At 31.7% G+C, this 72,089-nt stretch overlaps 2 protein-coding genes and 1 long non-coding RNA gene across 3 annotated transcripts in view; 2 read left to right on the top strand and 1 right to left on the bottom strand.

The window, feature by feature from the left end:
• Positions 1–8,306, top strand: part of LOC143050763 (uncharacterized) — an 8,699-nt gene extending 393 nt beyond the window's left edge. The window contains exons 2-4 of the mRNA XM_076223883.1: positions 1,052–1,183; positions 1,538–1,682; positions 8,301–8,306. Coding sequence (XP_076079998.1) covers positions 1,052–1,183; positions 1,538–1,682; positions 8,301–8,306 — 283 coding nt within the window. The remainder of the gene's footprint in view (positions 1–1,051; positions 1,184–1,537; positions 1,683–8,300) is intronic.
• Positions 8,307–18,173: 9,867 nt separating this feature from the next.
• Positions 18,174–53,440, bottom strand: LOC143051180 (uncharacterized). The gene is made up of 7 exons (XM_076224173.1): positions 53,132–53,440; positions 38,031–38,170; positions 34,388–34,544; positions 33,255–33,394; positions 23,140–23,284; positions 19,456–19,587; positions 18,174–18,823 (listed from the first exon to the last, which is right to left on the bottom strand). The coding sequence occupies exons 1-7, from the start codon at positions 53,190–53,192 to the stop codon at positions 18,444–18,446; spliced, it is 1,155 nt and encodes a 384-aa protein (XP_076080288.1). The 5' UTR covers positions 53,193–53,440; the 3' UTR covers positions 18,174–18,443.
• Positions 53,441–65,038: 11,598 nt separating this feature from the next.
• LOC143051179 (uncharacterized) lies at positions 65,039–66,817 on the top strand. The gene is made up of 2 exons (XR_012970630.1): positions 65,039–65,506; positions 66,403–66,817. It is a non-coding gene; the product is annotated as an uncharacterized LOC143051179 (long non-coding RNA).
• Positions 66,818–72,089: the final 5,272 nt, after the last annotated feature.

Below are 72,089 nucleotides of genomic sequence, written 5' to 3'. Positions count from 1 at the left end.
TGAGTTATGTACTTTTATCCAAATTTGCACATTTCATTAATCATCTAGACCGAACGTTTCCTTGAAAATGCTAATTCAAGCTTTTAAACTTACAATTGTTCCAGAATATTGATGATTTGCACCAGCATCTTTACAATAGTGTTCACACCAAATGTTAGTAACGGCACCATCTGTTTTAAGCCTAACCCAATTATTGTAGTGGATCTTATAGCATTGATAAACCTGTTCACAGTCTGAAAACATATTATAATTGTCATATAACACCAATAAATACACGAGAATTGGTGTTTGCGTTATCTTATTCACATAAAAACCTGTAAGATTTGATATATGTATGAAAATTTCCTTATCAAACATTTGATTTCCTTTCCTTATCTACAGAAACATAGTTGTTGTGCATTCCTTCTCTTTGAAACGAAGTTTTCATAGAGTGATATGACATTTCCATGTGTGAGTAGTGGTTAGCGCTTAGTGGCTGCTCCCATTACAGTGAATTTATTATTGAAATTTGTGTGAATTAATAACGCAAACTAATGAAACATTTTGCAGTTTTACAATCTATTACTGCCTATGAACAAAATTGTGGATTTTGAAAAACATTTATTGTGATTCAGCTTGATAATTAATCATGACATTGTTGAATACAATAACATCGGTGATCACTCAGCCATTAAGCTGTTTAGGATAATCATTACTCGCCACATCGTCACGTCGGACCAGACGAGGTACACGGGCAGAAACGCGTGTGATACGACACATTACAGCTCTGACAGGTAATAGATATCTCAAGGTAAATAAATATAGTCAAAGTGGCATAAACTTAAATAACATCGTAAATCTAAACAGCTGTGACTCTAATCGTATAATAGTAAGCACACCTACTTTTACAGAGTCAACAAGTAATATCATGACATGTGTAGGTCAAAGACCTGTTGGGGCATACACAGGAAGAAACTCTGATCACCGAATAACTCTTGTATCAGTGAATATCATTCCCAATATCAGAACTTATCCCAAAAGTAGCATGTTGTTTGCCACTCTAAAACTGCAGATCTATCAAAAACAAGGCTCTAGCCATTTTTGAATTTGTGACTTCTCATGATTTAGATATTCTGGTTATCATGGAATCATGGCTTGGTTCTGATGTTGATGAAGGTATTATTCAAGACATAGTACCATCTGGGTACAGCATAATTCATCACAGTCGTAGTGATCGTCGAGGCGGTGGAATAGCACTTTTGTTCAAAGGGGGTATTGGCATAAAACGATTGAACGTCCATGAAAAGCATTTTACTCACTTTGATCATATGTAGTTCTTTGTACATTCTAGAGATCTCAATATTCGTTTGTGTGTAATATACAGACCCCTACCATCCAAATCTAATGGTTTTCGCAATACTGTTTTCTTTGAGGAATGGGAATCATACCTTGATCAAAATACTATTCTAGTACCTGTGCATAACGTTCTTTTCACCGGAGATTTCAATTTCCACCTAGATAATCTCAGCGATCCAGACGCATTACGTTTCCATCAGAGCCTTGAGGATCGTAACCTTACACAACATGTCAAAGATGCCACACACGAACGTGGGAATATCTTAGACCTTCTTATTACGAACAAAGACAGTCAGATATTAAACGGGGTTCAAACGTTCAGCGTCCTAACATCAGTGATGCACAAGGTAACCAAGTGTGTGACCATTTTTCTGTTCATGCAACGCTAGCATGCCAGAAACCAAATTGTATGCACAAGGATATTTCTTTGAGAAAGTGTAAAGAGATCGACATGACGGCATTTAAAAAGGACATTGTAGATTGTTTTTCATGTACTGGAATAGATAGTTCCATAGAGCAACAAGTCGAACATTATCACGGTAATTTATCCAATATTTTTGATAAACACGCACCAGTCACGATCAAATCAGTTGTTTTAAGACCTAATACAGAATGGTATTCAGACCATCTTAATAATGCCAAAAGAGATAAGCGAAAAGCGGAGAGAAAATGGCGGGATTCGAAATTTGAAGTCCATCATCAAATGTATACGGAAAAGTGTAGAACTGTTGATAAACTGTTGTATATCGCAAAGGAAACCTATTACTCTTCTAAAATTGAGAATTGTGGAAATGACCACAAACAGTTATTTAAACTAACAAAACATCTCATGGGTAAACAACAACAAACCCCGTTGCCAAGTTTATCCTCGGATTTAGAACTGTCAAACTCATTTGCTGATTTTTTCGTCAATAAGGTTGTAACAATAAGAGATGAACTAAGAGACAAAAATGTAGTGAAGGGTGATAACATTGCATTTATACAGGCTGATGTTCAATTCACTGGTACACTATTGTTGTCATTCAAACACACAACCAATGATGAGATACGAACTATCATTCGAAAGTCCCCGAACAAGTCCTGCGAGCTTGATCCTATTCCGTCGAACCTCTTGAAACAGTGTTCCGATGTTGTCGTGCCACTTATTTCAGATATAGTCAATGCATCATTTGATGAGAACATCGTGCCGTCAGACTTTAAACAGGCTCTTGTGAGACCTCTTCTAAAAAAACTTGGATTTGATTCCGAAATTTTCAAAAATTACAGACCAGTGTCCAATTTACCCTTTATTTCAAAAACTCTAGAAAAAGTAGTTGATTATAAGAGACTAGATATTTATTTGATCTCGAACTCATTGTGCGATCCACTTCAGTTAGCATACAGACCACGCCACTCAACGGAAACTGCATTAGCGAGAGTACATCATGATATCAATGCGGCTTTAGATAAACAGTCATCAGTAGTATTGGTGCTATTGGACCTTTCCGCTGCATTCGATGTCGTAGATCAAAGAATTCTTCTAGAACGTCTGTCATTTTCATTTGGTATAACTGGTTGCGCTCTCGAATGGATTAAGTCGTTTTTGACGAATAGACATCAGCGTGTGGTGATTGGAACAACTACATCGAAAAAATGTCATCTAACATTCGGTGTTCCACAAGGTTCCGTGCTAAGCCCGAAATTGTACTGTCTTTTCTCTAGGCCAATAGGTGAAATATGCCGTCGCCATGGCATGACATATCACTACTATGCGGACGACACACAAGTGTACATGGTTATCAAGCCACTCGACAACTGGGAAAATTATTTTTCGAAACTTGAACTATGTCTTTCCAACATTAGTTCATGGATGTCAATAATTATGTTAAAACTGAATCAAGGTAAAACCGAACTTATCATATTCACACCGAAACATCTGAAGGCTAGTGTACCCAATCTCTAACTCAAAGTCGGCAATACTGTTATAAGTAGTGTATCCTGCGTGAAAAACCTAGGTGTATATTTTGATCAACACCTAACGATGGAACGGCAAGTTTCTGCCATAGTAAAATCCTGTCATTTTCACATCAGCAACAACAACTGCTTGCAAAAACACCAGTGAAGAGTCTAATAACATCCATACTTGATTATGGGAATATTCTGCTGAACGGTATCAACAAGACTACATTGAACAGATTACAAAAGTACAAAATACAGCAGCTCGTCTTATCACCGGGACAAGAAAACATGAACATATTACACCGATACTTGCTGATTTACATTGGTTACCCGTCCAATATAAAAAACAATACAAAATACTGACTTATGTGTACTGCGCTTTGGATGACATTGGCCCTATTTACATTCGGGAACTAGTCAATCTACACGTGCCAAACCGATCTTTGCGTTCAAGTTCCACAAAACTACTCACCGTTCCAAAAGTGAGGACGAAGACGTACGGTGAAAGACAATTTGATTGGGCAGCGGCATCTCTATGGAACAATCTACCGAACAGTTTAAGACAATGAAAGTCCCTAGAGTGTTTTAAAATTTAGCTAGAAACTCATTGTATCGCATTGCTTTTAATTAGATTGAATTCTTTTTTCTTTTACGGGATTTTGTACTCTTTGTATTCCGTTTAAGAGTTTTTGCTTGTTCTGCATGCTTTTAGCTTGTATTGTTAATTTTTAATTCTTTGTTTTAACATGTATCTCGTATTGACCATTTATTTCATGGTAGGCATTTTTTTATTTCAGTATTTGAATCTGACACGATGTTTTATGTTATTGTCATTGATTTGTTTTAATTACCATGTGTATGTACAGAGCCTTAGAGTAATTTTTATTTTTTATATAGGGCGCTTTATAAATTTTCATTATTATTATTATAAGAGTAGCTTATGTTCAGATGTCTCAAGTCTTTCACTTTAACCGCAATCTCGGCAATTCCTCAATTAAGAAAAAAGACTTTGAAGTACGTTTTCAATGGTGCAAATCATGTTAAGTCAAGAGAGTATTGTATCATGTATTGAATGATACAAATTGAAATGATGTATGGTGTATGATACATGAGGAAATGGTTAATGGTATTGGTATACGGTGTATGGTAGGATGTAAACAACCAAATATTATAGTTTAAAGGTTCATTTGTTATACCTAACTAAATGTTGAAATATTTTGCGATGTTTGCGATTAATATCTCTGGGCCGATTTGTTGATATGTCTAAAATCAAAATGTATATTCTATTTTCGGTAATAAAAAGACGCTGGTATGCATTTTTGTAACAAATACAATTTTTGCTAGCCTGTAATTGTAAAGATAATTACATGTTGTAATAATGACTATCATAATAGAAATTATGCTAGAATTTGGAGCCCAATTACTGCTTTATTATATAATACTATATAGGTCAAACAGCCTATCCATTTCTGCCTGTGATTTTTTTGTAAACATCTTATGTGTGGGTATTTCAAGAATTTTAGAACAAAATATAGTAAACAAAATTGGGGGGGTCTTCAACTTTGTTTTGTCGCTATAGCTCTCGCATTTCCCCCCGATATGAACATTTTCTGATTGGTTTATGAAATTGTAAACTATCCGAATATATATATCGAACCTTTAGTTTTTTTTTTTTTCATGTTGATAATTAAATGTGTATCTACCGATTCTAGATTTTATAGTTAAACAATCTTGTTTTTTTTTTATCTTAAAATGTATGATACATCTCATTCCGGCCGAAGATAATATGTAAGTATGAAAAAACATGATAAGCAAATAATATCTAGCAGGTTTTTTTCCTACAAAAATTGTGCAGGAAAGTGTACTGTGTACTCTTTAAAATAAAGCCCTTCTCTCCCCCCTCCCACAAAAAAAGGATTTGTAACAGACCTTTCAAAAACATATGAGCAATTTTATGTGTTTCGCTTCTTGTTTATTTTACTGTCAAAAATTGTCTTTCTTCAATACACTTAGTCTAATGTTATGGTCCAATTGTTTTGCAATTTTTGCAAATATCGCAAATCGGCAAAAATTAATTTGAAACTCAAAATTTAATTTTTAAAAATACCAACATTATATATCTACTTTGTTGTTACATTTATATATCAGTATTTGGCATTCTATGTTTGTACAATTAGAAACTGGGGAAATTGGAAGATGCAACTTCTTGTTTTTCACATGAAAAAAGAAAAGTTTGATTTTGCTCGCTCTCTCTTTGGCAACATTTTTGAAAAATTAAAAAAATTGACATGGAGATGACACTGACTATTATATTTAAATACACATATGAGGTTTAACGCTATAAAACCAGGTTAAATCCAATATTTTCTACATTTGAAAATACCTGTACTAAATCAAGAATATGACAGTTGTTGTCCATTCATTTGATGAGTTTTATCATATGATATTTTGCCAATTGATTAGGGACTTTCCGTTTTAAATTTTCCTCGGAGTTCCGTATTTTTGTGATTTTACTTTTTATATACGTGTTCTTGTTTTCCTAGTCTTTTTCTGAATTTTGTCCCAGCTCAGTTTTCAATTTATTCTTTCGACAATTCTGTGTTGACTGACTGACAAAATCACAGAGGAAAACGGCATACCACAATACATCCTGTCAAAGACAATATAAAAAAATGAGACAATTTTCCACACAATACCAAATGACACAAACATTAACAAATATAGGTTACGTAATGGCCTTTACCATAGCAAAGTCAGCTATACACGGCTAAAATTAATAAAATGTTAAGTAATTAAAACGAGAATACGAATGACCTGATTCAGGTACAAAATAATGAACGAATTTTTTTTTATTACAGCAACAAACGACAACCACTGAATCACAGGTTTCTGACTTCGGACAGGCATATGTTTGATGTCGCAGGGTTAAACATGTTTGCGGGCGCGCAACCTTCCCTTAACCTGTGACAGTAATGTAACCGTACAACAAGGCTATAAAAAACTATTCTATCTAATTTGTGAATTCATTATATCTGTATATCTAACATCTAATGAACTTGAAATGATACTTAGAATCAAGTAACTAAATCTAAAACGTTACATGTATGTATCCTAGTATAATAATAACAAAAAACAAAACAAGTAATTACATTTTAACAGGTCTTGAATAAATGTAAAGTAGATTCAAATTACAAATAAGACAGAAAAGATGTATAGTTTAAATCTTAACAGCTTTATATTGAATAGTGAAGAAAGATGTTCGATTGGAAAATATGAATTCTTTCTCAAAACAGTATATATGATTAAGATTCGATAGAATCTAATAAATCTTAATTGTCATTTTTATAAGAAAAAAAAATACTTCTCTAACAGTTGTAGGCATTGAAAACGATTTTTGTTTCTCCATTTTTGTCATTTTGTTTTAGCCAAGAAAGTAAAAATATTTTGATTTATCTCCTTAAAAGTTCTCATTTTTGCTTAGTTAATATAACAACAGTCTCATTTTACCATCCGTTTGTTTCGATTTCAATTTGTATTCCAGTTTGAATTGTCTAAAATGTTATGTTGATAGAGATATTCGCGTCAAACACGGAATAAAATAAGGAAAACATATTCTGCAATAGGATAAGTAAAGCAATATCAAAATTACTAAATCATTTCAGAATACACGTATACGAGAATGTCCTTTCAAAGTATTAAGAAAGTGTTTCAGGACGTTATAAAGAAACTTAGTTTTTTTCACAATCTAATCATTAGCAATCTCAACAGTGGTTGTGTTATGGATATCATAGCAATTGTATACTTTGTGATATTTAGTGTTTTAAAAATGTTGTTCTAAGTAATAAATCCTAGATTAAACCTGATATCATAAACCTGATATTATTCATTCCTTGTATATACTTTCACATGTTTAGGCACTCATTTCGATCAATACAACAAACAAAACGTAGGAAATATATGATCGCAATGATATAAATAAACTCAACATAGACATAATAGATACCAGGATTGAAAATATATATTTTTGCACAAATACATATAAATATACAATTTATTTAGAAATCGTTAAAATATTCCTGCTTTTATAAACTGGTTAGGTTAATTTTTATTTTGAAAATAACACATTTATCTTGTTATTTTTATTCAGTTGCTCAGATTTATCTAGTAAATATAGCACGTTAACCATGCATGTAAAAAAAGTAAACTACTAACACGACTAAGCACTGTTATTGCTAAAAAGGCTTGTAACTCTTAAATATATATTTACCTACAAACTTTTGGTTCATCATTGAGAAAATAGACACAACAATTAGAACTACATTGTACATTTCAGTCTATTATCAATTTTTAAAGAATAAAAAAAAATTGATTAATAGTCAACTGTTGGGAATCGTGCTGCGCAGTCTCGGTTTCCATGTCATTTTTTTAAATCTATTTAATGCTTTAATAGTAATAACGTTTCCTTGATTTAAACTGATTGTTTAAACTTTGCAACAATTACTTGCTTAAAACTCAAACTTCAGTCACTATTTCATCAACAGGAAGTCCTTGACTAACTTTAAAAGTAGAAATTAAATTATTTAGATAACACCCATTATTGACGGAAGTGTTATAATATTGTTCTTCCAAACAAACCAATCAAGGCGGTTGTGCAGTTTATAATTATCAAATGAGAGGTATATTAACGATAGACAGATGGTAAATCTCGAGTATATATACAATAAATGATTCAATATTCTGATAAATATGTTAATATTAAGTCTTTTGTTTGTTTGCTGTTTCAATCTATCATTTTGATATTTTAATGATAAGGAAGTAGAAATATATTTACGTATTTTGTAAAAAAAATCTATTGAAATTGTTGCGATAATTGTTATATTAACCAAGCAATATATACATGATTGTATATTAATTTAAATTCAGTTTGTCAACACAAACAGCTGGAATTAGAGATTATATCAATGAAGTCTACGCGAATAAAAAAAAAATGATAGCTCATGTTACATGTTGCCCATTAATTCTTACAGGTTTGATTAATGATTGATTCGCGTTAAAAAAATAAACTAAAATATTATTTTCAATTTGACCTTTATTTAAGAAAAATTATGTCCAATATCTGTTATTGATTTCATTGATATTGTTTTAATTATTTGGAGTGAAAGTTTAAACAAATGCATTTGATCGTTGATGCTTTTTCTGATTTTTATAAATATCTCTGATTATGTTTAAATTATCATTTTTGGTTATAGAGAAAATCTTAAACCAAATCTTAAAGTTTTTAACATCTGATATTTAATCAAAATGATGTCACATAATGTTTATTTTTCTTTTTTCTTTTGCTGTGATATTCAAAATAAGTGCTAATTGCATTCTTATTGGTGAACATCGTATGGAGTAGATTTTTAAATTGTACGAACTTGAGAGAACAATATATATTCTGCGACAAATAATATCTAACAATATCCATGCATTAACCCTTTCACGTTCCGCCAAATTGGACGTAAACTTATGGAAAGACAATATCAAAGTTCAATCGCATATAGCATTCGCACTGAAGATCATGCAAAGGTCGTGTTGGGTCCATTTGAGAGATAATTGATTAAATATTTCAAAAAATAAGAAATTTTGTCTTTTGAAGTCACGTGTTATCTGTCAAAAGGTCACGTGACTTGCGGAATAAAATGAAAAAATACAAAATCCTTGCGAAAAAAGGTCGTGTGGAGACTTTTTTACTGGCTAATAGGATATAGTTGTGTCAAAGCAATGGCCTAAGTCTGATAGAAACAGAAAAGTTGCTATTATGGTATAGTTGGAGGAAATACATGATATATGCCTTCCAAAAGTTGATGCCCGCAACATGCAAAATGACGGATTTCAGCCGTTTTTTCGTCCAAATCTAATCCTTGACACTAATTTTAGGCAACTTTTTTTTTTATTTAAGCACCACATAGAATTTTGACTTTAAAAGTAAAGATTCAATGAATTAACAAAAGTAACTTTGGTGTTTTCGGCCTATGAAGGTTTTGTTTAGGGGGGGGGGGGTGCAATTAGGACACACATTCTTTAAAAACGTACAAACATTGTTTTTAATTTGAGTTTTGTATGTATCCATGACTCTCTTTTTGAAATTAAAAGTAAAGTTAAGTTAAGTTACATTTAATATAGGAAATTATTTTTTCTCCTCCGGCTTTGATGTACTATAGTATTTGCTACTAGAGCTTATATAGTAAGTAAGGTTACCTTGAATTGTCCAAGTAATTATGTGGCAAATGGCAGATACGACTTGAGGATTAGACGTCTGTCTTCATCAAGCTCTCTGGTTATTCTGCAATGTTGGTAAGTACTCACCACAGGAAGTTGACAGTCGCACTATAGGTCAATGTCCGGGTTCGGTGATAATCAGATCCGGACAAGTCGATTACAACATTCTTCCCCCTTCTCTCTGAAAAGATTGTTGGTATAATGTAAATTTATAAAAAGACTGATTAGTGATAGTTCTCTATTCTGAAGTCCTCTTTGTCCCACTATGATTTCCTTAAACTGTGAATGAAGTTACTGTCATTTAATCATGTCAGAAACTGTCCCGCAGATATCATGATATCTCCATTGATTTACTTATAACTTGAGGTGTTACTGTCATTTAACCATGTCAGTAATAACCCCCCTTTGTCCTAATATTTCCAGTGGTCCTTTGAAACGAAAGTCATTCAACAGAATGGCACAATATTTACAGTTACACATCAAACACACATAGTTCACATAACAGTTTTACAACACAGTACAATTGTTACAGTTCCACATGATACACACACGCATATAGTTATTTACAGTTAAAAATATATATACACACAAAGATACGCTATTCAAACTTATATAGCTGCTGAGCATTACGGGTGGTGATGTCAGCAATTTCCCTTCCTGGAATATTAAACATGATAGACAATCTCTGTATAATAGATCTAATCAATATTAGAGAACTGTCCTCATAGTTCTTGGGGTGGAGGTATGGTGCATCACTTTCCAAAATGATGTCCTCTAGGCTCATCTCGCAAACCTGTGAGCGGAGTTGTGGATAGGTATCTTCCATTAATAGTAATGGAGAAATACCAAACATTTCTCTTCATAATTAATCTCTTTGTTAGTTTTGTAGATTTTAGAAAATTTGATTAGCAATTTATTTTCAATATATTGAAGGAAAAAAGAGTACAGTTGTTTTAAAGTTCTTCGGTAAATAAGTTTTAATTTGAGCAAATAAACACTGTAAACAGTCAAATCCCCTTTTTAGCAATTGTTATTGACCAATAAGCTAAAAAAAATGTTTTTTTAAAGGTTTTGCGGTATTAATAATATCCACAGTTAAATTAGAAAACGAAAAATAATTGAGATCATCGTTAATGCCTAATAGAATTGAACAAAGACAACAACATATGTCATTTTGTAAGTTTATAAAATATACGATGGAAAAAAACCTTGCGAGTATCGATTTTTTCTTTGCGTTTGCGTAGTCACGTAAATTCTTTCGTTATTCCACAAAACAAGTTTCATAAATATAAAAAATTGAAAACAACACGTATAATAATTTCTTGCGTCCGGAGCACTTTTCTGGATTCACCTTCATCAGGAACGCTCAAAGCCAAACATTTGATATCCAAGAATGTATAAGTACCGAAACCGTTGAAGGGCTAAATGACAAAAATACCCAAAATAAAAAGCCAAAATCATCTAAAGTCAACTTTGCCTGAGGGAGTTGAAACCTTAGTTTCTTAATAATTTCAAAATTTATAAACAGACAATTTTAGAAAAGTTTGTTAAATCATGTTAGTACCGAAATACTGAAAACTGAGCTGATGATACCTTCGGGGACTGATAGTCCACCAGCAGAGGTATCGACCCAGTGATGTTATACATGCATATCAATCACGATAGCATTTAATAGCAGAAAGCTCATATAGGTCTTTTAATGTTATTTTGTGTCATTAATTCATAAAGTAGATTCATATATTTACTACTAAAGGAGGAGATCGGTGTCTTTGAAACCGTACAAAGTCGGTAATTTTTGTGAAACGACATTTAAATGTTTCCTACATACAACTCCAATTCCTTTTAGAATATCCAAATTTGAAGACTGTTATCAATCCGTGTCTTATACGCTTTCGTGCATGCTTTTACTTTGTAAATTACTGATTTTTCAGAAAGGATTGTACAACTAAACTATGTTTAAAACTAAATTAACAACGGTCAAAATGAGCGGAATAACCTATCAATCAAAACTAAAATAAAAGACAAAAAAAAGCAATTACACTTCATATTTTTTCAAATAAGCCCGATTCAGCAATTCCTTATTTGAAAATGTTTTTTTCCTATAAATACACTAATTACAGGTGTTGTTTTCCTACTTGGATGTAACCATTATACATGTTATAATAGTTATCAAAGGTACCAGAATTATAAAAATGACCACATTATTGATATTCATGTCAACACCGAAGTGTTGACTACAGGGCTGGTGATACCCTCGGGGACGAAACGTCCACCAGCAGTGGCATCGACCCAGTGGTGTTAAAAGTTATTAAAGGTACCAGGATTATAATTTAGTACGCCAGACGCGCGTTTCGGCTACATAAGACTCATCAGTGACGCTCATATCAAAATATTTATAAAACCAAACAAGTACAAAATTGAAGAGCATTGAGGATCCAAATTTCCAAGATATTTTGCCAAATACGGCTAAGGTAATCTATGCCTGGGATAAGAAAATCCTAGGTTTTTCAAAAAAAATCAAAGTTTTGTAAACAGGAAATTTATAAAAATTACCACATTATTGATATTCATTATAATTTATGTTCCACTGTATACGATACAAGATCTGATCATGCTTAAATGCAACAATTACAACTTAGAAAAAACGGAAAAAAACGAACTACAAACCAAATTGACTATAATTTGGGAAAAAAAAACTGTCTGCATAATAATCACAATTTTATTAACATGAAGTCATTGAATAACTTATAACAGTAGGAATCAAATTATAATAACCATGACCATTACTGACACCATTTAATACTATTGTTCTTCCTTACAAACCAATAACGGCTTCTGTACAGTGTATAGTTTTCAGATCGAAGGTGTGCGATATGGCAGATCTCGAGTATATAAATACTAAATGATAACATAATTTTATAAAGATGTAAGTTAAGCCGAATTAATATTTTTTTTTATATTCTAATGATAAGGAAGTAGAATGATATCTTGTTTTTCTGTTTGATAATTTTTAAGTTACAGAATGTAATTTTTCCAACGCTGTTATATTATCCAAATAAAGTCTACATAATTGTATATCATGAACGTCAACAAACACATCTGGACAAATGAGGAAGTGATTGCACAATTCACCCTTATACTGCATATTGGTCCGTGTGTGATTCTAACAGGTTCGATTGATGGTTGAATAAATTTAAAAAAAGTAATGTTGTTTTTTTTAAATTTTAACTATATCTGATTTTTTTCTGACCAGTATATTTTGAATGGTTAATAAAAATACTTTTAATCATTCAAATTTATTGATTATGAAAAAAATCCCAAATCAAATGTTCATAGATATAAATCTCTTATGTTCGATTAAAATGATGTTTTCATATTTGATTTTGTCTCTGCAGTGATATTCAAAATATACATTGATAATTGTAAACAGGGTCAGGAGTAGATTTGTATCAGCTTGTTATCTTGTCATGAGCTTGAGAGTGCAATAGAAACTCTACGAGGGATTATAATTCACAACTACAATGTATATGTTGTGTACAAGTTATCATTTTGTACAAATTATAATTTGGACAAAAAAATTGTACAAATTATGATTTGTATTTTGACTTTGTACAAATTATAATTTGTACAAAAATTGCCTGTATAAATTACAATTTGTACAATGTTTGACGAGAATTCACTTATTACTTGTACAACAATTTATAATATTGATTTTAGTGGAAAAAGCATTGATACACACCACCAAAGAATTGTTATTAAGTGACCATACAGTAAATTGTATGTACAAAAAAAAACCCAGATGTATATAGTTCTTTATCATTCATTTGAGCGGGTGTGTGGGTGATAGCATCGGGAATATCATCTTTGACATTCACATTTATCTCTTCTTCAACACTTTGCAATGGCTAACTACTTCGTGGTCAATTGCTTTAATAAGTTTCCAAAGTTATATATGCGGGGTATTATTATTTACACTCTTCTAGTCTTTACTCAGTTGATGTAATTGTCTAAACATGGTCTGATTGTTGATCAGAAGATGAAATTTTGGGTACCAAATATTCGAAAAGCTGTGTGAATTTTAACAGGTTTTTTATGTCTTTACGTTAAAGCTCTTAAAGACGCATGTTAATTAGCAGCATGGGTTCTTGTGCTTCAACTTTTGCTACGTAACAAAAATTAACAGCCTTAAATTAACAGCTTGTCCAGGGTTTCTTTCATGTAAATGCGTAGGCGGGAACATCACTTCTGAATGTAAATATGATTGTCAAAAGATGTTGTGCCATTCCCGATGCCATAATTCACTGACCTGCTCAAACGAAATTAAATCATAAAAAAATACTTAAGTATTTGATAAATAAGATGTACTGTGTGGTCATTTTATAACAATTCTGTTGTGTGTATCAAAGCTTTTCCCACCAAAATACATTTTATAAATTATTGTACAAGTTAATAAGTGAATTTTCGTCAAATTTTGTACGAATTGAAATTTGTACAAGCACTTTTTGTACAAATTACAAATAGTACAAAGTCAAAATACAAATTATAATTTGTACAATGTTTTTGTACAAATTACAATTATTACAAAGTCAAAATACAAATTATAATTTGTACAATGTTTTTGTACAAATTACAATTATTACAAAGTCAAAATACAAATTATAATTTGTACAATGTTTTTGTACAAATTACAATTTGTACAAAATGATAACTTGTACACAACATATGCATACACTAGCACTATTGCACGCTCCCTTTTTTATGTTTTGTGGTACATATTAAATTATATCCGGTATATACAGATACTCTTCATACGCTTTTAATAACGACTTATCATTTAGGAAAAACAAGAATGTGTTTATAGTACAGGAATGCCTCAATCGCACTATGATTAGCTATGTTCAGTGGACCGTGAAATTGGGGTCACAACTCTAATGTTGTATCATTTTTTTTTTGCAATAGACTTTGCCCGCTAATCCCTTTATTCTCTTAATTATTTCAAAACATATAGTTTAAACTGCTAATTTTTCAGAATCTTATATAATCTTTGTGTTTTAATAGCCGTAGAAAGAAAAAAAAAAATACAAATGATAAATGCATGAAAATTCTTGAAATATTAATTTGACGCCAAATTTCCAATAGCTTGTATCTCAAAAACTAGGGCGCAGACCTTTTATTTTCAGTTCGTTCTGTTCTTTAAATTTTAAAGAGCTTGTTATCTTGAAATAGAGTAGCAAAAAGAAAGTTAATACTACTGAACTCCGAGGATTATTCCAAAACCGAAAGTCCCTAATCAAATGGCAAAACCAAAAGCTCAAACACATCAAACGAATAGAGAACAAATGTCAAATTTTCTTAAATACTTACATGTATTTCAATTATATTTGATGCATGCAAAACTATATTACGTAAAAACTAAAAGTTTGACTGCTTATTGATAACATTTCAGTAAACGTTGTGTAATCGTAGTGTAATAGAAATTATTTGCGTTGTCCGGACATGATTATAAATCATAGTATTGCAATGTAAAAACAGATGAAAAAGAAAAAGCTTTTAATTTCTCAGAACTGATGACTACATGTATCCAAGGATTTTGTGTTTTTGCATATTATTTAAAAATTTCAAATCCATGACTATTATAAAGACATGTCGTGTTCAAACTGCATGTACGTTACATCTGAATTATTCGAATGTAAACTTCGCACCTGAAAGATATGGCTTTGTTTTAATTTTAAGGTAATACATTTTATGTTTCCTATTGTAATATATATATATAATACTATTGCTTAAGCAAATTTGCTTGTCCTAAGCAGACACATATAGATGCTGCCAGTGTTATGTGATTTGCATCCATTCGAGACAGGTAAATGTTCAAATTTAAACGCAAGGATCGCCGAGTGTTTTCAATATTTAAAATTTAAATGTCGAGATTTGAAACGATATGTGGTGGTGGAATCTATTTCTCTAATAATTTTTAGACGATATGCAGATAATCGTAATCCCTCTTTTCGAATGATCTGCAAAAGTTTCTATTACTTTGTTTCATTTAAAGGAATGGCGAACGTAGATACAAGTACCTTGTCTTGGGGAGGGATAAATCCTACTTTGTAAAAAATAACTCTGATTCAAACAAAAAATTCTCTGAAAATGACATTATCAAGATGCTTGATTTCCTGATTAACAACATTTTTCTAACGTTAGTTGGACGTGAATTCCAATTGGAACCAAATGTGTTTCTCCTCTTGCCGACTTGTTTCTATATTATTATGAGGAAACTCCTGCTGAAGAAAGATAAAGATGATGTTCTCTCATTAAATAATACGACATTTGGTGTATATGCTGAACGAATCTATCCAATCGAACTAGATTTAAAGGATACTACAGGTACTGTGAAGTTTGTCTTATATCTTGACTTACATCTAGAAATTGACAATGAGGGTCGGTTGAAAACACAACTTTACGACAAAAGAGATGATTTAAGCTTCCCAATTGTGAACTTTCCATTTCTATGTAGCAACATTCCAGCAGCGCCTGCATACGGAGTAAATATCTCCCAATTGATATGATTTTCCCGGGCTTGTATTTCCTATCATGATTTTCTTGATAGAGGATTGCTGCTCACAAGGAAGCTATTAATCCAACAGTTTTTAATGGTGAAGTTGAAATCATCCCTTCTTAAATTTAACGGACGACATCACGAGTTGGTTGATCATGATGGAATAATCGGTTCACAGATGAGATCATATATGTTCCTCATGTCATAACTACAATATCATTCCTTTTTCACGAATGTGACCTACCGAATTAGACGATTTACCCGATTTGTTATTAAAAAAGCAACACGACGGGTGCCACATGTGGAGCAGGATCTACTAACCCTTCAGCACCTGCCATTTTTGGTGGGGTTCGTGTTGCTGAGTCTTAAGTTTTCTATGTTGCGACTTCTATTATTTGTCAGTTTGTCTTTTCATTTAAAGCCATGGCGTTGTTAGTTTATTTTCAATCTATGAGTTTAACGGCTCCCTGGTATCGTGCTTCCCTCTTTTATTGCTGGAAATATTTTAAACATCATGGAATACGTAATGTGCAGCTCCTGTAATGGACATATGAAGCGCAAAGCTTGGAAAGTTGACTAATACGCATAATATTTGAACTCAAATTTAAAGATAATACTAAAATTGAAAGTTGGTATCGTGAATGTGATAACGAAACAACAAGCCAATTAAAGAGGACCAATGGCTCCTCAACACAAAGGGAAAACCCCTCATTCGGAGTCGTGCTTCAGCTGGCCCCCTAAACAACCATGTATACTTATTTAGCGAAAAAAGAGTCACACTAAACTCCAAAACATATAAATTACGAAAACACAACAACATACAAGACAAACAAAGGTCAGATGTTCCCTACTTGGGACAGGAGCAAAACTGCGGCTGGGTTAAACATGTTTTGGATATCCCAACATCAAGCCAATGAGAAATCAACAAATACACAGTAACACACAATTAAAGAGAAGTCTACGTCCGTTGTTATAACAGATAAAAAAACCCAAATCAAATCAAAATGACAATGATCAACATAAATTAACACAGAACAACCGGCAGCTACTGCCATGCCCGATCCAGACATAAATTAAACTGATTGAAATATTATTTCTTCATCGTATGAAAATGAAACACAATCCCTTCCGTAAGGGGTTCAGTATCGTATAATCTTCAAATATATGAGCAGAACATAGCTTCGTATCATGTGAACAACTGGTTTTATATTAAATGTGTTTATTTCCGATTCAAAGATCCTATGAGTGAATCAATATTAATTCAAAAAAATGTCATCTATAATTATTTGACAACAGTATCGTAACTATGTCTCTTTTGAATACGTCTGTGTAAAGGTTTAAGTAATTTTTGAAGTGAATGACAATATTATATTGGTGTGCTTTTCATAGAGTATTACCAAAAAAGAAGGGAGGTGAAGTACACGAACGAATATTATGTATGTAGGTTGATTTATATTTGCAAATCATGTCTTTGTACCGATGATCAAACTTTTTAATTGTTTTGATCTGTATCGAAAACAGAGACCAATGTCATGCAGATTTAAACCCAGGGCTGAAGATTAAGAAATCTAGCCCTACAATTGAAAAGGTCCAGCAATAAAGGGGACAAGGCAAAAGCTACTCTAAGAATGAAGATTGAAACCTGATTGCTCATCGTACATCTGCAATTGATGAAGATTAATATCCGGCGCTGAACTTGTTATGTTAAGTTCAACACTGTAGATAGACATATCTCCGCTTAAGATATTATTAAAGAAAAGTTATAAAGGGGCAGCAAACAGAAATAATGTGTAAAACAAATTATTAGTACATGCACGTACTTTCAGGATAGTATAATCAACATTATGTTATGATTCAAGTAATAAACACCTTGTTTAGATTGGAGGAGCTTTGAACTAAACGGGTCGTAGAGAAATTGTACATTTTAAAGAAGTATTGAAAACTCTCCTATTGACGTTATTTAGGGAAATATATATATTGTAGGGTAGTTGTGTAACTGGTGTATATACAAGCATGTTTCTCTAGTGTAAAACATGATGGTTCGAAGGAAAAATTATAAACTATATCTTTATTTAATAAAAAAAAGCCTGTCTACATTACAGAACAGTGAGTAAGGTAAAAAAAAAATACAATTAGAAATGTTTCCGATGAGCACATTTTCAAGTTGAACAAGGATAGTGTAACAATTTAGAAGCGTTATAAGTACTGCAACCATTCATCTCTGCTTGGCTGATTGGTGTCGTCCCTTCTTCTTTGATAAGTTTCACGTTTCATTTCGTCAGGATGAAAATTATTGCCACATCTGCTGGCGTAATAATTTTTGGTTACATTGACATTTTCTTGAAGAGGCTTAGAGCTATCTCTCAAAATCTTGGATGTTACAAGTTGGGCCAATTCGGATCCGTTTCCTGTCTCCAAGGCGTGACTGGAAATGAATGCAGCAATTCAGTATGTCTATGGCGATCAAGAAAACCACTGGAAGAATGAGAAAAACAATGCAGCCCCATCCAATAGATTGAGATGATTTTCTTTTGTTCACCGATGAGTTTTTCTTTCGTACCTCCTTTGATACCGTTTTCTTGTCAACTGAGATTTCGGATTTAATATTCTTGTTGAAGTCTTCGACAACTATTTTTCTTACTTCGTCATCGGTTATATTCTTTCCATCAAGGAAGTGCCACTTTGTATTAACTAACCTCTTTGGGCATTTACATAACAGTTTCCGTGGTCTCATTCCTGCAATGACAACATGGCAATAGTTGTTCTTATGTAATATTTTATATTTATCATATTAAGTTCATAGAATAACAACCATAACCAGTTTATTTAGTATCTAAAAAAATGATTGAACAGTAGGTTGCTATACCAAGAAGGCACTAACGTGTACTAATAAAGTAATACATCTTTGATATAAAAGAACCACATTTGCTGGATTTTCAGGGGAAATTATGTCTGTAACTTATCGCGATTTAATTTAGATTATACAATTTGCACTTGCATTCACATAAACATTTGCAAGAACATAAATCGTGTATTCGTTTAATTAACACAAAAATCTACTTCTCGAATAATTAGATCATCTTTGGATTATCACAGAACGCAATTTGTATCAACAAACAGACAGTCGCTTTCATATATGATTTAATCAAGGTTGTTTTGACCGACCCTTTACGTGACAAATACAACCTGTGATAAATCCATAATGTGAAGAAAATACAATAGCACGCCTTTTTTATTGATTTAATGTCTGCATGACGGGTCATACAGTGGAATCGAATGTTGTACCTGTTAAAGTCTCATTCATTTCAGTTTATATAGATGTGTGTGTGTGTTTAACTTTTAAGAAGTCGAATTATATAAAGGCATACCGTTTGTTACGGTTGCTGGAGGTGTTTCGGTGCTTCTCATCTTCACTGAGGTCGTAATTGGTTGGCCTGCAGTCAAAGTAGTTACACCAGTAGTAAGAGAATCTCTAGAAGTCACTGTATTATGTGGTCGGTCTATGAAAAGAAATAGAAAGGTTGGCAGCATAGCATACAAAATGTTAGACAAAATTATCAGCTAAAGTATTCTAGTATCATTTATTTTTAGTTGCTCCTAGCACATGTATTTTCTCTGAAAGTAATAACTAAAAATGCTAAAAACAGATTTTTTTTTTTAAACAAACAACATACACCACTGTAAATTTTTAATCTTTCATGCAAGCACAAAAACACATTGCTTTCTTTAAATTGTTACAGAAACTCAACGATACACAAAAGAACTGACATATATATCACATTTTGTTATTAACATAAATCTTCTCTTTTATCTTTGGCTAAAATTGGCTACCTAAAATATTTTTTTTTCTTCAGACTTTTGAAAATGTATTTTTCACATAATTTTCTTTTTTTTTGAACCATAGAAAATCATTATTTATGGCATCATGTATTGTAGTTGTAATATCTTTATTGTTAGTTAAAAATTGTAGTACAATAATGCTTTTTAAAAAAAGAAACAAACTTCATTTACAAAATTATTTACAGAATAATATATTTAATTCATTGATTTATTTTGAGAGAAATACATTTGGATGTTATTCAAGGAGAATGCTAGACAGTACTAAAACAAGAGCCCACCAATCGTATATTCTAAAACTGCGTTATTAACTCTGTCTCTTAAAATAACCTGACATATATACACTTATTTCGTTAATGGACCGAGAGCTGGTTAGTTTAAACAGTGATAACTTTAAGTTTTTTTTTAAATACATTTTTACTGGATTATCTCCATTCGTACAACATAAATTCAATATATATAGCATCATAAATTTTAATTGAACTATGGTCATTGTTAATTTGAATTAATTTGATAAATAGTGTAGTGCTTTTGAAAAAGAAACACTTACATTTCCAAATTATCTACAAAATACTATTTTATATTCATTGATTTATAGAGAGACAGTGTAAATTTAGGCATTTTTTCTAGAAGAATTCTAGAATGTACTACAATTAGACCCTAGCAAGTTTATAAGCTAAAATGCATATTTGATAACGCAAAGTAAGTTAACTTTATTTTTAACTCTTTTTGATGGACCACAGACTCGATCGTTTCCAAAACAGGAGCTTTCAAGGGTCTGTGTCGATCACCTGCATTTACTGATGGTTTAAAAATCAGGTAAGGTTAAAATTATAAATTATAGTATTATTTATAAGATATTATAGTGATATCTAAGATAATAACAAACAAACTGTAAAATATCCGTAATATTACTGACTCAGGGGCAGCAACCCAACAACGGGTTGTCGTATTCGTCTGAAAATATCAGGGCAGATAGATCTAAATATGATGAACAAGTAATTTTAAAGTTTATCAAAATGCTTTTTACTGGATTATCTCCCTTTGTACCGTATATATTCAATACATATGGCTTCATAAACTGAGACTGAACTATGGTAATTGTTACTATGAATTACTTTGTTAAATATTGTGGTATTTTTAATAAAAAAAAACACGTACATTTCCAAAATTATCACAAAATACTGTTATAAATTCATTGATGTACCATTCAATGAGGATTTTTTTTTATAAAACTGTAAACATATGGATTAACTTTTTTTTACATCATATATGTCTTGCAATTTAAGGTAACTTTGTGTCAACATTTGCAATACCTGTTGTGTCACAGGCATTACAGGTGACAAATATTTATTTGCATTTTAAGAAGTTGTAAAGGATAATGCACGCGTATTATAAGGCGTTACTATTGCAAAAGATGTGTTGATGGTTACCGTCTTTTCTAATAAACACAATTTTTTCACGTGTTGCTTGTGTTTGTTTATGTTCAGAAGTCGTAGTGAATGATTTCATGACAGTGGTATTCTTAGTTTTTGTTGCTGGAGATGTGTCTGTGTTTATTTATTCCATAAAGGTAGTAGTAAAGAGTTCTCCAGAGGCTTTACACTAGTAATTTGAGTAGTCTTACCAGTCTGTGTGATAAGTTTTTTTTTGTCTGTGAAAAATTATCAATTGGCTGAAAAACTATTACGTTTTTTAGTTTTTTTCAATATTTCAAGCTCTAAACCACTAGTATTGTTTCTTTAATTTGATGACTTCCATATTAATTTCTTTGAGAGCGAGCGACAGTATAAGATTGAAATCAAAGTTGACACAACCGAACTTTCTTATAAAATTTAATTCATTTGCATTAAATATATATGTCATGCATTTAGCTACCTACGTTTTCCGTCTTTAATAAAGGTAATTTGTATTCTCAAATATATAAATATAATAATAACAAAAAAGCTTTTGATAATATACTTTTGTCTTTTGTGGTATTATTTCAAAAGCAGAGAGCAAAATGCCGCACTGCATTAGTGTATCTTCAAATAAAGCAGTCTTCTGACTACATGAATAAATGAACACTGGTATGTATGTAGAACTCAGATCAATGTCCGTTCTCTAATCGACGTCCGTTCCTCAAAACGACGTCCAAATCATCTCACGTCACATTAAAATAACATCCCAAATCGACGGCCAATTTTATGTTTCTCTAATCGACGAACAATTTTAGGCTTCTCTAATCGACGTCCAATTTTAAGCTTCTCTAATCAACGTCCGTTTTAGACACAAACTACGCTATTGATCTGAACCGATATCAGATGAAATTTTAACAATTTTCACTAAAAAATGTAGCATGTGCATAACAAATGATATCTATTAAAAAAAAATGTAAATGTATAATCTTCTACCAGTATTCTTCTTTTTGTTATAGTATGTAAACAGGTTGTGATATCAATTTTTCAATTTTAGAGATTGCATAAAAAAGTAGATGTAATATAATTACAAATGAGACAACTTATGCTTTCCACAAGTGTTCAAATAAAGTGAATATGAGCAATTATTTCGCTAATTTTAGGCAACCGTACGGTTTTTAACAATGATAAAAACCCATACCGTAAAGTCGGCTTTAAAAAGCATGAATAAGGTAAACAATCTAAATTAGAAAACTAACGGTCTTATTAATAAGACTTATACCCTTACGTACCCTTCCTGAGCACATGAGATCACCCCCAGTTTCTGGTGGGGTTCGTGTTGCTTAATCTATAGTTTTAGATGTTGTTTATTTTGTAATATTGTTCATCTGTCTTTTTCTTTTTTAGCAATAGCGTTGCCAGTTAATTTTCGATCTATGAACTTCTGAATATTCCTCTGGTATATTTTCCCCTTTTAAATAACAAAACAATACCGAGTAAAATAATGACATAATGCCAATTTTCACTCCATGTATAAACCGAGTTTGAAATATGATACTCAAAAAACAATTGGCTGTACTTCTTTAATTTGTGTATTGTTGAACCCTACAAAACATGTGAAAGTCCAGTTATTAATCAGACGTCGTTTTGTCAATACATAACATAAAAAATTACAATTGGACGTTGATTTGTGAATGTAACGTCAGATTTGGACGTCGATTTGAGGTACGGACGTCGATTTGAGGTACGGACGTCGATTTGAGGTACGGACGTCGATTCGAGACCGGACGTCGATCTGGGTATAATATGTATAGTCACCTATTTTCGAGACAGTTATCAGCGGTAGATTGACTCTCCCTCCACACGTTCTCTTTTCGTTTCCTGGACATTGTTTATCACATTTATAATTCTCCTCTTTGTAAATCTTTAACGGCATCTCTTTTCGACAATAGCAATTAGTGTACTGAAACAAAATAAATTAATGAAAACACAAGTAAGGAATTACTTAATATTACTTAATATGATCTAATCATTGCGATATGTTTGAAGCTACAAGTCACGTATGCAAGGCATGTCGACCAAAATTTATTATTTCCAGGGCTTGCTTGACATTTGAGGGGTTACTAAAACCGTGTTTTAATTTTTGACCTCATAAAAAGTTTCTAATAGTTCAAATATTTGTTAATTTGGTTATATAGAAATGATATTACAACATTATTGTAGCTCCATCGAAGTTCTGTTTCATTAAAATACCATTATTAACAAAAACAATAGGCTATCAAATAAATTTCAATATTAATATTTTCTAATTGACATTTGATAATTGTTATTTTACATATAAAAGGTTTTCAGCACGCATTAACATTTTGTGTATCTCTGCATTGCTTTGATTGAAAGTAATATGGCCGTTGGATTTGTTAAATATCAAAATCGTTAATTGATTTCATGTTTTATGACTTAATGCACAATAAACCTGTTTTATGGCTTAAAACATTAACAAAAGTTTAGACGACAGAAAAAAAACAATATATATTTTAACTGGGATGTTGAAAAACTCTGAAAACAATCTGAACAAATTGTAAATGGTTTTACAGAGAGAATATGGAAAGCCACAACAAGCAGCACTCAATTATAATGTCTTTTGAAAAGAGTACAGAAAGAACTTATAATAAACAGACGGTTAAACCAAGAAACGTTCCGATTGCAGACAAAGCTTCAAATATTTTTGTTGTAAGAAAATATTGCTGCTACGAGTTTCAGGTAACATAATGTGGAATAAATGAACATGCAGATAATCCGAAATGCAAACACATCATTTCACAATAGTGATATTTGAGCGAATCATAAGACCTTCATCATTGTTCATGGCTATATGACCATTACATTCATAAACCAATCGGAGAAGATACCATATGTGTTTGGATTCGGCCAGAAGTCAAAGAGGGTCTTAAGAAATACTGTAAAACTGTTAACTCGCTTAACGGTATTAACCATACATGGGTTTCAATTAGGAACTTATGGATAATCTTAAATATCGGTCTTTCTTCGAAATTAGTTCTATCAAAACTTTTAATTTTTTAACCCTGTATGCTACCTTCACCCTTTATAAAATGTCTGAAAAAAGTAACCTACAATACTATACAACATTGAACTAGTAGCATACGCTATATATACAATCCGCCAAAAGTTAAGCCCCACCTCTTCTAATTGCAACTATTTTTTTCTTTATTTAAAATATTCATGTGATCCTCGAAAAAGAGAAAACATTCATTGAGCAATTTTGCTTACATATACCATACAAATACTTAAAACTCAAGTGTGGGCACTTCTGCAGGTTCTATGCATTGAAATGTTGCGTTCATAGAAATAGTGCAAATTAAACAATTACCACTCTTAAATCGCCAAAATTTTTGCAGTTGTTGATCTCTGCGATTGAGATGTATGCCAATGTTATCCCAGACATGTTCGATAGGGTTCATGTCTGCAGACATGGAAGGCCAAAATAAAGTGTCAATGGCTTCCTGCACTTTGAACTCGGTCACACTCCTTGCCCTGAGTGGTGTAGCGTTGTCGTCCATGTACAAGGGTATTGACGCAAGTAGGTAATTGTCAAAATGAGGGACTACAAAATTTCTAAGCACCAAATCCCTGTGTTTCTGTCTGTTCATGTTAACCTGTAGAATACAATACCCAGTTTACAACGGTATGAGAAGCAACCCCATTCTGTAACACATCCAGCACCTAATGCAGTCGTTGGGCAAATGCTGTTTTGGTAATATACAGTTTTATGTTCTTGCCAAACTCGTATTTGGGTTGTCGTCTACTGGATGTAGCAGAAACCGACTTTGATCTAACCAATGCACTTTTTGCTAGCTTCTAATGTTCCGGATTAGATGGTCATTAGCTCCTAATGTTCCGGAGTAGATGGTCATTAGCTTAATGAAAACTGATCATACCGTGCATGGCTGTAAGGGCAGGTGTGTTAACACCACGAAGAGGTTGCCTCGAAAAAGTCGACGGATCAATGTGTTAACACCAACATGACAACCTGGAGGTCAGTGGTGTCTAATTTGCGGGGCAGGAGTAAATGGGTTTAAAATGATTTAAATGCATTGAAACAATGTATCATTAAAAGTGTAGAAGAACTTTGATAAAAAGTTGCGTAATGGGTTAATCGAAGTTCTATCTTTTTGGTCGTAATGAATTTCTTAGTATATTTCAAAGACAATTCATAACACCAAACATTAACATTTCCGCATTCTTTTGGGAATAAACTGCGTGCCTCTCCATGCCTACCTTTTCTTGTTTTCAAATGAGTCGAAGTTCTCATACGCACATGTCAAAAAAGATAAAGATCGAATAATTCAGATCATTTTTGGTTCGGATTTAATGGTGATATTAATTCCTCTCACAACCAAAACGTTTCTAATTAGGTTCCATTAATGTGTCTTCAAGAACTAGTAGATAACGAAACATCATTAACGTTTTCCAAAGCTTTATCTAAGACTTAAACCTCGAATATCAAATAGACAATCATCTCAATAGGCTTCCCTTAACCCCTCTCACCTTCTCAAACCTCCACCACCACCACCAGAGACAGAACCAAAAAAGTAAATACTGAACTCCGAGGAAAACTCAAAACGGAAAGTATATGACAAAATCAAAAGCTCAAACACGTCAAACCAATGGATAATAACTGTAACTTTCCTGAATTGCGTTCTATACCAAATCCTTGTTGAGACATATTCATAATCAACTTAAAAAAAACCACGATGATATTAAAGTATAAATTATGTCTAATGACATCATTTATCTTCTTAATAACTTGTTATAAGATTATTTTATTTGATTTTAAGTTTGTGAATATTACGTTTGCTCTTTTTTTGGTATTGTATTGTATCGGTACTTAAACATCTCGTCATTTTGTTATTGTGCTATGGTAATTTTTTGCATTTTTGTCTTTCATTTTTTTTAATGTGTATGATAAATATGCCTTTCTATATTTCTTTATTTTTATAATTGTTTGTTTTTATACTGATTAAGTTTAACACCATAATGACTGCTGCGTCCCTATTTTTGACACGTTTACCAATTATGCTTGTTTGTTTTGTTTACACATCGATCTCAATCATAATTGAGAGATTTAGCATGGCATACTATAGTGTTATTAACTGGCTGTTTCTGTATTGGCACTGGTATAGATTCAAGGTTTGCTGTATTGGCCTCATCCCGTAGGGCCGAGGGCCAATACAATTGACCGAGAATCTGTACCAGTGCCAATACAGAAACAGTCAGTTTATTAGACATTTATTAAATGATTATAAGAAAATCAAAAACCGTAATCAATACAGGGCCAATACAGCCTTTTCCAGCTTTTTTCTGTATTGGCCCTGTTTTTCTTAAAAAACCGTGATCAATACAGGGCCATTACCGCTTTTCCCCCGCTTTTTCCTGTATTGGCCCTGTTTTTTCCGTATTGGCCCTGTTCGAAGAGCAATATTAAATCTTGATTTATATTGACAGTGAAACATTTTCAGTATTGCACATGCTGATTTATTCGTATTAGGGCTTATTTGCTCATATCATTTAATAAAATAATATTCAATCTTCAAAAGTCTCACAAAGAATATGACTTTACCAAGTCGGAAAGATGACAGTTGTTATTCATTCGTCAGAAACGTTTGAGCTTTTAAATTAGGCCTATTGATTAGGGATTTTAAGTTTTGAATTTCCCCCTGTTATTTAGGTCTGTCCGTTTTACCGTGAACATACCTGTTGATTGTGTTCTGATGATAAGGTCTTTCCATTTTTCCGTGGAAATATAAAAAAGATGTGATAATGTATGATTGCCAATGATACATCTCTCCACAAGAGACCAAGTGACACAGACATCATCTACTTTAGGTCACCATACAGATTTCAACAATGAGAAAACTTCATACCGCATCAAATAAGTTTCCATAATAATACTTTCTAATTAACATTTGATATTTTTTGTAATTGTTTACATAGTAAAGGTATTCTGCACGCATTAACATCTTGTGTATCTCGGCATTGCTTTGATTGAGAGTAATATGGCAGTTGGATTAATCAAACATCAAAATCGTTAATTGATTTCATGTTTTATGACTTAATGCACAATGAAACCTGTTTTTATGGCTTAAAACATTAACAAAAATTTAGATGACAGAAGAAAACCAAAATATATTTTAACTGGAATGTTGGAAAACTCTGAAAACAATCTGAACAAATTGTAAAAATGGTATTCCCTAAAGAATATGGAAAGCCACAACAAGCAGCACTCAAGTCTAAGGTCTTTTGAAAAGAATACAGAAAGAACTGATAATAAACAGACGGTTAAACCAAGAAACGTTCCGATTGCAGACAAAGCTTCAAATGTATTTTTTGTTAGAAAATCTTACTGCTACGAGTTTCAGGTAAAATAATGTGGAATAAATGAGCACTCAGGTAATCCAAAATACAAACACATCATTTCACAATCATCATTGTTCATGGCTCCATGAACATTTCATTCAAAAACAAATCGGAGAACTTACCATGTGTGTTTGGATTCGGACCGAAGTTAAAGAGGGCCTTCAGAAATACTGTTAAACTGTAAACTCGCGTAGCGGTATTAAGATTTCATGGATTCTAATAAGGAACTTCTGGATAATCTCAAATATCGGTCTTTCTTTGAAAGGGGTCATATCAAAACTTTTCATTTTTCAACCCTGTATGCTACCTTCCCCCTTTATAAAATGTCTGGAAGAAGTAACCTACCATGCTATTTATCATTGAACTAGTAGCCTACGCTGTATATATACAATCCGCCAAAAGTTAACCCCCACCTTTTCTAATTGCAACTATTTTTTTCTTTATTTAAAATATTCATGTGATCCTCGAAAAAGAGAAAACATTCATTGAGCTATTTTTCTTACATATACCATAAACAAACAACAAATTCAAGTGTGGACATTTCTGCAGGTTATATGCATTGAAATGTTGCGTTCATAGAAATAGTGCAAATTAAACAAATCAAAAACATAATTTAAGTTTCACTGTGACTTTTTTTACAAAAGGAAACACGCACTATTATTAAAATACTCAACACATATTCTTTGGTATGTTCGGCAAATTTAATGCAGTTGTTGATCTCTGCGATTGAGATTTATGCCAATGGTATCCCATACAAGTTTGATAGGGTTCATGTCTGCAGACATGGAAGGCCAAAATAAAGTGTCAATGGCTTCCTGCACTTTGTACTCGGTCACACTATTTGCTTTGAGTGGTCTAGCGTTGTCGTCCATGTACAAGGGTATTGACGCAAGTAGGTAATTGTCAAAATGAGGGACTACAATATTTCTAAGCACCAAATCCCTGTGTTTCTGTCCGTTCATGTTAACCTGCAGAATACAATACCCAGTTTACAACGGTATGAGAAGCAATCGTATTCTGTAACACATCCAGCACCGAATGCAGTCGTTGGGCAAAAGCTGTTTTGGTAATATACAGTTTTTATGTTCCTGCCAAACTCGTATTTCGGTTGTCGTTTACTGGATGTAGCAGAAACCGACTTTGATCTAACCAATGCACTTTTTGCCAGCGTCTAATGTTCCGGAGTAGATGGTCATTAGCTCAATGAAAACTGATCATACCATGCATGGCTGTTAGGACAGGTCTGTTAACTCCATGACGAGGTTGCCTCGAAAAAGTCGACGGATCAATGTGTTAACACTAGCAACAACCTGGAGGTCAGTGGTGTCAAATTTGCGGGGCAGGAGTAAATGAGTTTACAATGATTTGAATGCATCAAAACAATGTATTTGTAAAAGTGTTTGATAAAAAGTTGTCTAATGGGTTAATAGAAGTTCAATTTGTTTGGTCGTAATGAATGTCTTAGTATATTTAACGGCAATTCAAAACACTAAGTATTAAAAAATTTTTTTCGTAATAGTTGACAAAATATTGCCAGTTATATTTAGGTATTGCTTAATTTGTGTCGGACTGTAAATTTATCACAATGGGGTACCATACGACATATTTTGTTAAAAGGGAATAAACAGATAAAACATACTACACAGATACATTAGTGATATGTATTCTTGAGTTGACAACATATTTGTTCCAAATTCAAAAATTGTCGGCATTCATTTCGTAATAAACTGCGTGCCTGCCTTTTCTTGTTTTCAAATGAGTCGAAGTTCTCTCACGCACATGTCAAGAATTTTCTATGTTACAGTTATCTTCCAAAATACTGTTTATCTTGTTATTTTTTAAACTTTGTAACCGTATTAGATAACGACAATTTTAGATAACAAAATTGGTCCTCAAGCAATGTTGATTACGTTTGACGGAAGCTATCCGGAGACTCCATATGAGAGCTATTCCATCTTATGCATTTGATATAAGTGCAGGGGTTTCATTATCTTTCATGTTGACTGGTACTTTCCACATTTCTAGGTGGTACTTTTAAATCTATTCCATGAATATCTTATATAAAAATTCCTACATTTAGGCGATACTTGTCAATAGCATAGAAGGGTAAAAGTACCGGGTACCGCCTCCTAATGAAAGGCCTGTAAGTGATACGCATTTCAAACTGTTAAACCATAAGTGATAAAGACATAGGTATTTTAAATTTAAGGTCCTTGTCTAAAATAAAAGAAACAAAAAGAACTAGAACAAAGGTCAAGGTCATGTTCTAAATTTAGATTTTTGCTTGTCATCACTTATTTTCAGAAATCTTATATCAAGTTATTGACAAACAATTTTACAAAATTGTTACATTGTTAGTTGCGACTTGTCGTATTACGTAAATTTAAATTGAAAGAGTACATAGATATTAAATTGGAGTTTTTGTCCATTTTATATCTAAAATTAGCTTATGGTTATATAACTCATTAACAATTTGAAGTAGACACCTAGAGTATGTTTTTAGGCCCTTGTTTCATGCCCTTAAAATTGGAGTCGAGGTCAAAGTTTGATTTGACGTTCTAGATTTTAACTTTTGCTTTAACCTTTGATTAATGCATGATAAAGCTATGGGATTTTGTGCATTAAGTTACAAGCCATATGACCTTGAAAATATCGAAAGGATCTACTTTTTGTACTTATTTAATGGTGAAGTGTATAGAAACACATAACTGTGGATGTAAATGTACATTATAAAGGACTTGTTTTCTTGAGACCAGGTTTATCAGAACAAGATAGACCAGATCATTATGGAACTAAAATTTCTGTGCCTTACTTTGGACCCAACAAAACAAAATGGATCCTAAAAGAGTCATTGCGATACACTTGAAACGTTCATAAGAAATAAGAAAAGATGAACGAAAACTTTTCTTGTGAACTGTTAAACATTTCAAACCAGTTACGTCACAACCAATTTCTAGGTGGCTTGTGAATACAATCAAAATGGCATATGTAAATACAGAGATATGGATTACCTTTTTGTTATTTTGATTGCATGATGGAAATGTTAAAATAAACCAGAGGTGTCCTCCACCTTGTCTATATGAATAGTCAACAGAGGACACTCACCAACATGGTAAATGAGAATAGAAATAATATAAAAAATCTGTTGTTTTGATTTTCTGATACTGCTTGCTGATCATTGAAGTATGTTTAGTATCTTTCTATTCTCATGGTCTTATTTACCTTTTGCTCCAAACACAGAAGAGGGTTACAAAAATCTTTTAAAGAGTCTACTTATTATATCAGTATTTTTGTTTGTTAATTGGTCTTGTCTTGCTTAATGTTTCTGATTATTTAATTTCTATCGATCATAATGTTGTCAAATAATGTTATCAGACAAAACGCCCAAACATAGTTAAAAGCGTAGTAAAATGGCAATAACTCCAATAAAGAGTCGTCAGACAATTTTCGTCCTTTGTCTTAATTGGAGATCTTGTATTGTTGATCATTTTCGTATTTTTAAGTTTCTTTTATTTATTATAAGTTTTAAGATCTAAAACAAAAACGCAAACAAAATTATATCAATCGTCATCAAATAACAATTACTTATTGATTGATGCTTTCAATCATAAGACTTATTTGTGAAACTGGTCTGTTTGATTAATTTTTGCGATAAAGGTTACTCTCTATCTATTACAGTTTTCAAGAAAAATAGCAAAAGTAAAAAAAAAGTAGCAAAATAAGTTATTTAAGGACAATACCTCGTACAGAAAAACGTCTGACAGTTTCAAGTAAATAGATAATGGGTAAAGATCAACATTTAGGACATTTTTACCCTTTTCGGATTCTTTTCCTCTTTTTATAACAGTTATCAGAATAACAGGCATTTACACCACACCACATTTACCTATATCTATTTACACCCTAAACATAGTTTTGCCATGTTGGCCATCTTTGTTAGCAGGCAGGGGTCCTGTGACACATGTTTTGAACTGAATACCCTATTATTGATTGAGGCCAAATTTTATACTACTTTTTCCAAGAAGTTTCAGAAAAGAAAGCTTTTGTAAAAGACTACAAAAATTGTAAACAAATGACTATAAAGAGCAATGATTTTTAAGGGGTCAATTGACAAAGTTTTTCATGTGAATTATTTGAAACCAGATACCTTTATGATGATTGTGGCCAAGTTTGATTGTATTTGGCCAAGTAGCTTCGGAGTTGTAGACTCTTGTTTACAAAGATAACAAACATTTACCCAATTTTTTTAATAATTTACTATAAAGGGCAATAACTCCTGTTAGTTTTATATTGTCATATGTGTAGAACTTATTTTGCTGTACACCATGGTGTTCCCAATTTATCTATATATATGATAATAACCAAAAAATGCTAAATGTTTATAAAAATACCGATTGGGAGTAACGGGTTGTCTGATTTGTCTGAAAATTTCAGACCAGATATATCATGACCTTATGAACAATTTTATTCAATGACATATTTTCTTTAAATGCCTTAGTTGCAGAGATATAAGCCACACTTTTCATTTTCCCCTTTTGTCAATGTTAAGACCTAGGGAACATCTTGGTTGTTAATCCGAGTTGTCTGGCACATTTAAAAACTTAATACCGCGATGATGATTGTGTCCAAGTTTGATTAACTTTGGGTCAGTAGTTACAGAAGAACAGATTTTTGTAAAAGTTAACGGACGAGTAAGCTCACTTGGTCCTTTATGCCTGGTAAGTTAAAAAGAATTACTTTAACCTGTATGCTATTTTAAATCTTCAAATTTAATGAACCATGACTGAATATATAATATTTTTTAGGCCATTGAAATGAGATATGTCATTACATCTGTATATCAAATATCATTGAATTGTTATAAATGATTCCCCTTAACCTGACATAATTACAAACTAATACATGTTAACTAAACAAAACCTTCAAAGACAATAGACCACGACTGAGGGGTAATGACCAAGTAATCGCCATATAAATCAGATGTGCTAATACTAATAATACTTGTTGTGTGTAAGCATTATGTTAAATAATTGCAACTTATATATAAGACACCTATTGTTACATATTTAGCTTAACTTTTCAATTCTCTAGAGATACTATTGCTTCAGTTTCTAGTTTATATCCCAACAATGGATTACCTACTCCGAATTTGGCACTACTTTATGGAATTTTAGGTCCTCAATGCTCTTCAACATTGTAGTTGTTTGGCTTGATAACTATTGTAATCTGAGTGTCACTGATGAGTCTTATGTAGACGAAACGCGCATCTGGCCTATTAAATTATAATTCTGGTACCTTTGATAACTAATTATATAGTCTATAATTAAATTTGAATATAGATTGCAAATCAAATACAGCCGAAGTTGTTGACTGTCAAAGGTTAAGTATCAATGACTATGTGTATGTAAATGTTAATGTATAATATACTGTATTAAAGAAGCGTCCGGCTTGTGCACGTACAATCAATTTTTATGTATTCTACAAAGGAACACACTTACATTTGTACCATAATATTGATAATTTGCATGAGTAACAGTACACTGCTCTTGACACCAAATAATATCATCAAGGTCTTCATTAATTTTGGAAAATTTCCATGACTTTTCATATTTATAGCATGATGTTACCATTGCACCATCTGAAAAATAGGACATTGTTCAAATGCTACTGAAACATTAACATACAAGTTGGTTATTTGTCTTTTGTGTGATTACATTCATATATTAACCTTTTAAGTTGAATAGATATGATAATTATTGTTTAGGTAATTATAAATTGTGCTTAGCTTATTTAAAAGAAAAATCAAACGGGATTTTACTTCAATTTCAACTTAAGAAATTATTCATTCCATGACGTATTGTGGGCTTTAAGATCGTGTGTGGTTTAATTAAGGGATAATTCATGGAAGCCATAGATTTGTTGAAAATTTACACATGGCCTAGTCCGTGATATTCGAATTTTATCCTGAGTGTTAGCGAGGGATAAACTTCTTGGCGTAGAGTGCATGGTATGAAATATAATTAAGTATGCCAGCCTAACATCGGACCTATCAGCGGAAATATAATTTAAACATTTCAAAATATTACTCAAAATTGCAGACATTGCTTACATGAAATTCAGAGTATTAAATGTAGCTCAATGTATATATGCGAGAAGTAGTATAACATTATTGTTTTAAAATATGTGAAAACAATTCAAAACTGATGTGATTGGAAACAATTAAGAAAGCTTGTTGTCAATGTGAATACAGAAATTTTTGTTGAAGCCATGATTAAACTTTTCACTAGCAAACTGAGATAAATAACAACAATAGAAACTGACATTTCAAATACAAAATGCCAGTAACGAAAACCCAGCATAATATTCTCCAAGAAAAACAAATAACTAATGTTGGCAAAAAAATTATAACTTTTACAATAAGTGATTTCCTATTTTGCATGACATGACGTCTTAACGGACATAACACATTAGTTTTAAAAATGCCAAATAATGATTTTTTGGTCAAAAGTGTAGAGTTTAATTATTGGCAGAAATATTATTGATTATTCTATTTTTGATATCATTTAAAAAGCTGTAAGCAAAACGGCATGATATCATAAATGAATTTAAACCATGTAAAATGTACACATACCGGTATTTTTGCCTTTTTTCGAGACAGTAATCAGCCATTGATCGATATGTCCCCCACACTTTTCTTCAGTATTACCCGGACATTGTTCATCACATTGATCATCCCTCTCTTTGTCAGACTCCGACGGTTTCGTTTCACGACAATAGCAAACATCGTTCTGCAACATAACAAACTCATGGAAATACAAGATCAGAATTATCTTAGACTAATATATTCATGATTTAACAAAATATGATAGAATCATGCTCTTTTGCGATACATAAGACGTTTCCGTACCGCTTATACAAAGAATATCAATCGAAATATTATATAAATCATATATTGACCTTCAGTGTTTTGCTCGACATTCCCAGTTGTAAATTTTGAACTCCTTATTATGTTCTAGTACTTCTAATGTTGATTGATGTTCTGATATAGTTGAGGGGAAAAACACGTTCAAATAAGTATGATAATCCAATAACCAAAAGTGAAATACTTAGGCTGTAGAACAGATAATATGTTTGATATGTTTAGCAAGACTAAAAGAGGGACGAAAGATACCAAAGGGACAGTCAAACTCATAAATCTAAAACAAACTGACAACGCCATGGCTAAAAATGAAAAAGACAAACAGAAAAACAATAGTACACATGACACAACATAGAAAACTAAAGAATAAACAACACGAACCCCACCAAAAACTAGGGGTGATCTCAGGTGCTCCGGAAGGGTAAGCAGATCCTGCTCCACATGCGTCAGACTCCAGAGTAGTGTTCTAAGGGACCATCTATTTTAAAAACATCTAACTGAGAACGCACTGTGTTCCTGCGGTTGAGTAGAAACTACCTCTCATTATTTCTTCAAATGTCCTCAATATAATGAAATTCGAAGGGATACTATCGATACGATCTCTTGTTCTAATCTTAAGATTATCTTATATGGGGACAGTTTAAAAGCTGACGAGGACAATATGCAAATATTTCATAAAGTTTCTGAATACATAAATAAAACAAAACGTTTTGTAAGTTAATCTAGTATTTATATTTATATCATATAAATAGCCTTTTTTTAATATCATGTAATAATCGAGTGGATTGCCCGGCGTAATTGACTATGGTCGGACGTGTGTGTTGGTTCCAGTGACTGTCTATCAGAAAAGTAAATAACAGTTGACTGTTTCTTTTTTTTTTCTTTTTTTTCCACATTTTTTTTTTCATTTATTTCATTTGTTGTATTTGTGTGTGTGTGTATGTGTATTTATTCAATTTAACATATGCTACCATAAACTGAATATTGCTTGTTAAATAGATGTTATTTTATTTAGGGAGACGGATTTATAATTTTAAGTTTTTCGAAACCTGTTTCCGAATCCCATATTTGAACTTTATGTAACCTTGTAATATTTATCTTGTAATTTTTCATTAATAAATACTGTTTAGACTAAAAGTGAAATAGTGCTCGTGGAGCAATCAAACAAAGTGTGTTCAGATATGCAATCAGATCGAGAATTTCAGATTGCACAAACAAGATTGTATTATACATACCAGATTTCTTATTAATATTTTGCAGAACTTCAAAAGGAAAAAATCCCGGCAAAAATGAACCGGCAAAATTAGTAACCAATTAACAAAAAAGAAATATATAAGATTGAAAAATATGGACTTGGGTATGAGAAAAGCGTATCGCATACTGCAAAAAAAATAAAATATTCCAGTTGTTGTACATTTTCTAACCAAACAGAGATAATGATAGAACTCGTATAACTTATAGTCATTTCTGAAAAATAACAAAAGCTTAATTTTGAATGATACTTGCAAAAAATGGAACTATGTAAATATACAAAAATTAAAAACTTGTTAGTTTTTACTGTCGGTTTGTCGATGTAAATCTTGGTTAACCTTTTCAATTTTTCCAAACCTGAGGCTAAATATCTATCAATTTCTCCTGACCAAACAATAATAGAATGCACATTTTTACATTTCAGGTACATTAACAATTATTAATGAATAAAATCCGTTTTATGAATATATCTTTTCTTTGTTAAATTGCCCTATTGTCAAAATCATCTTGATTCACTTATAAAAGACAAAAGTGATAAATAGCGAATCTTTTGGACCGCCACTGGAATTCGTATAATGATGGAGAGCGACAGACATTTTGCTTGCAACTTACACATCACAGAGTTGTTGTAATGGTTATTTCATGTTCAAATAGCAGGGCAGAAACCAGTATAGAGCTTCAGAATATACAATTAGACAATTCTGCGAACATATACATTCAGAACGATACAAAAAAAAAAGTATTAAGCAAGATACTGCTCGAATGAGACTACTCCAGGGTCACCATAGTTATATTTTCAACCGAACAACTATATGGTTCATCAAAGAAAATGTCAACGTGGCATTTTGCTTCTATTTAATTTTTTTCAATCTTTTTGGCTATAAACCTACATCGAAAGACTCTAGGTCAACATGATTTCTGGTTTATCAATATGAATTACCGCGATTAAAAAACAAACTTCAAATGCGTCAACGATGAAACTGTCATAACAACACTCACACGAAGGATTTCCTGAATCATAACAAATCCTAACAACGGGAAAAAAGCTATAGTTGTCATACTCAATGAAATCTGAACAAAATTGAAACAGTCTTTCCCAAACAAATTGAAAGCTTTAACACGCAGAAGATAATTGAAAAGTCCTTATAAAAAAATGCGGAAGGATCTAGTTATCAATACAACATGTATTAGGTTATGGTTAATGTAAGGAAATATTGACACATGCAGTAATAAAATGTAAAGTTGTCTGCATTTTTATGCCATTTTCTATGACTATGCATATTATTTGATAACTAAAAAGTAAAATAACAACAATACTAACTCCAAAATATATCCAATACGTAAGTTCCCTAATCATGTAAATTAATCTGCTAAAATGACCATATGGGTGAAAAACGATAAACCAAAATGAATAGGAATACATTGTAGTAAGAATTGAACTTATATTCTAGACAATTTAGATACAATATTTAATAAAATGCATATAGGCAATACGTGTATATAACCATCGTTAAAACATCTAGAGTCAACAAACATATCTTAAAACCTCCAATATATTATCAAATATTATTGCGAATAATTATTCCTCCATGCTTTCATCGATTATTATGAACTACTTTCAAGTGTAAATTGAAATAAAACTAGTCATTGTATACTTAGGGAAAAACGAGTACTTTGAATATATAATTATGTTTGCATCCTCATAACTTTTTGATCCCAACACGAACAAATACCAAACAGTCATAAAAGAGGGACGAAATATACCAGAGGGACAGTCAAACTCATAATGTTTATCTTTAATTACAAGATCATTTGGCCAGATGGGACTGGTATTATTTCAATACTACACAAAGGTTAAATTTCTTGTTTAAATCGTATGTGATTGTACTTAAATATAGCTAACAATTCCAATAAAGTCAAAGTTGACTATGGACGGGTCAGGTCTAATGATGATTCTGGTAACTTTCATATGCTCTAAAACGTTTTCTTTCCTTAGCTTAAAAAAGATTGTGAAGCAGAATAATCTGGACTAGGAAGAATTTACACTGTACCCTGTTTGTGACAAAATAGCTAAAATATTCTATTCAAGACAAAATAAACTTACAAATGTTCCATAAACCAGATAATCTGCAAGAGCTTCTCTACATTGGTCTTCACACAAACTATTATTATTAAGTAAACCATTCGTACGAATATTTTTCCATGACGAGTCTAATTTATAACATGATGTAACCCCTACACATTCTGAAAAATTAAACAATGTGCATATAACACTTATGAATTTCCTTTTTTTTGTACATCGATTAGATAATTTCTTTTTTCGTGTTTTCCCTTTCATATATAAACAGTGTATATTGATTATATATATATATGTAATAAACATTTTTTTTTCTAAATTCAAATTGCCTTACAGACATGATAGATCTATAAAATATAACAGTTCTACATTTACTTGCTACGTATCAAACCATATAACTGTTCATAGAATAACGTATTATAGACTCCCAGTTCAGTCATCTTTAGTTTTATTAATTTTTTCCCTTTAATTTTAAATAACTGCATTTAAACAGTCATATTTGGTAAATATTTGAAGAATGTGCTTACCCATTCGGAGCACCTGAGATCATTCCCAGTTTTTGTTGGGGTTCGTGGTGCTAAGTCTTTATTTTTCTTTGTTATGTTTTGTGAACTACTGTTGTCATATTTTTTTTTAGCCATGGCTTTGTCAATTTATTGACGACTTATGAGTTTGAATGTTCCTTTGGTATCTTCTCTTTATCTTTAACTTTTGTTTCTCCTTTTTAAAGAAATCCAAGGGATAAGGTTGTTGATTTCGATGAGTGTTATTGTATACCATCTTCAATTTATTTCGTTCACCGGAAGACCCTCAAATGAAAGTAAGTGTGCATTGCTTAGTGATAAGCACGAAAACAGATGACTCCTGTGAAGACGAAATGCGCGTCTGGCGTACTAAATTATAATCCTGGTACCTTTGATAACTATTCTTCCTCTCCAAATTTCTATGGTAGACATTGAAACTGGTTTTCATCGAAATTTGCACAAACGCAACTCCAAAGAGCAGGATACTAAACGAGTTAAAGATTTTAATTATCTTATCTGAAGATTTAAGGTAAATAACTGAACTAATTAGTACCATCATTATTAATGTATTGTTCATTACAACATAGAGTACACGTCTATTCGATTTGAAAAGTATCTCAATAAACAAAATCCAGAATCGAAAGTTTGATTTCCAAAATCATGCTGCGCAGTCTCGGTGTCTCCTTTAATTACACCCCAACATATAGGATCAATGAATCATATTTACGTTTCCATAATGCAAACTGTATCTTTAAATTTTAAAAGTACTGGGATGCTAATATATTAAATTTTGATTATGTTTAAATCGAGAAGGAGATTTGATAGAAAAAAAAAGTTTATAAAATGATATGTTGTCAGTCTATTATAGCTTCTCTATTTAAACGATCATGTTATATTTAATTATTAACAAAGACTACATTATAAAATAGACATGCACTATAACACTGATCACATGGAAAGCCATTTATCTCATTCCAGTGTTTAAAATAACAAAACGAAATGATTTTCAAATACAATTTGTCGATTGGCAGGAACGAAATATATCATTATTATGTCACCCTGACGGAGGTCGGGTGACATATTGTTATTGTTCCATTCTTTTTTTTATTCATAATCTTTCTTATTATTCCACACTTTTTTGTCCAGACTATTTCTTGGAATTGAATGAACCAATGATGATGGAACTTTACCATAATGTTACTCCCAATGTGCAGATGTGCAATCGGGGGTTGGCATTTCCAAGATGGCTGCCGTTGTCATGGAAACAGAAATAATGTGAAAATCGGAAAGTCTTCCAAAATGAATAGAACTTCTTGGAAATGTTACTTGGCATGCATGGGCTTGCAATCCATCTTTGGAATTTTCAAAAAGGCGACCGTTGCCATAGAAACAGTACAAATATCAAAATTTTCAAAATTCTTTATATTTTCGGAAAATTTGCAAAATGATGTATTGTGAAATAAATTAGTTAATTGAATGTTGAAAAGTTCAAAATGGCTGCCACTCAGTGGCAATTGGTGGACCAGGGTGACATCCGCTATTGCTGGCAATTGCAATTCTAGTTATGTCACCCCTATGGAAATAGGGGTGATATATTGTTATTGTTCCGAATTATTCTTCCACACTTTTTGTCCAGCTTAGTTCTCGGAGATGACTTGACATACATTAATAAAACTGTACCATAATGACAATCCCCATGTGCAGATGTGCAGTTAGGGTCTGGAATTTTCAAGATGGCCGCCGTAACCATGGAAACGGCAAAAATGTGAAAAACCGAAAAATGGTCCAAAATAAACGAAACTTTCAGGCATTGTAACTGATCAGGCGAAAGCGTGAAATCCATCTTAAAAACTTTCAAAATGGCTACCGTTGCCATGGAAATAGTCCAAACGTGAAAAAAACGAAAATAATTCCTTAATTAATTCATAGTAAATCAACCGTTACAGATACGACCCCTAATACTCCCCTTTGTAACAAGAGTATGAACTGTAGAATTCATTGCCGTTGGAATTTTTGAGATTGCTGCTGTTACCATGGAGAAAAGGCTAAAAGTGCAATATTGACCCATATGGGAAAAAACGTCAAAGTATCATTTTCTTACAAATTTTAAGCTCATTCCCGGTAAAATGCTATTGAAACGTCATCTATCCTTAAAATTTTCAAAATGGCCGTCGTTTTCATGGAAACAGCAAAAAAAAAAAAAAAAAAATCCCAACTTTCAGGTAAAATTCTGTAATCACGAGTATGCACATACGATCAAATACAAATCTGTACTGCAAAACATCTTCTAGAATATGCTAGAAGAAAACTAATATATAATTTAACGTGCTTCTATTCTATACGAAAATCGTGCTTTGAATAGAAAATCGCCACTGAGAGAGAGAGAAACACGAGAGAGAACACATAAGTGACATTTCTGCACTTGCATTAAAGTACACATCCGTAAATCACACACCTGCTTAAATATACACATTAGCTGAAATCAATCGATGAACATGTAATTAAATTGTACACGGTAAGATACATGTATTGTGTGTCACACGAGCTATTGAAGAATAAAATAAACAGTTAGTACGTCGCTCCGTCAATATATACACATGTTGTCTGTCCGAGGTTCCCTCTAAAAAGAATATTAATGTACTAAGTCCACGATAATATACTTCAGTATCACGTGACTCCACCTTCCTCCTCGTGTCTGTGTCTAATTAAAGATTCAAAAGAGTTCCCCAACTATATATAGACATCAATCTTATTCTACGAGAAGAGAAAAAAGGGGGGTGTTCAAAGGCATGTATACTAGATGTACTTTGTGACTTTGGTACATGCAAACTGGTTGCTGCTACTGTGACAATGTCCAGAACGGGGTGACATCCACCGCTATTGGTTGCAATGGCAAATCTAGTTATGTCACCCTGACGGAGGTCGGGTGACATATTGTTATTGTTCGATTCTTTTTTATTATTCTTATTCCACACTTTTTGTCCAGCTTAGTTCTCGGAACTGAATGGACCAATGTTGATGGAACTATAACATAATGTTGATCACCATGTCTAGTTGTGCACCTGACTTTGGAATTAAAAACATGGCTGCCATTGCCATGGAAACAGCAAAAATATGAAAAATTCAATGGAACATTCCAGAACATTAGTGTTAAATTAATTCTACAGCCCTTAAATGTTATATGATGGTATAATATTATCGGGAGCACAATATGAAGCAGCAGTATGACTTTGGAATTTTCAAATGTTGCCATGGAAACTGTTCAAAAATAGCAAAATTTTGAAAATTCTTCAAAAATGTATGAAACGTTATAGGAATGTTAACTTGTAATTCTAGATGCGGCATTCAACTTTGAAATTTCCAAAATGGCTGCCGTTACCATGGCTGCTGTTTAGTGGAAATTGGTGGACCAGGGTGACATCCGCTATTGCTTGCAATGGCAATTCTAGTTCATTTTATTACTATTCCACACTTTTTGTCCAGACTATTTCTCGGAATTGTATGGACCAATTGTAATGAAACTATACAACGATGTTAACCATTGCCAGAAGTGCAGTGAACATTAGCACTTCCAAGATGGCTACTGTTACCATTGTAACAATAACAAGTAAAATCACAAAAATACTGAACTTAGAGGAAAATCAATTCGGAAAGTCCATAATCACATGACTAAATCAAATAACAAAACGCATAAAAAACGAATGGACAAGAACTGTCATATTACTGACTTGGTTCAGGCATTTTCAAATGTAGAAAATGGTGGATTAAACATGGTTCTATAGCGCTTACCGTCTCACTTTAATGACAGTGTGAAAAATGAGATTTTTGTTTTAAGTAGATAATTTGAGTAATCCTGAACATTGGATCATCAAATTTTTACACATTGAAGCTGTCTTCTATATACATGTTTTGAATGATTTTGGTAATCATCAGATCTACAATGTTGCCATGGAAACTGATAAAAAATATCAAATTTTTTTGAAATTTTTAAAAATGTATTGAAAGTTTGCAGAACGGTTGACTAGCAAATGTAGATGTGGCATATCACTTTGGAATTTCCAAAATGGCTGTCTTTTCCATGGAAACAAGACAAACATATCAAAATCGTCAAAACTTTTTGAAACTTTACAAAAATGATAAACAGCATACATAGATGTAGCTTTGGACTTTTGAATTTTCAAAATGGCCGCCGTTGCCATGGAAACAGCACAATTGTTGAAAATTAAAAATCGTACATAATGCTATGAAAACCGATAGAAAGATCTGTTGTCATGCATATACAGATGTATCTGCATTCACTGATGGAAAATTTGATTAGGGAGCCGTTCAGTGTCAATTGGGGAACCAGGGTGACATCCGCTATTGCTTGCAATGGCAATTCTAGTTTATCTATGTTATTGTTGTTGAAAACTTTCGTTACGTTAGACAAAAAATTTTTAGATAAAATAATGAAAATACAAGTTGCACATTTAAAAATTGAAAAGCACGGATTGATTGAGTGTTCTTTGCTTAATCACCGGTGGTAATCAAAATGTTATCAAAGGTACCAGGTTTATAATTCAATACGCCAGACGGGCCAAATGAGGATTGAAATTTAGGTTCTTAGTCAAAGAAAAAAAGACAAGACAAAATACACCTAATTATACAACGAAGCACTACACAAATTATTAAAAATAAATCAACACGAACTCGTTTGAATAAGAACTGAGCATGACAGTACTTTAAAGCAGATAAAATATTCTTATTTTATTGCAAGACATAATTTTCGGTAATAAAAACAATAACTAACCTGATGCGTCAACAGGATAGGTGGCTTATGAAATGTATTTCTGACCCATCAAGGAAATACACATTAAGGTAGATAGGGTGTCTTCCTCCATTTTGGATTTTGAAATACCAGAAAACAAGGTCTAGATGTTTGATAAAATGTGCAAATTCTGATATTAGTAGGTAATTCATGAGAAAGATTTTTCATTATGATATAGAATATACCATGTTTGATCATATTTATGGTTGTATTTTACCAAAAAACAAATACTTTTGTTTGATTCATTTTTTTCCAACTTTGCCAAATAAGGGGAGACAACTCAAATGCAAGGGCAGATAATTCAGATAGTGTTACTTTTACAATAGAATGTGTTAGGAATTTACCCATTTTTTTTGTAGCAAGAACACGAGTCCGGTTACCCCATTTTTTCTTCTTATTATCTGAAAGAATAATATTGGAGCTATCTTCTTATATTTTATCTCAAAATTCTATGGTGTAGTTTTCGTTTTATGACCGAAATTGGGTTTTCCATGCATAATCTATACAGAATTTGACAGTTTTGCGCAACCTGTAGTGTGAAATTAAGTCCGGTGATCCATTCTTTTTATTAATGTTCTTAAACAAGCAGGATATAAACTACATTTTGGCAAATTATTAAGAAATTCTCTGGATTATAATTTAGACACCCCATCTACCTTAAATCGAAAAGTCATATACAACACAAGTCAAACAGACTTTTGGCTGAAACAAACATTGTGTGCCGGGGTTAGGTATGTTTGCGGGCAAACAACACTCTCCTGACTTGGACAGTAGTGTAAAAGCTGTTCAGAACTAACTGTTAAAATCAGTTGATAAACCGACATAAACCATAAAAAAAAACTAACAAAAAAGAATTAATTCAAGAGTACTGGCAGTTATTGATACATTAAACGAAAATTATTGAAATGCTCGTTATTGAGTGGTAATACCTTATAAATATAGATTATAGTGAAAACAAAGATTTTTCAGAGATGTTTTTCGTTCTGTAATTGAGATTTAGAATGTGCTTTAGGAAAAACATCAGCTTCTTCACATGTTAGATATTTTTTTTATGATCAGGCAAGTATAAATGTTCGTTTATAGAAAAAGGGAGCATACGTATAATATAAGTGATATTTGTTGCATACATTGGTGATATACATATGTATGATATATGAGAAAACATTAAAGATTATCTGATAATATCTTAAGGCAGACAAGTTAATGTCATTTCTTTCTTAGAATGTTTGTATAAAGTATTCACATACCAAGTGATTACTAATGGTTGATGCCAGCATAAATTATTCCCATTGTAAAATAGGGCGAACTTTCAACAAAATATTTACCATACATTATGACAGTTGCTGAAGAAGGAATGGTTGCTGTTGTATTTTATCATTATCTTCTGAACGTTTCACAATATAAATCTATAACCATGTGAACGATTGTATTTTTTTTAACATTTGTGTCGTGTCGACTTTAAAGAAGCGTAATAAAGGGAAAAGATTTGTTGATTTTTTTTTTACTCATGTCGAAGTATGCAAATGATAAAATTAGCTGAATATAATAAAAAAATGAAGCAGCGAAATTAATACAAGGAAATCAATGTTAATGGTTTAGTTAGATGATCAGATTACTGGAGTCAAATTTCATAAACGAAAAAAGCCAGCTGGGGAATGAAAATCATAAATTACTTATTTTAAATACTATAGTGATATTTGAAACTTCTCTGAAGTATTTCTGAAACAAGCAATATAAACGGACATGAATTATGAAATAGCATGAATAGTTATAGGATACCATACATGCTTCAAGCTCTAGTTACACAAATACGTTTTCCTAAAACAAAATGTAGATTAAATGCACTTCAAATTGAAAAATTAATGCAGTACGTTTGATATTGACATATGACCAAATACAGTGTCTCTATGCACATGAAAATAATCAACCATATTGACACTCATGTCAAATTGATACAGCTCACATATAAATCATTGTATCACTTAAAAATATGTACATACCAATGAGGAAATTCTGATATATGGAAATGCATTTATTCAAGAGCACGTGCATCAGTTTGCAGAACTATTTTCTTTGAAAAGTGTTAAGACTTATTTATGATTATATAAAGTTTAACTTGCTCGTTGATTTCGGATTTGCTTGATTAATTTAATAAATGACATGGGTCATCCACTTTTATATGACATTCTTCCATTCTTATAACAACCATGGGTTTGCTTGAAAATAAGATCCTTATCATGCCTTCAGACTTTTTGTATATTTCAAAATTTAATCAATAGTTTAATAGTTTACCTTTGTATTGATTTTACATGCTTCATTGTTATTGGTTGGCTTTATAACATGTATCATGACGACGTATGCTTGTCCATTTTTTTTTTTATTGATATTACTCCGTGGTATTGTTCACAGTTTTTGGAAGATTGTCAGTTAACAAATAATTCCACGCAAACTAGTTCTAGGCCACGTCTATGTTTGCCCGTTTGGGAGTTTGGGGGGGGGGGAACAACATGGATACAATCGCTGTTCTTCAGCTTTTAAATGTTTTCCTGTATATTATTGTATTCTAATGTTTTATCTACTAGATGAGGAAATTTACACATTTGAATTTTTTTTTAAGCAATACCACCTGTAACAATCAATATCTAACAAACAATGAATGCCAACATGATATAAATAGTCATAGGGTACCGTGCGTAAAATGCATTCGGCTCGTGTTACCTAATTTATTGTCAAATGGTCAACACAATACATTTATTCATTTTCCATAAGTTTCTTATGCATATTTAAATGGTGTGCACGCGCAAAATAGAGCAATTAATGTAGTGCGTTTCAGATTGTAATGTATTATGAAAATATAAACCCAACGCAAGGGGTCTATTTGGCTATGTGAACTGAATTTATTACCTTTTATTCACATTTTTTTGTACGTGAATAAACACAATTGGTACATTAGCAAATCTATCAATGTTCTTATCAAACCCACGTTAACATGCCCTTAACAATTGAAATACAAACCATACGTGATAATGCACGTATACCTATGTACTGTACTACAAATTGCACGTTCTCACACTTCTACTAGTGAAGTATTTGCAACATGGGCACATAATTTTTCTTAACTGTTACGAGTGAGCCTGCACAAGTTAAAACATATAAAATTAGATAAATACGATATACGATAAAGCTAACGGTGTTTTCAATTAGACAAATGAAATTATATCTTTTAGTTTAATTATTCTACTTGAAAGTCATTTATCCGTTTACATCAACGAAAAGATTAAAAAAAATCTGTAAGCTTCGATAACATCCTAATCTCAATACAACAGCAGATGTGCTATGATTATTGGTGGAACAACTATTCACCAGAGACAAAAGAAGGTACATGATATCATTAATAGGCCAACGGTCATTGTCATTTTTAGAATGCATATCAACATTTAAAAAAAAAGTGAGCGTTGATTACCTTTTTCTTACGGATTTCAAAACGAGGGGAGAGTGCTCAAACAATCTCATCGGAAAAAGAGCAAAAATTATTTAGTCGAATAAAAATAATTGATAATCTTTTCAATCTATCATATCAAAATATATTAGTTTGTGATTTCATCGGTTCATCGCTTTATTTGACTGCGATAAGTCATTAAGTCGAGTAGCCTGATATTGAAACTTATCACACACAACATTCAAAGTTAAATTATCTGATAGTGATAATGTTTGAGGTCCGATTACTAAATGAGTAGTTAAAAATATTGTGTTACATTTGTACATAGCTTTTAAACAAGCAGTTACAATATCTTATACTAGCTGTTCACATATATATATATGTGACTACTGATCTCGAAAGTAGTGTCTTACACGAGATTTGTAAGATACCAAAGGGATACTCTAATTCATAAGTCGAAAAAAACTGCCAACTTCAAGTCTTAACAAAAAAACAGACAGATCTAAACAACATTACGCAAATCAAAACATAAAAAACTAAAGATGGAATATCCTGATCACCATATGGCACCCGTCGTGCTACTCATGTCAGTACAAAATTGACAACAAGTATCATGTGTTAGGTCACATTCGAGGAAAAGGAGACGGGATTGTAATTGACGACAATAGGAACTTATTATACATTGTCATCTGTGACACAGACATTCCATATCGATGATTTAAAAGTGAAAAATATGAAAAAAGTTTTTAATCTGCATCCTTGAAATCTGTACTATCTTCATTACGAATTCATTGACTGAACCTATCTGTTACATACCACATGTCACTAGAGACGTTTGTGGTGGTCATTATAACGTCAGTATTTGTAGATTATATAATTGGTTGATTCCAATCTTATTTTGAAACCCAGATATATTTTCGCTTAATCGATTTTTTACTATTGAATAGTGGTGTTCTTCTATTGACTTTATTTCTGGAAACAAAATATGTAATACATCCATCACTTGGGAGTTGTGGTTATGTAGATGCCTTGTTTACAAAAGATAATTTCCATGAACGTTAATAGCAAAATTGCAAATGACAGCACTAACAGTATTTGGTGTTAAAGTTTAAAAGCAGTGCATTGTTTTTTTAAAGAAATGCATTCCGTTACAAACAATTTCAAGGGACAATGAATAATAAAATATTAAAGAAACATATTTAAACCGTTTTTGTGACGTCAGACTTTTCATTAAAAGTGGTGGTTCTATTTTTTTATTTTTTTTTTTATTTACAGCAAAACACTTTAGAAACCTGTCGCGGAAATTGTTTTTGCTTTGTGCTTATTTCACGGTCTTTTACGAATATTATTTCTTTACAACCAACCCCTATATTTTGTTATTTTTATATGCCTTTGTTGGAATCGAACCCAATCTTTAAGTCATTATGAATTTCTGTCATGAACACGGAGATAAACTTGGAAGTGTCAGAGGGTATCACAAGCCATGTAGCAAGATATTTGGAACTGGCTTTAAGATACAGATATTGTTGAAATTGAATATGAAAATGTGTATCCGACCGTTCTTCATATACAATGAAACATTTCAAATACATAAAGTCTTTTGAATGTTATATGAAAGATATGTTTTATACTGATCTAAACAAAAATGTCATAGGTTAGCATAACACAAATGGGTTTTGTTAAACCACTGCCGCTGTTGTATTAAACAAATAGTCGACATGACATATATAAACTTACGGGACAGCTTTAAATTGACGAAACGCATGCACGTTGAGTTAACCTTAGGCAAAAGAACAAACAAAAAAACTGTAGCTATCAGTTTATTTTATTTAGTTTTTAAGAACCTTAATTCCTACGATATTTCTTCCATTTTAAATTATAAAAGCGTCTATATAAATCAAAAAGAATTCGATTCATATTTCGGTATCATGTGTAATGTAATTATCTTAAAAAAAAACATTTTAAATGATAAAAGTCGGATGTATTCAGAATAAATCCAAACTAACGATTATTTCTCAAAGTATTCATTAAGTCATTTCCAGTTTCACTGTTCAATAACATACTTATGTACTTGTATTCAATTTTGCCAAACGACACTAAAAAGCTGTATTAATAGTAAAAAAAAACGGTTAAAGTGTACGATACAACAATGCATGAAAATGCGATATAAGATGATGCCATCAAATTAAACTATTTTGTATTTTTTTTTCATTAGCAAATGGTAAATATAATTATAAGAAGTACCCTATCACTTTCCGTGGAGGTGGGTTTTTTGTCTCTTTTGTTTCATATGTTATTCTTGTGTTATTACATCTGGAAACTGTATACTATATTGTATAATTACGGCTACTATATCCTTCCAAATAATACCTAACAATAGTAAATTTTTCATTTTATTCATTTGTTCATATATTTTTGTCATATAAAATTCACAACAAAACTTCAATCAACAAGTAATGAATTAACACTTATCATAAAGTGGATGATAGCAATAAAATACGTCTTGACTATTTGATAGATGTATTAGAAAAAGCCTAGTAACACGTCAAGGTGACGTGACGTTACATAAATGCTGTACATAGTAAACGTTAAGTGTGCGGTATTCACGATAACACTTAACTGAAATAATCAATTCTACTTGAAATATTTATGCGTTTTTATCAAGAATGTTAAATAAAGTTGAGAATAGAAATGGGGGATGTGTCAAAGAGAAAACAACCCTATCAAAGAGCAGATAACAGTGGGTCTTCAACTCAGCAAAAAAATCTGAACCAGGAGGCGGGCGTCAACTTGGTCCTTACCACAAGGGTATAATAGTTAAGTAAAACATGGGATGATTACACCAGAGTTAACGGAATTAAAAATGGTCACAGAGGGCGAAATAAAACATGGATAAGAAACCAAGACATAAAAGTATTACATGCGTTCAATTTAATATTTTTAAGCTCAATTCAGCAATTGCTTCCTATGTGCAACGTTATTATACTCTGTAATTTTTGTTTTACTTTAAACGATACAAGTTGTGTTATTCTGATTAAAGATTTAATGCAAAAACAATAAAAAAAAGAAAATGGTAAAAATGGAAAAAGAGAACACACGTCTTTGCATGATACTCACTAATTCATTAGGAGGGAATCATTTAATTTCTAATCAAAGTTGAAATAAAACCATAATAAGCTTAACCATTATTAACGGAAATGTAGGAATATTGCATATCTCAACAAACTAATAAATGCAGCTATGCCTTTTATTGTAATCAAATAAAAGGTATATTAGCGTGTGCCATATGGTAGATGTTAAGTATATGAATAATGAACGATTTAAAATTCCAATACATAATTTTATTATTTAGTCATATGTGTGTTTTTCGTATCAATCTATCACTATGCTATTCTAGTCATAATGACAAGAAAGAAGATTTTTTTTTATTGAAATCTATAAATGAAAATGAAAACAATTCGATAGCTATCTATATAGAGTTTCGCTATTTGCCGGTCTGATTTTATATTTTTAATCAGACTATTTGAAATAAAAATGCTATTGATATTTGTTATGCACAAATCGGATATTTCAGGGTCTGTTTTATTCACGTTTCATGTACATGCCTTAATTTCTATTGAACACTGACGTTCAAAAATGACAGACGAAAGTTTGTTATTAAACAAACTTGTCCTCACTGTGACTATGCAATCAAGATCAGCAAAAAAATTGCTGTGCCTTTGGTGTTTGTGGTTGTGTGTGTGGGCGTGTGCTTGTACTGAATATGTGTTAATGATGAAAACCCCACGTCCTTTGTTTTCTATTGAGTTAATCACTAAGTTCGACTCATATGAAGAGATACAGAAGGTTTTATAGCAGTTTGAAAACTATGCTTAACTGTGGAAACCGGTAAATGTGTTTGATAAGGAATCTGCCGAATACAAAGTGATGCAGATGCAAAAGTACAAATGTTTTGTCCAGTTCATGGCTGCAGTGCCGGGCAGTATATGTCTTGTGTAAGACTAAAGAATGCACCAAAAGAAAGACACTGGTTTTGTAACATTTTGAGGTTGTTCATTTTTATTTTTTTTTATTTCATAACTAATAAGATATTATTCACGATTTAAAGTTTTAATTAAATTTAATTAATCGAAAATAAACTGACAACGCCTGGCTAAAAATTAAAAAGTCAAACAGACAAACAATATAAAACTAAAGAATAAGCAACACGAACCCCACAAAAACTATAGAAGGTAAGCAGATATCTATTATATACATTGTATACTTTTTGTATGCTTTTTAAAGTGTTTGAAACATACTTTTTTGTTCATACTTTTCAGTGACTTCTTATTAAGTAAAGAATATATCAATTTTAATTGCACGCTTTGTGTAAATGTTTTCAAAAAGACATATTTGTACTAGAGATATTCTTATTAATGTGTTTTGTTTTTATTATATTTTTTTTTATTCAATTACTGAAAATCGTAATCTCGACCGGCAAAATAGCAAAACTCAGTATAAACTCAGATCACTATATTGACGGAACCGTGCGTTGTATAGGATGTCACCATAAGAGAATGGATATCATTTACACGAACAAATAACCCAATTAATATTTGCGAATTATGTCCTTGTACCGATAGTCAAATTTAGTATTTCTTTTGACAAGGCTTTTATAAAAAAAAAACATGATGTAAAATAGAAGTCTAGAACAACAGAGATCGATGTCGTGCAGATTTGGAACCAGTGCAGAAGTTTAAGAAATCTTGATCTATTCATATAAGGTCAAGTGCTTAAGGATTAAGGGGGAAATTCTCTAAAAGACGATTTAAACGATTTCAATTCGTCGAACACAACCATTAAATCGTGAAATCATCCAAATTAGATGGTTATCCTAGTGTATAAACGCACCACAATTCAATATCTAGACAACATAGATATAAAACATACCCACATATTACAATATAGCAAGCCAGAATTAGATGAAGGAAACACATTGGAAATAATCAGGATTGTCCATGCGTCCATATTAGAAAATATCGAAAGAAGCAGTAACCAGAACTTTTAAAATGTAAATACATGCACGCATTCTAATGGTTGTATAATGTACATTTAAGTTAAATCATGATTTTTGTGTCTAAACATTAGTTGATTTGGAGCTAGTCTTGTGGAAGAAACATTGCACAATTTAAAGTGTCTTTTGACCTTTTAATGGGGCGTATGTTATTGTAGGTAAGTTGTTTAATTGCTGTATGCAAATAAATTGTTATCTCGAATAAATTTTGTCCCCATTATCTATTGAGTAAAAAGTAACCTGCATAGGGTGTATATGACACAATATACATATTCATGATAACAGCTTAGTTATTCTTTTTTGGCATACATTGAATTTAAATGAATAAACCAATACAAACACTTGTTGAATGGTTCAAACAATCATAATCAAAATTTATTAAAGAACATTTACAAATTTAAACTTAAAAATTGGCGACAGCTTATATAGTATTTGTCAAAACTATGTACCTTGTATGAAGTACGTCACATCATGATGGATTCCAGAAAAGTACATACTGTTCGGATAATTTTATTTTCAAAACTTCCTACAACATGTTATTGTTAAAATGGACAAAAATGCGATGCAAGTCTTAAGGAGTTTATATGTCAATGTTGAACACATTATGAAATATATCTTTATCAGTTTCAATTTGAGACAAACGTTTTAATGAACGAAAGACAAATTCGTTCCCATATAATCATTTTAAATATACCCATTTACCATTACAATGAAGTCAAATTTATTTCATCTATCTATTTTGCTGATATTTAATATTTAGTATGCCTTCTATTTACTCAATAATTCAACAAATGAAATATTATACAAGATTAAACACACTTTTCATGTTGTTATTTTAGGAATGAGACCAAGGAAACTTTTATGTAAATGTCCAAAGAGGTTAATTAACTATATATTCAAAAAGATTGGTTATCTTTTACGAAAAAAATGTTCATGGCTTGAAAGTCAAGATCACTAATCTTCAGTTTTAGTATTATCTTCTGTTTGAGTTATATCTTCATCTTAAACATCAGATATTAGCAATAACAAGGTGAGTTCTGAAAAAGGTATAGCACTATATTGAACCCCAAGGCAAATTCAAACCGAAAACTCCTTAAAACACTGACAAATGAAAAACATCTTCTACAGAACTAGTATATGAAGATAAACATGCTACATTCAGTCCCATATGTCAAATGAATCTTAAATACATTTCTACTTTCCGGAACGTTTAATGCTCGAAATTATATAAAAAAATCACAATTTGAAAGATTAAATACAGCTGACTTTTAATCATTTAAAAAGTTAGTGAAATTTCCATCTTACCTGCTTTCCTTAGGTCAATAACTGAACAATATAATACCACAAATATCACTGAATTGAACATGTCAGTATTGACAACTGCACACGTCTATTGGTTTTGAAACGTATCTCAATAGAAATATTCAAATATATGAAATTGAATTATCAAAATCATGCTGCTCAGTCTCGATGTGTCTTTTAATTCCGCCGTATCCTAAAGGATGTGTGAATCATACTAACATTTCCTTAACATGAATAAGGCTAATTGTATGTTCAAATATTACAAGTACTTCCTTGCTGATATATTAAAATTTGATCATGTTTAGATCGAGAAAGATAATTTGATAGGAAAACAAACGTTTAAAAAATTAGATATTGTCATTGTGTTATAGCTTCTCTATTTAAATTATCCTGTTATATTGAATAATTTACAAAGGTATTCCGATATCTAAATTATAAAATGAGTATATAATAGACAAGTATTAGCATAATGTCATTTATTGATCTCATTCTGGTGTTCCACAAAAATCCTAATAGAAAAATAAATGTTTTCTGTCAAAGGGTTTTAGATGAATTGAAGGAACGAAATGTTTCATTTATTTAATGTACTTCGGCTGTTGTTGAACACTTACCCTGGGTTATATAAAGTATTGACAGAGTTTGCTAAATGACCAGTGGTAACGTACAGATAAGGTATTAGCATGATCAAGTTATTATTGAAATTGGGGTCTTGTTAAAGGAAAAAAACCGAAACACTACACAAAACATTAAAAATCAATCAATAGTATAGTGAATACAAATAATTTTTACAGATGCTTTACGTTTTGTTTTTCTGTCGAGATAAAGAATGTGATCCATAAAAACATCAGTTTCTTCTTCTCAAATGACCAGGCGAGTAAAGATGATGTGTATCGCATATAGAAAGAACGGAACATACTTACGATAAAAGTCATCACTATTGCACACATTGGTGGTATATGATTTATAAGAAAACATTTAAAATTATCTGATAATATATTATGTTCGTTAAGGTAGACACAGTGTGTATGTCTGGTTAATTTCATTTCTTAGAATGTTTGAGTAAATTATTCACATACCGAGTAAATAATAATGTATGATGTCAGCATCGGTTGTTTCCATTGAAACATAGGGTGAACTTTCCACAAAATATTTACCATAGATTATGACAACTGTTGAAGAATGAATCTTTGTTGCTGTATTTTTAGACAAAACGCGCGTCTGGCGTATTAAATTATAAGACTGATACCGTTGATCACTATTTTCAACACTGGGTCGATGCCACTGCTGATAGACGTTTCGTCACCGAGGGTATCAAGTGCCCAGTAGTCAACACTTCGGTGTTGACATGAATATAAATTACGTAGTAATTTTTAATAATAGTGTTTACAAAAGTGATGATGTACGTGAAATTTACGAATCGAAGTAACATTAGAAATATGAAAATGATTTAATTTGTATCCTATAAATCTGTACTGTCTTCATTAGGAATTGATATGTTATATATCACAACTAACCAGGGACAATTGTCACGGGTATTATTACGTCAGTGTCTGCAGATTATATAATTTGTGGTTTCTGGTCTTAGTTCGCTTAATCGATTTATAACTATTGAACAGATGTATACTACTGTTGAATGCACTTCAGAATATAAAATATGCAACACATCCATTACTGCGGAGCCATTTTGTGCTTAGTTGGATACGTTCATAAAAGTAAATTTATACGACCGTAAACAACAAAATGACAAATGACAGCACTAAACGTATTTATTATTAATAGTTTGAAATTAGTTTCTTGTTTTTGAAAAGTAGTTCCACCCGTCATAACAATTTTAAGGGACAATTATTAATGAAATATTATAGATATTCATTTAAACTTTTTCCGTGACGTCAGACCATGTGTTTATTGTGGTTTCTTTGCATAGCAACACTTCCTACACCTTGTTCTTCATGTACGAAATATCATACTCGACCAATATAATCCTTCGCGCACGAAAACCATCGAGCTGATATTTGTATCTCGGAATGATACTGCATTTGACATTAATTTTGTTACATATACCGCAAAAAATGCCGTCTTTTTCATAAAATCTTAAAACTTTGTTAAAAATTTATTATTTTGAAAGAATAGTGGTACAGATTAAGAAAATATTTATATAAAAAAGATATTCATAATATTTTCCAAAAATCTGCTTGTGTTTCTGTTAAAATAAAAAAAAATAGGAATGTCACTCCAAAGGATAGACATGATAGAAATGTGAGAGAAAAAAATTAGAAACTTAGAGTAAGCTTTTAAAATTTCGACCCCTTTATCTCTAACAGTATCACATAAAGTTATATTTGTTATTACATATTTTATTTGCTTAGGTGCAAATGAACTCAAATGCACAAACATCATTATGGGATCGAAACTGCATCGTATGCCCTTAAGAGGCATTTGTCCAATTGATAAGGCTCTGCTTTCTGTATCATGTTTAATGTATGTATCTTAAAATAATGAAAGTCGAATATATTCAGAATAAGTCCAAAATTACGATTATTTTTCAAAGTCTCCATTTAGTCAGATCCGGTATAACTGTTTGATAAAATATACTTACTATTGTTATATTTAATTTTACGACATTGTGAAGCTTTATTCATAGTAGAAAAAGGTAAGTGAAAAATAAATGATGCATGTAAACGCAATATAAAACAATGCCATCAAATTAAACGAAACATTTTTATATTTTTTTTTTGCAAATGGGGGTACACCTGTTACACATTAAGTGTAGGTGGTTCCCCTTTTATTTTTATTTTTAAGTGTTATTATATTGTTATTCCATCTGAAAATGTATTATATATTGAACAATTACGGTTACTATAAGCTTCCAAATATTCACTTAAAGGAGGTGGACGTCTTCTTCAATTCTCCTTTTGATACTGTCATTCAATTTGTTCCATACAATTGTTTGTTGCAACTCTAATATGAAATTGCATACGCGTACTATAAGATAAAGTCTGGTTTTATTTCAAATCGGCAACTGTAGATAGGGTCAAAAGATGAAATATAACCAACAACGGGTCTTTATCATGGCATCTAAAATTTGCAAAAACAAAGCGTAGAATCAACTATAAAAGTCTTTCGCGTGACACAATTCACACTAAAAAACTTATTGCATCATTTGTGATAATAAACGAAAAACAAATATGACGGGCATCACCAAAACCATGAACTGAATTATATGATAACGACTTTAGACATACACATATTAAGCTTAATATGTTAGTGACTGCACAATCCATCCTTTAATATGGAAAAGTAGAGTAAAATTACAACATACGTAAAATCAATTTGTTAGGATTCGGATAATTAGATTTGGATTAAGCAATTGATTTGATAATTCTTGTTTACCTTTAAATGCATTATGGAATTAAATAAAGCTTGTTTTTCCTTCCTATTGTTTGGACGGTTCATGGTCTATAGTCTCTAATGGTTTCTTTGTTGTGTTTAATAGTCTTGTGTTGTCTTTGTTGATTTTTTTATTAAGCAGCGTGGATATTTTGGTTTACGACTTATGCAGTTCATTATCGATTAAGTAAGAAAATCACCTTAATTATATTTTAAACAATTGAAAATAAAATTAAAGTTATAATTTCAGTGTTTAACCATTAACTTGTAGGAATAAGTTTATTCAAACGACCAAGGAGTAACTATTAAACTTTTCTGAATTCACTACAAAACAAAATAAGATATATCGTTTGTAATACGATCTGTCAATATTGATAATCATGTTTTCCTGAAACATATTTATCAAATTTATCTTAAATAGAAACATGTTCCTCGTTTCACCTCACCCTTTTTAAATATTTCACAATCACTCAATCGACATTGTATTGCAAAGTAAAAAAACACATTTCTGACACAGAGATTGATTAAAATGAATTTGATGCTAATTAGTAGTTGCTTTGTATTTTATGTCAATTGTTGGGGAAAATAAAATCTGCTACCAATTCAGCTGGCAAGTTTTATTTTTCACAACAATTGAAATTAAATACAAAGCTACTACTATTTAGCATCAAATTAATTTTTATTAATTTCTGTGTCAGAAAAAAATGTATTTATAACTTTGTAATACATTGTAATGATATATAAACAACGAAACCACTTGCAAATGTACCAGCATTCGATGAGTTTACTTTTTATTTCACTCTGAATGACACAATTGAATTTTTATTAATAGGACGATAGATGTTTTGTCTTTGTCAAAAATGTATTCGATCTTTTTTACCAGTCATTTCGTATAAGCACTAGTCGGTTACATTAACATTAAGACTGTACCATATAAGTGTATTTCAATAAAATACTTGTATATTTACAAGTAAATACAGCTAAAAAATAAAACTAACAAAATGTCATCACAAATAAAGTAAATGTATATAATCAACACTCATATAACTTGTATATGATTGAAATACACAAATACAACATAGGTTACATGAATGTTTATACAATATGTGTACATCCATGATTATCAAGTGCACTTAACATGTGTTAACTAGATTATTACAAACAAGTTGTCTTTCCCAACTTAGTTAACACGACATGCCAAGCAAATGTTCTTGTCCTGCAAACATTTAGAGTAGAACTTCCAACCATTAGCAGACTCTGTTACCACAAGTTGTGCCCCGTCAATAATCTCACAGTTCTCTGTTCCTGTTGTACGGTAATTGAACCCAAGACAATCATCACTCCTGTCACATTCTAGAGCACAATATGTTCTGATCCTTTTGGTTGATACACTTAAAAAGGTTATTGGTGCTCTAGTGTTAGACACACCACAGAAATATCCAGTAGGATTAGCTGTCATAAAAGAAAGAATAGTGAATTTAGAAAATAACAACTATCAACTAGATACACCAAATTAAATTAAGAATGGAAATGGGGAATGTGTCAAAGAGACAACAACCCGACCATAAAAAAAGACAACAGCAAAAGGTCACCAATAGGTTTTCAATGCATCGAGAAATTCCCGCACCCGGAGCCGTCCTTCAGCTGGCCCCTAAAAATATATATATATACTAGTTCAGTGATAATGAACGTCATACTTAACGTCAAAATATACACAAGAAACTAAAATTAAAAATAATACAAGACTAACAAAGGCCAGAGACTCCTGAATGTCTTGTAGTAATCTTGTATATGATTTAGTCGAGCTTATTTTGTGAGCGCAGTCTAGAACTGTCCGTTGTGACTAAATATATTATAGAAATATAGTAGTAACAAATTAATTTATTTCTCAAATATAACCATAATTAGTAAAAATAATCTTGGGCCTTTAAGAGACGGATAATAAATGTGACTCAAACGACCAGAACGACATAAACAATATACATATCAAACAATCAATTATAAATCAAAAAAGATAAACTGCCAAACGTTAATGTACCTGCAATTACAGTACTACCTTAATTCTGATTTTTAAAAAACACCAAGATTATAAATTCTGGCCAAGCTTCATTAAAAGACAATTTTGCCACTCCTTTAGTAAATATAAAGAACAGATACCTTGAATGTCCATTTTCCATATACCATCAATACTGAATGTTGTTATTATTCCAATTCCACGTATGTCAAAGGGCTGGTTGTCAGTTGATTGGATTAAACTGTTTTCTTCACCAATCTCGGAATCTACTCCGATATGAATCTGACCATCATTCCATAAAACCCAAATGTTGGAAAATCCTCCAGTACAATTGAGAAGAGAAGTTTTCATCATACTTTTCATTTCGTTTGTAGAACCGTCTGCATTTCCTCGCCATATGTTCAACATTCTATTGATCTGTGCAAAACATATTTCATAGAAAACATCAGACAGTAATGTTTCTGTATCTGACAACAGGATACATGTATCGCGACATGACTTTACCCAAAAACTGGTTCGATTGTCTCTTAAGGTTGGTATCAGTCCAAATGATGTCAACTTTGTATAATGATTGTAGATTTGATCTGTACTGCCACTTCGGATATTACCTTTGCTCAATGTTTTCAGATACACTTGGTTTATCCTTCCACCATAAACATCTTCAAAATAAAAATAAAACGAAAATTAATATCCACTTACACTGGAAAATAATCTGAACGAAAAACAAACCTCGCTATCAGATCAAAATCCCTGCGCTAAGTGTTGGGAGCATGGAAATGTGAAGGATTAAGGAACATATTTTGGCTGCACCACTTCTAACTCTTTGACATAAACTTTAAAAGGCTGTGTTGACTATGAAGAATATATGTACATACATTTAATCGAATACTTTTGATGCGGTCAGTGATGTTTGTGTTACTCATTAATAAATTTGTGTTTTGTTAGGAAATGCATTTGTGTTTTGTTAGGAAATGCATTTGTGTTTTGTTAGGAAATGCATTTGTGTTTTGTTAGGAAATGCATTTGTCTTTTCTTGTGGATTTTTTGGGCCCTGGTAATTTCAGTTTCTCCTTTAATTATGAGGTTTGATTGACTACTTGGTATTTTATATCTTCTTTTTTTAAATTGTGTCTAAACATGTGATTTTAATAATCTTATTCGATTTGTTATTGTAATTGGAGCTCATAGGATTGAACGAATTTGATTGAATAAATTTCTGTTCCAATATGTTTTCATATGTTTGTCTTTTAACGTGCGGTGTTTCTGTAAGTCTTGTTTTAGTTGATTTTTGGATATTGCCTTCCATGGGATTCGTCTGTCTTAACCTCAAGCTTCCTATACAGTGTTATATGTACCTTATATATATATGTACTGTAAACATTTCGTTTCAATAACAATGTTGTATTTTCTTTGACATTGAGTGGCTGATTGTCAGTTTCTATTTTAAATTAGTTTCTGCGTTGCTTTGTTGTTTGTTGTTGACAATGTTTTACCACGCATACCGGCATAACTCACATTAACATGAACATGTTATACATGAAAAAAAAAATTCACAAAATATATACACACATATTAAAAACGATTAAATCATTTTATCGTCTTAGTGTGCCTTAAAACTAGTTTGTTATTGAAGAATACGGAGGGCTATTAATACCTTAGAAGCTGCCAAAATTCTGTAAAATTAATAAATTCACCTAATTTCTTACCATTTGATATTTCCATCGCGCACAAACACAGAGCAAGAAAACCAAACCACATCCTTAATAAATACAATATATACTTGGCACTGCGAAGAATGATTCCGTTTTACATTAAGGAATCCATGTAAAAAGTAATCGCAAGATGAGTATAAAATGTTATATTTGACTTCAGTAAACAAATAGGCAATAAGTTGAAACAGCATATCATTAACACGTGTTAACAGTGTGAATATGCATGTTATCTTATACGTTGCATATTTTTTTTTTCACGTAACACTTTAATTTCTCATGTTGTCATAGCAATAGCAATACATTAAGGATACAATAATTCATTATTAAAAGCGTCGTCTGAACTTTCACAAAACGTTGCTATCATTGAGTCACTTTATAAAAAAAATATAAAAATATTTTGATAAAATGTTTCATTGACGTGATTATATTTGTTTTCACTTTTTTATCAGTTAACTCTTATCTCTTACTAGTGAGTGAATATTTTATATTGTACATGAAAAGATATGTATTAAAAAAAAACCTCTATACTCCTTTTATAGTGATATAATGTAAACTTTCATTTTTTTAAATCAAAGATAAAGAATATATGTATATAGTTGTATCATGATATGAATAATTAATTGAAATTATGCTTGACGTTTTAGTTATCAGGTTTTTTTCCTTTAAAATATTTTGACGAGTTTTTTTATTTACTTTATTTTTATTTCGAATGCTTTAAAGTGGAAAACAAGAACCAAACAATCCGACAAGGGTTATAGGCTTATGTTGGTATATAAGGATCACACAAATCAACACATAAAGACAAAAAAACACAGATGTTACATTTAATAATAAAGTCACAAGCAACAGTTTTTAAAAAGACAATTATAGTTTCTCCCTAACTTATCATGATTCATTAATTATACAGTAGAGAATCGAAGGAAAACAGTTTATTTAGTACGGCGTTCAATAAATTGAAAACTTAATATAAATGGTAAGTTATCATAGCTCCCTGGCTGAAAAAGTTAAAAACATTTTAATTCAACAATAAATTTATCGTTTATTGCTGACTAAAATTTACAAGCTGACAGTGTACATTTGTTAAGATTGACACATTAAAACATATGTGACCAGAATAAACATATATTTGAGCGCTCAATCCGGTTTCAAACAATATAATAAACTGTTTTAAATCATTCGGAAAGTGATTCACGTCCTACAAAGGCAATAAACACATAATCATGGCATGTTTTTGCAATCTTGTGAACTCGCTCTTCTGTTAAAGTTAAAGTAAAGTAAATTCATTTAACTAAAGCATGTGTATAACTCAATATAAATATACTGCTTGCTTTCTTAAAACACAACATAATGTTCAATCTTTAGATATCTATATGGTGCTTTTTTGCTTCTTTACTACCCCTTTATTAATCTAGTTGATATACCAATAACAGAAACTTATTTTCAATAGTTTGAAATAACTGCATGTTTTTTTTGTATATAACAATATATAAGAATATTCATAGACATTGATTTCATTATATATATGGAATTAAAATCATTAGTATAATTTTGGAATCATAAGATTGTGCCGATGTATTTTCATTGTTTTATTCTGTGATATGCTGAACCCATGACCAAAATCATTGTTTTTGAAACACACGGTTAAAACCATGCAATCACTATTGTCAGTTCATCACAATTAATATCGTTTAGGAAAATATTGGATTTTGAAGAAAAACGTTTGTTATATATAAAACACATAGATAGCCACAATTTCGCAATTGCATGGATTGAAATCAAATCTTTATGCAATTGATATTAGTGGGAATGACGTATTTTAACATAAAAAGTGCAAACAAACGATATCTTCTCATGACTGTTTTTACAGTGATAGACACCAAATTTTTATAAATTTTGCAAAAGAATCATTTTACGTAGACGCCTTCATATCAAGAACAAAGAATATAAGGACAGTACATTATCATTGGTCATATAGAATTTTATGAACTCAATAATGATGACAAAATGTTTCATTGTGACTTTTGAATGTTTCTATATTTTTATAGCGGTATTAGGTAAGACATTTTTCATTTATGAAATAATATATCAATATTAAGTATTTTACGTGTGTTTATACCGTTCAATATTCTCAAGATATATGTACTGTTGTTGGGAAGTTTGTGAGGTCATACTCATATGTGTGACATACCAAATTAGATGTTTAACCGGTTCTGTACTTACATGACTAACACGGCGATTGTAATATGAGATCACTCCCTGTTTTGGTGGGTTCGTGTTAATAAGTCTTTAGTACTCTAAGTTGTGTTTTTCTACTACTATTCGTCTTTTTTTGTTTATCAATGACGTTGTCAGTTTATTTTCGATTAATGAGTGTGAATAGCCCTCTGTTTTGGTTGGGATTGTGTAATTTAGTCTTTAGTACTCTAAGTTGGGTTTTTGTACTACTATTTGTATATTTGTCTTTTTTGTGTAGCAAAGGCGTTATCAGATTATTTGCAATTAATGAGTTTGAATGGCCCTCTGGTATATTTCGCCCCTTTTTAATTTTAAATTTTAGATTTAATTGTTTTGCTACCTGTAATTCCCATGATCCCATTTGTTGCATTAGTCATATACAATAAGTTGTGCTTTTTTGCTTGTTTAACAATTTGTCATGTCGGACCTTTTCATAGTCGACTATATGCGGTTTGTACTTTCGTCCTTTTGCAGACCATGTGTTGATCAAACATTGCTACGATTTACTTTATATGCGCTCTGAAAATCATATCACATCTCATAATAGATAAATATCGTCATGTATGTTTTGGTAGCCATCGTTTCACCCTATAATTCCTTGTCTCGATTTGGCTATAGTTTGTGCGTGTTCGGTTTCCTCAGCTCATAAAAGTTTTTTTTATAATCCTCCGTTTTTCAAATATCTACAATGCAGTAAATTATTTTGTACTCTTGGGCGAATTACTTGTGAAAATATAAAAGTACGTATTTAAAATACGCATCAACTTATTCCTACACCGAAATGCACGTGATCATTATCAAAGTAGTATTGTTATGATACATATGTTAGTTGTAAGACTAAGCTTGTATAGGTTGCATTTCTGTAAATATGGACAATTTTATTTCCCATAGGAACTGATTTTCCGGCTACAAGGAATAATTATATCCTTGAATGAAAAGTTGATATGCACTACTATTTGATTCAAATGTGAAAACATAGGGCTTTGCGGCATATTTTCATCATTTATATGCCCCGAAATTGTTAGAGTTTACATTTATTCTAAAATTCTGAACTAAACCTATCTTTACTTTATATTTTTATACTGGTATCATTCAAAAATTATGTCATTATGATATGAAACATAGAAATCATATTCGGGAACCAGTACGTAAACAAATCGAAATATTTATCAATATAAATATCTCTTCAAAAGAGTCATTATTTGAGAAACAGTTATATTTACAAAGTGCAACCTATAAGGATGGTTGTTCAGATAATATATTTTACCGTGTGTATTTGAACATTTACATGTATCTTAGACTGGCGATGCTGTCATATTATATCTTTATTTTTCTTTTCACTTTTTTCCATTTTCCCAATTTCACAGATTTGACTGTAATGATGTCAATGATCACTTAACTTCTCAAGCACATAATTCTAAATCGAATTTTATTAGAAATATTGAATACACAAATGATAGCTGTTATTTTTTTTTCAAACATGTGCTAGTCCTTAATGTAATGATTGATCGAGTCCAAACTTGTCCCATTTCCACGTGTATAATTGTTGCATTATATGAATCAAAATGTTAAGAACATGAATGCTTAATCACTGTTCCAATGACTTCCTTTGTATAACGCAAAAACGATTTCTAAACAGTTGTGAGAGTACCGCTATCTTATATATATATATATAATTTTATTTATAGTGCAACCTGATATAATATCTTTTACATACATTAATACAAAGTTAATCAGCCGGCCTTCAAAGACTTACGAAGCACTGTCAATTAATATCTATAATTTGCGCTTATATTGAAAATATGAAATTAATACTTCAAGAACATTTTAAAACAAGATTATTTAAATATCACAATGAGAAAGTAACTGAGTTCTGATTTTTTTAAATTTTGAATATATAGTTTGACACTAGTTTACAGTCTGTAGTTAGCAATTCAATGAGTATTTCGTCATCAGAAAGAACAGAAAGGTCTATGTTGTTACGTTGCTGAAGGTCAACAAAGGCATTGTTTCTTTCACACAAATATAAAGGACATTTATCTAACAAAGGTTTTTCGTCCTCAACGGATACATTGTCATAACAAACTTTACAAACCTATATGACAGGTAAGCACCAAAAATTCTTATTTCTACATGTAAGAGTATATATATATATAGCAACACATATGGATCAGGATCTGCATACCTTTACGAAATAAATTATTGTTATTAATGGGCTACGTGTTGTTTTTATTTTCCATTTAGCTTTCTGTGAACTATTGTTAGTCTTCACGTCGTTTTTCCTTCATGCCATGACGTTGTCAGTTTATCTTTGGCTTACGAATTTGCATATCTATTTAAATCTTCCGTCTCTATTCTACAAAAAATACATTCTTTGATGTATTTTTTCTTGTAACAATAAACATTCTGTGAATAGTCTTGTTAACAGTATATAAATATTGCTTAATGAATTTTCATGTATTGACGTTCATATGACAGATTACATTTGTATTTATGTTCCATATCAACTATATTTTATTTATTAAATTCTAGGAAACCGCATCGATGAACTTGTAATTGAAACCCTCACGAATAGAGACAATTATAATAGTGCAGCTGTGCATAATAAATACATTTACTACACAATTTTAACACCGTTTGGGCTGGTGCCTTCAATTTCAGAAAATGTAACCAGTTTTGAAATGAACGCTGATTGCCAAGGTGGTTGTATCTTACTCAATGATGCCGCCAACTTGACAGGAAACAATTCATATGAAATTTGTTTTATTCTTGTTCATAATTTGATAACCATTGCCAGAATGTCAGGCGATGACAATGTGGTATTAAAAGCTGTTACTGTACAGACGTTGATTCTCTCTTGTGATGACTACAAACAGGTCTGGGTTAGATGGCATGATGGTGTAATTGGATTTGGAACTGGTAGTATAGGTTTGAATGAGCAAATAACCACAACAGACTCCAAACCATTCCGTGTTTACGGCGTTGGTGTCACGTCCTTCCTACTTGGTGTTTGGAAAGTTAATATTAAAGGTATGATTGTCTCAGTATAATTATAACATCTTGTGTTTAAAACTTCAATAACAATAGAGCTCGTTACATAATACTAGCAGTAGCCTTAAGTTAAAAAACATATTTTCAAAAGCGAAAAAGTTGAGCATTCGAAACATAAAATATCTGTACAGTTGTGCCGAATATGAGTTAATATAGGGAAAAAGTAAAATAACAAAAGTACCGAATACTTTTGAAAATAAAAAACGGGAAGACCCTAATCAAAAGTCGAAATTAAAAGCGCAAATACATTAAACGAATGGATAACAACTGTCATCTTCCTAACTTGGTAAAGGCATCATCTTATTTAGAAACTGGCGGTTTAGTTCTGGGTTTAAAGCTTATTCGACATTTTTTTGACGGACGCATACAATTTCATCATTCTGACATCGATGTGTGAACAAAACAAACAGCCACAAATATGTCTAAAACAGGGGAACAACAGTCAAAATTGTATTGCGATCCTTATAAAAACAAACAAATATGTGACAAAGAAACCAAACACAGACATAGCATGTGACAGTGGTTTGTAACAGTCTCTTTGCTTAAGTTGGTCTGCTGCTGAAACGATTGTATATTATCCAATGATTAATGACAACAGTGTAAAGTTAATATGTTTTCTAGTTAGCGTAATCTATCATTTATCCAATACAATAGACTAGTACTATACAAAAAAAAAACATGTGCTTTCTTGTTAGTGAAAAATATTTCTTAGCCAATACAACCGACTATTACTATCCTGTGTTATCTAATTACTGTTATCTAACTTTTAGCAAATACATCACATGTGTTTTTTAATAAGTGTTATCTATATTTTGTCCAATACAACCGACTATTGCTGCACATGTGTTTTCTAATTAGTGTTATCTTTCTTTTAGCAATCCCAACCGGACATTACTGCGCAATGACTGAAACATATTGCTACTCTAAGTTATTGTCAGTATCAACTCAAAAGATCAGAACATATTGTGCATTAGAATGTCAGAAATCTAACGACTGCGTTGGATTCAACTATCGATATGGAGGAAGCATGAACTGTGAACTGATTGTGGGTGGAAAAATAATAGACACTGAAGATGATTATGAATGGAATTACTATGCAAAATGCTTGCAAGACAAACGTGCTTGTCTTAAGTGCCGTTAAAATTTAAAACTCTCAAGTTAACATTGCATTCTTGATGGATCATTTGTCAAATTAACGACCTTTGTGGAGACTGCGTACGTGTGATATGTCTGTGTCAACATACAAATAGAATTAATACAAATTTGAAATAAAAGGAGAGTTAAATTGTAGATTTTTCTTTTTGTTTGTTTGGGTTTTTATTGTTTTTTTGAGGTTTATTTTGCTGTTTCTCGTTTTTAAGTATCATCATGAACAAAATCAAAATGCGTTCTTGTAGTAATACGGTTTGATTTGTTTGTTTGTGTTTTAGCGCCACTTTTAAGCACCGCATTTAGGCTATTTCGTGGCGGCTAGTTTTTATTGGTAAGGAAGCAAGAGTGTCCGAAAAAACCCACCGACCTTCGATAGGAAAATTGACAATCCTATTCAATTAGAATTGGAGCCGAGTGCATCCGCACGAGCGGGGTTCAAACTCACAACCTCAGTTTTGACTGGCTAGTGATTACAGTAGTAACTATACTTAGACCACTCGGCCACCGAGGCCTCCGCAGTAATACGGGATTCAGTGTGTTTCTTTTTGGAATTCACAATGACATCGCACTTACGCCATCTAATTACATTGAGCTGCGGTCACACCTTACAAGATAGCACAAATGGACTCCTAACAGATGAAAATTAAAGTTGTCCGTTGACAAAATTGTTATCCGTTGGGAGTCCGTTGATGTACTGACAAAATAAAAAGGACGCGTAACAAATGAATAATGGACACACATCGGGTATGCAACGTACGAGAAACAGAAACGTTCCAGACAGAACAGATGTCGAACGTACATCTAACAGACGAGTACCGCAAAAAACGGTCGCTTAACGGAAGCGTATCGGATAAAACGGATGAACAAGATATATGTTAGAATTTAAGACGACTATAATAATACATGTAAATCGAAATAATATTTAAAATGTAACTGGTTTTGGTTTGGCAGTTTCTGGCCTGAATAAGAGCTGCTTGATAGTGAAGACGTGCCCTTACTCTCTAAGATCGATGATGAATAATAAGAATTTCGTCAAACATCCGTTTTATCCGTTAAACGTCCGGTAGAAATCCGTTGGTGAATTTGTCTACCAGACTTCCAACGAATGTAAAACAGACAAGTAACGGATACAAAACGGAAACGAAACGGACGAGTACCGTACAAAACGGACGCCTACCGGGCGTTCAACGGACACTTCATCCGTTGGACGTCCGTTCAACGTTTTAAACATGCTCAAAATTTTCTAACGCACAGAACGGATGTCGAAGAATACAACGTAGGCTAAACGGACTTAAAACGGATATGGACGGATGTATAACGGATAAGAACGGACCTAATGGACATGAACGGTTTGAAAAAAAAGTGATTCGTTAGGAATCCGTTCGAGCTATCAGTTAAGATGTGACCGAGGCTTTACATATGTTTTCTACCTTATGTAAATTATTGAAAGACTTATATAACAATGTATAAGTCGAATCAGATAGTGTTGTGTATATTTTCAGCTGGCCACAATTACACTATTTTTAATACATATTATGACAGAATTCAAAATGCGATTCAGTGATACATGTAACTACTGTTAAAAAAGCAGAAAAATCTAGTTTTATAACTATTATCATATAAAATTTTTCCGAGATAATTTCAAATTGTAATGACTTGAACACCGTCTCTTCGTATGTATCTATGCCAGAAAGGATAGCATAACTTATCGATCCCAATATAAGCGATACATTTGCATCATCAAGATATCATCTCTCGCTTGGCAAAAATAAAAGAGGCGGCATAAAATGAAAAGAGAACTCATACGTCATAGAGATTCGAAATGAATTATGACAGCAAACGCAAAACATAAAAAAATAACAGTTTACTTAATAGTTATCAAAAGTACCAGGATTATAATTTTATACGCCAGACGCGCGTTTCGTCTACATAACACTCATCAGTGACGCTCAGATCAATATAGTTAAAAAGCCAAACAAATACAAAGTTGAAGAGCCATTGAGGACCCAAAATTCCCAAAAGTTGTGCCAAATACGGCTAAGGTAATCTACTCCTGGGGTAAGAAAATCCTAAGTTTTTCGAAAAATTCAAAAGTTTTGTAAACAGAAAATTTATAAAAATGACCAAATAATTGATATTCATGTCAACACCGAAGTGCTAACTACTGGGCTGGTGATACCCTCGGGGACGAAACGTCCATCAGCAGTGGCATCGACCCAGTGGTGTAAATAGTTATCAAAAGTACCAGGATTATAATTTTATACGCCAGACGCGCTTTTCGTCTACATAAGACTCATCAGTGACGCTCAGATCAATATAGTTAAAAAGCCAAACAAATACAAAGTTGAAGAGCATTGAGGACCCAAAATTTCCAAAAGTTGTGCCAAATACGGCTAAGGTAATCTACTCTTGGGGTAAGAAAATCCTAAGTTTTTCGAAAAATTCAAAAGTTTTGTAAACAGAAAATTTATAAAAATGACCAAATAATTGATATTCATGTCAACACCGAAGTGCTGACTACTGGGCTGGTGATACCCTCGGGGACGAAACGTCCATCAGCAGTGGCATCGACCCAGTGGTGTAAATAGTTATCAAAAGTACCAGGATTATAATTTTATACGCCAGACGCGCGTTTCGTCTACATAAGACTCATCAGTGACGCTCAGATCAATATAGTTAAAAAGCCAAACAAATACAAAGTTGAAGAGCATTGAGGACCCAAAATTCCCAAAAGTTGTGCCAAATACGGCTAAGGTAATCTACTCCTGGGGTAAGAAAATCCTTAGTTTTTCGAAAATTTCAAAAGTTTTGTAAACAGAAAATTTATAAAAATGACAAAATAATTGATATTCATGTCAACACCGAAGTGCTGACTACTGGGCTGGTGATACCCTCGAGGACGAAACGTCCATCAGCAGTGGCATCGACCCAGTGGTGTAAATAGTTATCAAAAGTACCAGGATTATAATTTTATACGTCAGACGCGCTTTTCGTCTACATAAGACTCATCAGTGACGCTCAGATCAATATAGTTAAAAAGCCAAACAAATACAAAGTTGAAGAGCATTGAGGACCCAAAATTTCCAAAAGTTGTGCCAAATACGGCTAAGGTAATCTACTCTTGGGGTAAGAAAAGACTTAGTTTTTCGAAAAATTCAAAAGTTTTGTAAACAAAAAATTTATAAAAAATGACCATATAATTGATATACACCGAAGTGCTGACTACTGGGCTGGTGATACCCTCTGGGACGAAACGTCCACCAGCATTCGCATCGACCCTAAATATAAAAAAAAGATATGTTATGATTGCCAATGAGACAACTCTCCACATGAGACCATATAACACAACAATGAACAGCTATAAGTTACCGTTCGACATTCAACAATGAGCAAACTCAATACCGCATAGTCAGTTATAAAAGGCCCCGAAATAACAATGACCTAATCAATGTATAAAAAATGAATGAAAATAACATATATAATGCAGCAACAAACGACAACTACTGAATTACAGACTCCCTACTTGGGAGAGGTACATCAATACAGAACGTGTCGGGGTAAAAAATGTAAACGGAATCCCAACCCTCCCCTCATCTGGGACAGTGGTGTAACATTTGTATAACTCAGTATAAATAAATAAGACATTATAAAATGTGGAGTCTCTAGATGTCTTTTTTGGAATTGTCGGTACGCTATCTCATTGACGTCTTCAAAAATGTCCTTCAATTAATTTAAAAGAAGTAAAGTTTACTGAAAATTCTCTACAAAAGTCTTAAAATTACTGCATATCTTTTTATAATCAATCCATTTGAAATGTATACTAGGATTAAGAATAATCAAAATTACATTATGCTGAACACTTGACCAATATCATTGTTTTTGCAACGCATGATTAAAGGCAAACAATCACCCCTTTCAATTTAACACTTTTTTTTTCTCGCGGATGGAAATATTTGATTTTAAAGAAAAAACGTTTGTAGTATATAAAACAAAAAGATAGCACAAATTTCGTTATCTTATGAATTGAATTTTAAATATTTATGCAATTGATAATTAGTCATTCAGTGGGAATGACGTATTTTGACATATAAAGGGAAAAAAAACGATATCTTCTCTTTATTGTTTTACAGTGATAGACACAAAATTTTAAATATTCTGCAAAAAGAATCATTCACGCAGACGCCTTTATATCAAGAGCAAAGAATATAAGGGCAGTACATTATTAGTGGTCATATCGAATTTTATGAACTCAATAATGATGAAAAAATGTTTCATTGTGACTTTCGAATGTGTTTTTATTCTTACAGCGGTATTAGGTAAGACATTTTTCATTTATGAAATAATTTATCATTATCATATACTTAGACTAAATAACATTGGATTTTTTACTGTATGATAATAACATTGAATTAACGTAAACTCTATATTTTTCGAATCGATGCCAAGCGGGCTGATACGAAAAGTTTATAACATGCTTCGATTGTTATCACATGCCTTTACGTAACGTTATCGCATGGCATTCCGGTGATACTCGGCAAATTCCGTAAAATACACCTCAAAGCTACGTTTTTCGTGAAAAACATTACAAAATAGTATACAAAACAATTATTTGGATACTGAAAGTATATTGTGTAACTTATTATAATAAAAAAATTATTAATAACACGCTTTTTAAAAAGTTTCAAACATAATTTAGAAAGTTATTTAAAAAAAAGTTGACTTTGCCAAAACAGTGTTCAATATGTATATTATTGAATTATTTATGTAGATTCGTCCATATTCAGACTTGGGGTAATTGTAATTGTAATCGTTAATCAACTGTAATTGATTACAATTTTTCAAGTAATCAGTGTAATCATTAATCAGCCAAAAATCTGATTACATGTAATTTAATTTAATCAATTACTTTCCAAAATACCCTGTAATCATGAATACTTTTTGATTACATTCTGATTACAATGAAAAAAATCTAAAATTGTGTTTTTGGTCATTAAATTATATTGTTAACATACTAAAATGGTTTGGTTTCTTTAAGCATGTCTTCTTCAGTAAAAAATAAACTGTTACAGTATTGAAATTTGAAAAGTCATCATTAGCCTAAGCAGAGACATATAATACAATTATAAACCTTTTATCTTAGTAAAAGATATTGTACATACATGTATATTCATCGTTTTATAATGATCTTCATATTATTATTTGATATTATACTGCAATCAGCTATTTTACTATACAGATAAAGCTATACGTATAAACGTTAGCTTTATACGTCAATGACCTCAACTCACCTTTAAGCCCCGCCTACTTACAACGTCACGTCACAACCATGACAACGTGTAGTAACAATGGTCAAACTTTTATGAATTTAAACCTGTTATGTCTTCAAATTGGTAATTTATATACCATGTTT

The sequence above is a fragment of the Mytilus galloprovincialis genome, chromosome 11, assembly GCF_965363235.1.
Source record: "Mytilus galloprovincialis chromosome 11, xbMytGall1.hap1.1, whole genome shotgun sequence".
Classification (NCBI taxonomy): Eukaryota; Metazoa; Mollusca; class Bivalvia; order Mytilida; family Mytilidae; genus Mytilus; species Mytilus galloprovincialis.
Note: the sequence above shows the minus strand (reverse complement) of the source record. Positions and strands in the feature narration are given on the sequence as shown.

Bases quoted from the DNA above. Each gene is read 5' to 3' on its own strand.
- LOC143051180 (XM_076224173.1), bottom strand. From the start codon at position 53,192: ATGTTCAATTCAGTGATATTTGTGGTATTATATTGTTCAGTTATTGAC. The intron at 34,545-38,030 runs GTAAGTTTATTT...GTTATGTTGCAG, and splicing joins ATCTGGTTTATGGAACATTT to AACGATGTTTGCTATTGTCG. The intron at 18,824-19,455 runs GTATGCCTTTAT...TTGTCATTGCAG, and splicing joins TCCAGCAACCGTAACAAACG to GAATGAGACCACGGAAACTG.